The 72089-nt window shown below is 40.7% G+C and overlaps 1 protein-coding gene across 1 annotated transcript; it reads right to left on the bottom strand.

Moving 5' to 3' along the window:
- Positions 1 to 6819: 6819 nt before the first annotated feature.
- Positions 6820 to 49979, bottom strand: LOC136874362 (trypsin-1-like). Its single transcript, XM_068227771.1, has 7 exons — positions 49892 to 49979; positions 41307 to 41389; positions 39817 to 39905; positions 30289 to 30427; positions 27116 to 27229; positions 18197 to 18340; positions 6820 to 6966 (listed from the first exon to the last, which is right to left on the bottom strand). The coding sequence occupies exons 1-7, from the start codon at positions 49977 to 49979 to the stop codon at positions 6820 to 6822; spliced, it is 804 nt and encodes a 267-aa protein (XP_068083872.1).
- Between the last annotated feature and the right edge of the window lie 22110 nt (positions 49980 to 72089).

Raw genomic sequence — 72089 nt, forward strand, 5'->3', positions numbered from 1 at the left:
TTGTGAACATCGGTAAGCAGACGTGAGACCCTTCCTTGACACAGTTTACGAAATCCAAGGTGCTTCTGAACAACGGAGAACACACTGCCATTGGAAATGTTCAGCAAGCTGGCAATTTCCTGCAGTGTTATGCGCTGATTCTCCCTAATGATCCCATCCACACGGTTAACACTTGCAATGGTACTGGACGTTGCGGGCCTGTCTTCGCCATATTCGTCCGTGAGATCCGTGCGTCCGGCGTCAAATTGCTTACACCACTTTACAATACCTGGGCGAGAAATTGCACGCTCACCACATACCGCAGTGATTTCATGATTAATTTCCGTGCAGTTGAGCCGTTTAGCCCATAGAAATCTGATCGTCGCATGACTTCCAATTTGGAGTGAGCATCCAGTTGATGCGCCATTGAACCTAGCCCGCTCTGCACACACAACATGACAGGATACCACACCGACTTTCCTATTCGACGTGTCAGCTGTAAAATAATGTAATTTGCTCCCCATTTGTCACGGTCACGACGCACAGCGTGCTCCCGCGACGATCTAGTGTAACTTACTTTTTGATTCGCCCTCGTAATCCAGCTCTCATGCAGTTAAAAAAACCCTTGAATACCCGAAACGTATATTATATCTATCAAACTGTGTATGAGAAATGTGCACTTGCAAAGAACTTGGGCAATACTGTACCATGCGCTCATTCTGTAAGGTTTTTTTTTTTTTTTTAAATACAACCATCACTTGTAAAAGGATTAAACTTGCTCTCATGGTAGGAAAGCGTCGTTTAACTGTCCAGGTGAACCTTCCAAGGGATAGCTTCATGTATATAAGATTCTCGTCTACACACAGAAACAGTCTCAAGAGGTAACCTTTGTGTGTTGGACTTCCTATGTCATAATTGTTGTGCTAACTCCATTTCGTGACTACTGGAAAACGTCACAGCTTGCGAGAGAAAATCACTATGGTGGAATTCAGCTCACCATATCAACGCAAGTCTGGTTTAATAATTTATAAAGAACATGAAGACACCTTTCACCTATATATAAAATAACATGTACTGACTGACCGATTGACAGCTTCATCATCGCCGAGCCAAAACTACTGGACATAAAGAAATGAAATTTTGAAGATACATTTTTATTGCAATGTAGGGAAGATATTTGGATAATCCGTCGCTAAGAGGGTAAAAAGGGAGGTGAATTTTAAAAATGGGTGTATCTCTGTCTCAAAAATTTAACAGTTTAAAGACGTGAAAATTGGTATTTGGAATCTTCTTTAGAAATGACGAAACACATATTTTTTGTTTTAGGAAAATCCTCTTACGCGGGGGGAGAGGGGGGAAAGATGAAAGAAAAAGTGGTGGAATACCTTTCATGGGGATACTTATATCTCAAAAACTGAAGATGTTACAGTCATGGAAATTAGCATTTGGAATCTCCTTTAAAAATAAAGAAACACGTACTTTTATTTTTCGAAAAATCTACTTAAGAGGTGGTAAACAGGAGTGACAAAGGGGGTGAATTTTTAAAATGAGTATATCTACAGTATATCTGAAAAGCGTAACTTGTTACATTCGCTATTTGCTTTACGTCGCACCGACAAAGATAGGTTTTCCGGCGACGATGGGACAGGAAAGGCCTAGGAATTGGAAGGAAGCGGCCGTGGCCTTAATTAAGGTATATTCCCAGCATCTTCCTGGTGTGAAAATAGGAAACCAGGGAAGACTATCTTCAGGGCTGCCGACAGTGGGATTCGAACCCACTATCTCCGGGATGCGACGTAATATGTTATAGACGTGAAAACTGGTATTTGGAACAGGCATAATTTATTTTCTGAAAATCCACTTAAGAGGAGGTGTTAAAGAGGGTGAATTTTTAAAATGAGTACATCTAGAGTATGTCTTAAAAACTTAACACAATACAGACGAGAAAATTGATATTTTTAATCTATTTTAAAAATAAAGTAACACGTATGTTTTTGTTCTCGGTAAAAACATATAAGGAGGTAAAATGTCTGAGAAAGGGGGTTGAATTATATTTATTAAGATACTGGTAGGCCTATATTCAAAACTAAAGATGTTACAGACGTGAAAGTTGGTATATGCAATCTCCTCTAAAAAAAAAAAAAAAAAAAAGAAACACGTTTTCTTGTCTCCCGAAAATTAATTTAAGGAAGTTGTAAAAAGGACTGAATAAGGGGTTGAATTCTTTTTATGAGGACACTTACATCTCAAAAACTGAAGATGTTACAGACATGAACATTTCTATTTTGAATCTCCTTTAAAAATTAACACGTATTCTTTTATTTTCGGAAAATCCAATTAAGGGAAGGGGAGAAATGAATTGAAAAATGAGTTGAATTCTTTGTTTGAGGGTACTTATATATCGAAAACGAAAGATTTTATGGACGAAAAAATTTGTATTTGGAATATCCTTTAAAATGAAGACACGTATTTTGTAGCAGGAGAGAGAGGGGGAGGCGTGGAATTGACTTAAGGGGGTCTAAAAGCAGGCTCAGGTGATAGTGGACTCTCAAAAATGTAAAATTTTGAATAAAAACTTTCAGTTTTAAACCGTAGCGAAGCACGGGTACCTTGCTAGTCGCTAATAAGAATGCGCCTGGGTAATGGATGCTATCCAAGTCATCTCTTCTGAATCAAGGTATTAGCCACCCCTCACTGCTCAGAAGACCCTTTATAAATAGCCGGTTTGTATCACATTACTGTTATGTAAGAAGTAGAACCATCTGTACTTTTCTCTAGTGAAGTTAAATATCCCAATGCGAAACTCAATAGCATCCCCTTACCAAACCTAACCCCAAAATTATGCGCTGTGCTTTCACAATATCTCTCAGACTACAGTATTAAGTTATAAGTTACAATTCCTTTTGAGCCATGAAGATCTCTCATTGCGTAGATACTGGTATCATGGTCTTCCGAGGCCGAACGCCATTAGAGTATTACAAAAAAATAAAAATAAACTCTCTTTCGAAACCGTTAAATAAATATGTCTATCTGGATGGATGGATGGATGGATGGATGGATGGATGGATGGATGGATGGATGGATGGATGGATGGATGGATGGATGGATGGATGGATGGATGGATTAGTGACCACCAAGAACATAGTCCTTCTTTGATATATCGTTATTTGCATTACCATACCATACAACTAACGAAATCTAATTTCCACCGTGCTCAGAGATTCTTAACTTTCAACTTGTGATGTAAAAATATACAATGGAAAAGACTGGACAACTGTAAATGAATCAGTCATCCCCTTCGGGGGCATGTTTCTTACCCAATCTGACCCAAGAATAGATGAGATATCATAGGACCAGCCATTTAGGCCACTAAATCCGGCGTCTTATGGCACAATCCTTTGTCGATATGACGTACCGTTTAGCAGCAGTTATCTGTAAATGGAGGTCTGCAATATTGTAAACAAGCATATACTTTCGTATGTCGATCTATATATATTCACTGATGTCGATTTGTAGCGACCGAGAAAGGGTGTGTCTGCTATTGTAATCAGTACTCCCCATACCGACTTTAACTGGCAGTAGGAATGGGGTCCTTCTCCAACTCCTGTGTAACGGGCAGTAGTAAGGAAGGCCTACCATTGTAATGAATAGTTCACTTCTCTATTTGACTTGCAGAAGGCAAGGGAGCATGCAGTTTTGTTTAAAACTTCCCTACCCTTTTGTGTTTGGCAGTAGGCAATGGTGCTCGCAATTATAAACAAATGTCCTCATCTAAAATGTGACTGGCATTAGGCATAGTGGCCTGCTATTTTGATGGAAACTCACCATCTTGGTGTGACTGGCAGTAAGCTGGCTGACAGTAGGAAAAGGGGACCGATATTATAATGATAACTGCACAACCCAATTTCGGCTGATAGTAGGGTAGTTGCCTGCCATTATAATAAAAACTCCTCAACTGTTATCTGTCTGGAAGTAGGAAAGGAGACTGCCATTGTAACGAAAACTCCCCAAATCGACCGTGACCGCGCAGTAGGCAATGGGGCCTGCAATGATAATGTAAACTTCCCAACTCGATTGTGAATGACAGTAGGCAAGTGAGCCTGCCGTTATATCACAAATCCGTAACAAAGACTTTACATTGAAAACAGCGTATGGGGACCTCCCCATGTTGTTTCTCAGATAACGTTAAGAGATATGCAATTTTAAAACAATCTTATTTACTGCATGTACAGTATTTACTTCGATATTCGAATACAATGTAGAATACCGTAGCGAAGCACGGGTATATTTGCTAGTATTATAATAAAATGTGTAAGATTTTGTGGCTCATTTGAGTTAGCGTTGAGGGGCCATGATGAATCAGGCACATCAGAGAATGCTGGCGGTCTTCGTGGGTTGATTAATTTCAGTGCTGACCTTGATAGTGTTTTGAGAGGCCACTTAGAAAAGGCGACAGTTTTTAAGAGCACCTCTAAAACTATTCAGAATGAAATTCTTCAGTGTATGTTAGAGGTGTGTCAAGAGGAAATAACCAAAGAAATTAAAGATGCAGATTTCATGGCCGACATAACTGATGAAACTAGTGACTTTTCGTCAATATTTCAGATGGTTATTAATCTATAGGTAAGTTATCTAGTAAATAATAAACCTGTAGAAAGATTTTGGGATTTCATTCGACCTACTGGCCATGATTCAGAATCACTGTCTGCGGCCATAAGGTCTGAACTTGATTCTCATCTCCAAGGATGTCCAAATAAACATATAGCACAAGCTTATGATGGTGCGTCTGTCATGGGAGGCACAAAAAGTGGTGTCCAGGCCATTGTCAAAGAAATGTATCCTGCTGCTTCTTACATACATTGCCATGCTCATCAACTTAATTTCATTATGCGGATATTTTTTGCAAAAATTCAGGACTATGCAACTTTTTCTCAAATTCTCCTCAAAGAACTGACATTCTTGATGAAGTTGTGCAGAAACGCTTGCCACGTTCGGTTCCGACACGGTGGAATTTTCATTCCAGGACTGTTAATACTGTTTTGGAACACAGGGAAGACCTGATTGAATGCATGAAAGTTATTCAAAGGAGATGTCAGATTAGTAACAACAACACACTTGTTTAAACTTCTGGATATATAGAGACTTTGAAAGATGGCAATTATATATACTGGCACTCTTTCTTTCACAACATAATACCTCACGTAGACATTTTGTACAATCAACTGCAGAAACGTGATTGTAATCCCCTCTTGGTCTGGCTCAGCTAAAGGCATTTGATAGAGAAATACAAAAAGTTAGAGCGTGGAAGACGAGAAGCCACAGGAACAGTCAGAAAAGAGAAGAAGAACTGAAGAGCAGTGTGTGAAAAGGGAGGCATTTGAAGTGTGTGATGTTATTCTAAGGGAAGTCAATGACGGGTTTAGCTTCACGGGACACCTTGTAGCTGCAACTTTGTTTCACTCTGAAAACTTTTCTGAATATGATAGCAAGTTCCCAGAAGAGTCACTGAAAGCTGCAGTAAAATCATATATATTCATTAATGAAAGCAAACTTCTCACGGAACTGTCTATAATTTACACTAGAGAGGAGTTCCGAAATATGACTAGTGCTATGTAGCTAATGGGCTTCATTACAGACAATAATTTTTTTGCTACATTTAGTGACTGTGTTAAATTGTTGAAAGTGCTGTTAACCATTCGGATGTCTACTGCAGAAGCAGAATGATATTTCTCCACTCTAAATAGAGTAAAAACATTTCTGAGGAACGCTATATCGCAAGACAGGTTGTTAGCTCTGGCAATGCTTTCAATAGAGCGAGAATTTGTAATGAGAATCAGTGACTTTAATGCAAAAGTTATTGATAAGTTTGCCAGGTGTAAGGAGAGGAGGGCAGATTTCCTGTATAAGTAGGTGAGTTGAGACTATTTATTTATTTATTTATTTATTTATTTATTTATTTATTTATTTATTTATTTATTTATTTATTTATTTATTTATTTATTTATTTATTTATTTATTTATTTATTTATTTATTTATTTATTTATTTATTTATTTGTAGACGTTTAATTTCGAACCAACATTACAAAAGAATTTTTTCAATACCGGAATTTAGTGAATTTAATATATTAGACATAGTATTTTTGGGTTCATGCCAAGTGAAATTAAGTACACTGCAGATAAACTAAACACAATGTTCCGAAGATGTTGCTCCGCTTGCTTAGAAGTGAACTATGGCATGCCTTCATGAAACGTCTACAATTTCGAGCAGTTTCTTTCGTCTCACACCGCATAAACCTAGAAGACTGTTGTCGTAAACCGGGCCGTGGAAAAATGAAGTGAAATGAAATGAAATGGCGTATGGCTTTTAGTGCCGGCAGTGTCCGAGGACAAGTTCAGCTCGCCAGGTGCAGGTCTTTCGACTTGACGCCTGGATGCAATCTACGCGTAGCGATAACGATGAAATGATGATGAAGACGACACATACACCCAGCCCCGTGCCAGCGAAATTAACCCATGATGGTTTAAATTCCCGACCCTGCCAGGAATCGAACCCTGGACCCCTGTGATCAAATGCCAGCAGGCTAACCATTTAGCCATGGAGCTGGATACAATGCCGTGAAGGCATCCTAATATAAAGTAATTCAGAATGCAAAATGATCTTCTAATACACGAATTCTTAAGAACTTTCGTTATAATGTTTTGTTCAAGGAATGTAAAAGAAAAAATTCCATTAAATTAATGTACATTTTAATAAATTAATTGATAGAGAAAACTAATTTCTTTACAAGGCAAACAAAATAAACCAATTTAAACATCAATAATTGAAGTCTCTTCTTTGTTCAAACTCCACTGTTGGAAGAAATCCAGTTACGAAGCCTGGCAACTCGGGCGTAGACCCCGGGAAGGGTCGGTCGTGCACATCCCCTGCCCCAGGAAACTATCCCATGGAGTTTGCCATTAGCGACTAGAGGTCCACCGGAGTCTCCCTGAAACAAACGTTGATAACTTACTTTGTAAGTCAGCCATTCTTCAAATCAATGCTAGTAGCTTAACGTTACACTAACACATCGAAGGTTATCGGCGACGCAAGGAAAGGAATGGTAGTGACTATAGTCCTAATATTAATGTACAGCTCTAGAATTTGCCTGGTGGGAAATGGAAAACAATGGGAAAATATTTTCAGTACTGCCGAATGTGAGATTCGAACGCACCATCTGCCAAATGCAAGAACTCCCATCTACCTGGCCAAAACTCGCTTGTTGCCTTCAAATCAAACGTAACAAACGTAACCGTAATGTAATAACTATAGTGCTATTAAAACAATGTGCGTGTTCTGACAGCTCTCAGCGTGGTAGTAGGAGGTGGCAGTTACTATGGCAACCAGTACACGCCTCCCATTTCAGCCAATCCCAGCTCGGCATGCACTCTCCCTTTTCCTACCCCCGCTGTCTGAAAGCTTCATGAGGCGGTCGGTCCGAGTTCCACGTTGCCAATATAGTATACCGTAGCACATGTGGCTGGGCTAACAATGTCTACTTTGAGAGATATCATTGTCTGTATAGTGTGTTTTTTTAAATCAACTAAATATTATAGTGCTATTGTGTTTGTGTTAATAAGTGTATCGTTATCGAGGCTGGCATTCTAGTGTAGTGTAAATTATAGTATTGTGTAGTATAGTGTAATTTTAACACCGACTCATTTACTGAACTCAAAATGTTGCAACCCGTTCAGAGCGCCGCCTAACAACGAGGGCGACCTAGAATTCATTCACCTAGAAAAAAGGCAAGCGTAATGGGGAGGTATGGCTTCGCTATTCGTGGTCAAGCTCGCGATATGGTATGTGCCTTACGGGAATATTTTGAGGCTGAAGGGAAAAATGGAGGCCCACTGACACACGTTAACAAAGTTGTAGAAAGAACAGCAGCAGCTTTAACATTTCTCAAGCTACAGTAATTAGAATAGGGAAAGAAAAAGAAAAGAAAGAAAAGGAGCCTTGGGAAGAAGGGGAAAGAGAGGGAGTGGATGTAATTGGACCATCACATGACAGGTTATCAACACCGGGCAAAACCCGACTCATTAAAGCCTATGAGGAAGGGGAATGAGGAGTTTGTCTTACGATATTTGAGCTGATAAAATCACTGCTGAGCCATCTTGGAATAATAGCAACGATATTTAACGTTTTTCTAACTCTTTCATGATCGCCGTTAATGGATATTATTTTCCGCAGAGCCTAGCGCAGAACGAGAGCTGTTGACTGTGATGTAGTAACTCCTGCCGGATCATGTGGCAACACAGCGCTCCCACTCCTTTGTTCGGCGCCACGTGCTGCGAACTGTCAGAACACGCACATTGTTTTAATAGCACTATAGGGCCCGGATGTTTATGACATGTCATATTTTTTCTTCATATTCTTTGCATGGTAAGTACAAGTTAAGCATGATTTTATTCTCTATTACTATAAAATTATGCAATTTTCACGGGTCATATAGAATCACATTTTGGCTTTTTTAACGATTTCGTCATTTTTCGGTAATTTTTCATATTATGGTCATATTTCCCGTGTTTTTTCGTATTTTGTCATATTTTTATCTTTTTTATTCCATTTTCGCGTACCTGCTTGAAGTCGTCTCAAAGACAGATTTTTCACATCTCCTAATTGTTGTCTGTAATTTCTTACAATTATCTTTCTTCCCCAGAAATATATAACTTCTTCTACTTCTTCTTAATCTGTTCACCCTCCAGGGTTGGTTTAACCCTCCGACTCAGCGAGGGATCCAAACTCCACCGCCACAAGGGCAGTGTCCTGGAACGTGAGGCATTGGGTCGTGGGATACAACTGGGAGCATCACCAGTACCTCGCCCAGGCGGTCTCACCTGCTATTCTGAACAGGGTCCTTGATGGGGGTTGGGAACATTGGAAGGGATAGACAAAGAAGAGGGAAGTAAGCGGCCGTGGCCTTAAGTACCATCCCAGTATTTGCCTGGGGGAGAAGCGGGAAACCACGCAAAACCACTTCTAGGATGACTGAGGTGGGAATCTAACCCACCTCTACTCATTTGACCTCCCGAGGCTTTGTGGACCCAGTTCCAGCCCTAGTACCACTTTTTAAATTTCGTAGCAGTGCCGGGAAAAGAACTCGGGCCTGCTGGAGTGGCAGCTAATCACACTAACCACTACACCACAGAGGCGGACAATACATAACGTACGTCTGTGAATTAGGAGGGTAAGCTGTATAGAAATACACCAATGCATAGAAAGCGACAGAAAGGTGAGGATCAATTGAACTCTAATGGTCTGAGGTATTTAAAATACACTCCAATAATATCTTGCGATGGTGAGAGGTCTTTACCCCATTACAAGTCAATGTTGCATGAAAATACAAGATTGTTCCTATCTGAAAATTTCAAAATGTGTGTAATTTGCTATTCTAATTCTTTCTGATCGCCAATCAAAATGAGACATTCTATTTCACTCTGTGCAGACTTGAGAGCTGCCTTTGGACTGATTAATTAAACAAATTCAAAATACCTTATAATAATAAAAATTAATATTATTTCTTATTTATTATTATTCAATGTACTAGATTTTAAAAATATATTGATAGTTAAAATATTACCGAAAAATGTTGAAGTCATATTTTAATACTTTTTGGATCATAGATGCTTACATATTTCTAACACTTTTAGGTCATAAACATCCGGGCCATAGTACACGTATGAAGGATGAGTTCTCCACCTAATCAATACTTCATTTTACATAGTGTCAATAATTTACATAAAAACAGTACCAGTTTCGACCCGTAAATAGGTCATCTTCAGCTGTTAGAGAACTTACTTAATAGCGACTGTACAGAATAAACAGTACTAAAATTAAAACTAAACAAGAATGCCATTAAATAAACATGATACCACTATTCTAAAATTACTTAATATTAGCATATATACATATGGTACAGTTTTGGGGTTAAGGGTGTTATTTTCAAATATTACATATATTGAGGCTGGAATAGGATACAGTTCTTGGAGTTGATCAAGAATCACTGGTATTCAGATGTCAGGTTATCTCTCTTAAAGCCACTATTATGTCCAACGGTTTATGAGATCTTTGAAGTGCATTGTTGTGCCGAAAATATTCGGGGGTGTCGTGTTCCTTAGAATAAGAGGTTCAGGGACCAGTTCACGGACACATAGCTTATACCCAGTATATATCACTGCTGAAAAATACGTTAGTGACTGCCACTATTCTAAAAAAAAATACTTAAAATATATACATATGGTACAGTTATGGGGTTGAAGGGTTTTACACTGGCCCCTTGATTACCACATATTACAAAAGTTCCGTTTGCTGAGGTTGAAATTGGATACAGTTCTTAGGGTTTATGGAGAATCATTGACATACTGGTGTCAGGCTCAGTATCCGGGCCATAGTAATAACATAAACAATATGACACCGATTTAAGTCTGGTTGCTAATATTTACTCGTTAATAACTATCAACGGAATTAAGTAATAGTTTTACTATGGAATTTTATTAATATAATTGAATCAGTAAACCTATACGAAATTATTCTAGTTTGTTGTACTTAGGCGTGTAGAACATAAAGCAGTACATGATTCGAGCACCCTGGGTGCCAAATATAAATACTTGCCCCAGGTGAGTAAGACATGTCCCGGCACTAAAAGGCATTTGCTAAATAAGTGAATAAATGCCTCACGAAGAGCCGCTTGAGATATCCAATACAATGAAAAAATTACAACGAACTTAACTTCACTGTCACAATTAAAATATCAAGGAAGGTTCAACCTTTTCAATACAAAACGTGTTGCATAAGATGTTCACAACATAATATTTATTAAATAGTTAGAACCGGTTTCGACGCTCATTGCGTCATCATCAGCTACAAAAATCACAAATGGGCAAAGTACATGTCATAAAAATTGCATTAATAACTCTTGCATGGCTGAATACAAATAGTAGACTGCTTTTTCTTAAAAGCTAGAAGAACTTGAGTAAAATATGATGATGTGATGTGACACATAAAAGCATAGTCGTTTGATGGGTAAGTGTTGTGCATAAAATTGAACTGATGCTTTGAACATAAAAGTCTGGATATGATGATAAAACGATGTGGTAAAAACAAAGTAGTAAAATTGTCCACTCTTCTGATGTTCAATTCAGGCACATGGGTCCAGGTCCGATGTTATATAGCAATACCAACAAAAAGATTTTGTCGAGGCCGGGACACCTGATGTTGGGCGATTGAATAAGGTTGATCTTCGAATTAGTCTCAGCTCAACAGGGTGGTGAGTCTTAAAAGAAAGGAAAGAAAAACTAAGTTAGTGAAATGGAAGTCTAAATGGAGTCGCGGCCAAGGATGATAGGATATGAGACTCACCTTGTTTAGCGTGCTGAGTGTGTGGTGTAAGAAGAGTTGTGGACAAGTGAGATGGGTGTGACTGAGTAGCGAAGTTAGAGTGAGAGGGGTGGAAAGGGGGGAGGGGAAGTGGAGAGGAGAGGGGTAGGGAGGCGGAGTTTAAGGCGGATCAGGAGGGCGGAGTGGCAGTGGTGTGGGACGTAAAAGAGTACTGTGGAGAGCGTGAAAGATCGATTTTCCTCCCATGGTTTTTATACCTCTAAAGACTTCTATTAGGAAGTCGAAAAGAATGTTGGATTTTTCTGAGATTTCGTTAAGATTTAAGTTAGGGTTAAAAAATTGGTCTAGGAGAATAAAACAGTTCTCCGTAACGTCGAGTAAAGGGCCTTTATTTATGTTTTTGAGAATTTCTAGGTCTTTTTCTATGGTAGAAAAATATGCTTTAAGTCATGTATATGTTGGCCTATTGCGGAAAATCTATTATATCTGATGGCATTAACGTGTTCTAGGTATCTAACTTTGAAGCTGCGCCCGGTCTGTCCGAAGTATGAGGAAAAACAGTTATTACATTGAAAACGGTAAACGCCTGACATTGCGTAAATGTCAGACCTGTTAACTGATTTGGAATTGTGAACTATATCTATGTTTCTATTGCTGGTTCTGTAAGAAATTTTAATATTATGTTTCTTGAAAATATTCGTTACACTGTGTATGTTTTTGTTAAAGGTGAAGGTGGCGAATAGGGCGCATTTATGTGCGTGTGACTATAGTATGGTAGCCCTTTTGCCCATTAGCCCTTTAGCCTATTAGCCCTACAAGGAATGTGCGGTAATCTAATCTTCTTAGAGCAAAGGTATCCCCTGACATGTTCTAAACACATGTTGTATCGAGTACAGTGTTCTATTTTAGTCTTGATCACTTATTTAGTGTTCTAAACACTTCAATCAATGTTCCGATCACATGATAAAGTTAACGGCATAGAGTGCAGTGTTCGATTCTAGTCTTGTTATGTTCCTTTGGGATTTGCAAGTCTAAACATGCATAATGACTTCATCACTGCAGCACATGCTTACTCTAGCTATCCCGATGCAAGTTTAAACTTGTTCGATAGAGCTATGCCTTGACATAAGAGGAGGCCTTAACAGCTTATGTATAGCCGCTATTGTTTAAAGATAGCTGCTGTGAAGAAAAAGCACGTCGAATTTTTCAAATTGCCCGCCACCACATTTCAAAGGTATGAGGTTTAGTGCTGTAAAAATATCTGCACGATGCAAAGCGAGCTTTCTTCATCACAGCAGCCACCATCTTGTGTGAGCACCTCTAGGCCGTATCATAAGGAGCTGTGTAGTCATCGTCTTGTCGCTGCTACCTCCCGCAAGCACCCCTAGGGCGTCTCATAAGAACAGCAGCCATCTTGTGCAAGCGCTCTTAAGCTGTCTCATAAGAAGCTATGTATAGCCGCCATCTTGTAGAAATAGATAGCTGCCAATGCCAAAGGGCTTAAGTAGGAATCGAACCGTCGATCTCATCATTAGACTATGTTTTTCTTATGTTATCATGTTCCTGATACTGCAAACCTAGGTATTAGGTAGAAAAATGTTGTCCGTTTTGCTCTACGATGCACCGTTTTCGATACATTTAACATTTAAAAGGTATGAGGTTTAGTGCTGTAAAAATACCTGCACGATGCAAAGCTAGCTTTCTTCATCAGAGCAGCCACCATTGCATTTTCATTTAAGCCCCAAATTTAATGAATCGAACCTGCACGGCACGTTATACTCTCTACCATAGCTAGACTTGATCATGTTGCGAAGACTTGCTTCATTACAAGCTGAAACAGAGCTAATGCCAAAGGGCCTAAGTTGGCACCGAACCGTTGATCTCATCATTAGACTATGTTTTTCTTATGCTATCATGTTCCTCATACTGCGAAGCGAGGTATTGGGCAGAAAAATTTTGTCCGTTTTGCTCTACGATGCACCGTTTTCGAGATATTTAACATTTTGCATTTAAGCCCCAAATTTAGTGAATCGAACTAGCATGACACGTTAGCCTCTAAGCTAGCTTTTCTTCATAAGAGCAGCAGCCATCTTGCGCAAGCACCCTTAAGGCGTCTCATAAGGAGTCGTGTATAGCCGCCATCTTGCGTCCGCCATCTTGCGCAAGCATCCTTAGGGAATCTCTAGCCATCTTGTGCAAAGGACCCTTAAGCCGCCTCATAAGAGCAACCGCCATCTTGCGCAAGCATCCCTAGGGCGTCTCATAAGGAGCCTTGTATAACCGCCATCTTGCGCAAGCATCCCAAAGGAGTCTCATAAGAACCTATGTATAGCGGCCATCTTGCATAAGCACCTTTAAGGAGTCATGTATAGCCACCATCTTGTGCAATTAGCGTCGAGAGATGGCTGCTGTAGAATTTTTCTTGTTAAATTATCTGCCACCATATTTCAAAGGTATGTACCTAAAGAGTGTAGCACTGAGGTTTGCGATGTAAGATGGCGGATGACAGCTGACAAAAAGCGCGTGAGTTTGTTTACTATACAAGAGCACGTGGAATTTTTGAATTTGCCGCCACCACATTTCAAAGGTATCTAGCTAAAGATAGCAGCACGGTGCTCTCTTGATTAAAGATGGCGGATGACAGCTAACAGAACTTTTCAAATTGCCCACTACCACATGTCATAAAGAGGGCAACACGGTGCTCTGTGGATTAAAGATGGCGGATGACAGCTGACGAAATTGCCCGCATGATAGCAGCACAGTGCTCTATTGATTAAAGATGGCGGATATCAGCTGTAAAAAAAGCACGTGGCTTTGTTCCCAAACAAGAGCACATAGAATTCGCCACCACCACATTTCAAAGGTATCTAGCTAAAGAGTGCAGCACTGAGGTTCGTGATGCAAGATGGCGGATGACAGCTGTCAGAAAAAAAGCACGTGGGTTTGTTTCCAAACAAGAGCACGTGGAATTTGCCACCGCCACAAAGAGGGCAGCACGGTGCTCTCTTGATTAAAGATGGCTGCTGTCACGTGGAATTGCCTGCCACCACATTTCAAAGGTATCTAGCTAAAGAGGGCAGCACGGAGCTCAAAGATGGCTGCTGTCACGTAGAATTGTCTGCCACCACAGGTATCTAGCTGAAGAGGGCAGCACGCTGCTCAAAGATGGCTGCTGTCAAAAAGCATTTTTCAAACTATCCGCCACCACATTTCAAAGGTATTTAACTAAAGAGGGCAGCACGGTGCTCTTTTGATTAAAGATGGCGGATGACAGCTGTCAGAAAAGCACGTGGATTTGTTTACCGATTCAAATCTCGCGCTAGTTGGGTTAAATTGGTACCACTAAGGTTTAGACCCGCCAAGTTGGCAGCACTGCCGATGACAGGTGACGAATTCGCAGCTACTGCGATAAAGAGGGCAGCACGGTGCTCTGTAGTTTAAAGATGGCGGATGACAGCTGTCAAAAAGCACGTGGATTTGTTTACAAATCAAATCTCGCGCCAAAATTCAAATTTCCCGCGGGAAGTGGAGGCCTCTCCCGAGAGCCGGAGGAGGAGGTGGCCGCCGAAATGTCCTATTATACTACTTACAGTGGGTAATAATATTTCCAATCACATACTAAAACTTAAGTCATTACTTTCTTTATCAACATTTATATGTCTTTCAGTTTGTAATCCTTAGCCTGTTTTTATTTGTGCATTATTCAATTTCACTAGGATTCATTAAATATGTGGTATTTTACAAACAAGCCTTGAAACATAAATACAGTAGTTACTATGTCCAGATCTACACTGACGGCTCTAAAACCTCTGAAGCAACAGGGTGTGAATTTTATTGCTCACTCACGAAAGAATATGGTCAACTCAAACTTCCTACAGAAACATATATGTATACCGCCGAAATTCTAGCCATCCTTGCTGCCGTGAAATATGGTCTCTCTTACCATTTTCAGAACATACTCATCCTCACCGACGCGAGAAGCGTCTTATAAAAACTGCAACATCCAACTCAAAACAGTACCACAAATCCTTACATTTATGATCTCCTTCAACAGATTCAAGAAGCTAAAACATCCGGTAGTCAAATCCACTTTCTGTGGATAAAAGGACACAGTGGAATAAGATATAATGAAGTAGTCGATCATCTCGCGAAAGGAAGTATACTCAGTGGAATGTTGCAAGGGATACAGCTTCCATATACTGACTTTATTCCGCTAGTCAAACGAAGAGCCTATACCCAGTGGAAAGACGAATGGGCAAGAACTAGCCACCACCGAGGAACACATTACGCAACACCGCAAACAACAATACCCTCAAAAACCCTGTTTCTGGAGATACAATATTGCAAGCAGACATCTAACAAACATCATCCGGATGAGGCTTGGACACAGATGCTACCCTCACCACCTCCACCGCATCGGAGTGACTACCACGACAGTTTGCCCACATAACGATTACGATTATGCGGATCTGAATCACATAGTATTTTCTTGTTCCAGGTATGAGCAACAACGGACAAAGTTATTCGCACAGCTTCGGTCATTACGTATCCCATTCCCCACAAATGTTAACATTCTTCTTCAAGACCACGATAGCAAAATCTACAGAGCACTGATCCAGTTTCTACAAGACACCAGTCTAACTCTATAAACCCTGATGCAGAAGCCACCAACTGAAATAATTAATAATGATAATCCCTTAACTGTTACAACCCATTAACTACTACCTTTCTACCATGGCCTTCCCACCCTGTAGTAATGCCATGACCGGCCTCATGGCGAGAAGGTATAGCACCATCTTTATCCTTATCACTATCAGCTGGCCAAATGGTGTCTAACCAAAGGCCATTCTTGTAAAAAAAAAATACAGTAGTTATCACATCACACAATGATTCCCTCCCTATCACACAGTGTCCTCATAGACAAAGCAATTTATACTGCGTAATCAAAACGTACCGGCGATTAACAAATGCAACCACGTTTTTATTTTAGTCAGATCGAAATTTCATTCATGTTTAAGTTATTTTAATTTAAGCCGGCAAAGTTCTGCTCCCATTCAGCTGGTTACGAAAGAAAGTCTTTGACTGGCAGACCAAAGCCTTTACTGGGATGTGTGTACCACAAGGTTTAATGTAGTGACCAGCAGAGGTGCAGATGTGAGATCACTGTGAAGTCATATCACGTATCAGTGCAAACATGCACGGGCGCAGTAGTAGTTCATACAAGGAACCTGGTTAAGTTGAGCCGTGAGAATATATCGAAGTACGCGTGTTAAACACGGCAGATACTTAAAAGTTGAGCAGAGAAATGTCATCGACTTCCATGGCTTTTCTTTCTGCGTGGGAAAACTTATTCCTTCCTGTGGAATGTGGGAGAATGGCAATGTGGTGTTTGATTTGTAGGCAAGGTGCTCAAGAATATTAAAACGTTCAATATACGTCATTATTCGGTACACCAAGTCAATAAGTATGAGAAATATGGGGTGAAGAATCGGCAAGTGCTAATGCAAGAAAAGCGTCATGCTGAAGGTCGGTGGATGCAGAGTAGTTTTCAGTCTACAAGTGGCCTAGGCTGATCCGTGGTCCGACAGGTCTGCTCTCCAAGCAGGGCTGCCAGTTTTTTATATAAGAAACAAGGGGCATTTACCTAAAATACGGTTCTTCACGAAAATAAGGGACAGTTCGTAAATACTAGAAAATCAAACGTTAGGTATCGATTTCAATTACATTATAATTAGTTTCATTGACAGAATAAAATAATTATTGACATTCGTAAAATAAACTCCCAGCTTTTATAAGAGTACATACAGTAGAATGCATCTGACATCTTAATATTGATGTCTTCGATGAGCTTTGATAACTTCACAGTTTACGTAGATTTAGTCTCAAACAGCATGAACAATCACGTTAGAAAGTGGAATGGAAGATCTAAGGAAGAACGCGGCGGAAGACGAGGTAAATAACCCAGCATGCTCAGCTTTACCAGCAAATGGCGAGACACCACGAGATTTCCTTCTGGGGCTCCAAAGAGGAAAAAAATAATGGGGCTACTTTGAACTTCAGTGCCGCTGAAATCAAATACAGATTTAAAAATATTGAGAGACAACAAAAGACAAACGCTCGTTTTTACGGGTCAGACAGTTCATAATAATTTTCACCTCAAATACGGGATGTCCCGTACAATACGGGACACGTGGCAACCCTATCTCCAAGCGATCAACCGCGGAGAGGAAGGGGGATGGGTGGCCACGGTTTTATTCTGGCTCTACGCTTCTGTATTCGGAAAACGGATATGGGTTAGTCCTTACCGTCGGCTGTCCTGATAATGAGAACGGTTTTCCGTTGTTTTCCATTGTCCTGCAGTAAGGAGAATGCCGGAATAGTTCTTAATATAGGCGACGGCAGCCGACCCGTTCACATTCTCCAAAAATCTCCTTCACCATATTAAATCTCCCTGGCCTGAGAATCGACGTTACCAACCATCTACGAGGCCCAACGTCCCCTTTAAGGACGGAATGAATATTGTGTACTTAGTTAGTTGTTATTTATTTATTTATTTATTTATTTATTTATTTATTTATTTATTTAGTTAGTTAGTTAGTTAGTTAGTTAGTTAGTTAGTTAGTTAGTTAGTTAGTTAGTTAGTTAGTTAGTTAGTTAGTTAGTTAGTTAGTTAGTTAGTTAGTTAGTTAGTTAGTTAGTTAGTTAGTTAGTTAGTTAGTTAGTTAGTTAGTTAGTTAGTTTGGACTCTCCTGGTGTTAAAAGTTCAGCACTATTGCAAAGGGAATCCTCCGTACACCGAGAAGTGAATTACTGTCCTCCGATTAGGGTTTAAAGTCTCTCACCTGACAAGCATCCCTTCGTCCATCGATAAAACCAGCACAAAGCATTCGGTCCGTGATCTCTCCATTATAAGCCAAATTACACAGTATGTTGGGTACGATGGGTAGTATCACCTTCTGCAAAGTGTCAGATACCGAGCCACCTTCCTGTAACAAAATAATGGTCACTTGATACAGTAGTATAAAAATAGTATATAACTATGTAAGAGTCTGTATATACAGGATGTATCACAAGGAATAGTATCTTAAATAGCTTTGAGAGGCACTAATAGGAAATTTCCCAGTATACAATGTCGTACAAACATGTTTTCTATGCACAATGTGTGGGGAATTGCACTTGTCTGTACGGAACGCATAAGAACAACCTTAGAAAAATTATTTAAGACTTATTAATGAACTTATTGACGCAAAAACCTTGTATAATATCAAACAGTTCAAACCAGGTGACTTAAGGATAATATGCAACAGTAGAACAAAAATTACTTACCGATGAATTTTTATTGTTGCACAAACCTATGTCCTTCGGAACAGTGCACAGTACATGTACCTCGCAGGAAGTCGTATTGGCATTCTTTTATGAGGGCAGAAGTATGCATAATGTGAGCGACCAATTCCTCTCTTCTGTTTGCATTTTTCTCTGTAAACATCATCTTTACCTCATCCTCAAATAGAAAAATCCAATGGAATAGGATTTAGGAACTGTGATGACGTCAGTAACATAAACAAATAATTTCTATGTCCTTAATAATTTTTGTAAAGTTTTTCTACCATCAAACACTTGTAATTGCACACATTGCAAATTGGACACATGTTTACGGCTTACATGACTTTGTTTACTTGAAATAGTCCATACTACTGTCTCTCAAAGTATTTACTATTCTACTGAATCACCTTATATAATTTGATAAGTTGGTTCACGGTAATGGACGTCATGAGAAGGCTGAACAGATTTCAGTGAACTACCTCTCATTTTAAACTGTCCAATCTGAAGATCTTGGGGAAAAAAATAGTAGTTCCATAAGCTTCCTGCACCGCTGCGCTGCAAGTGGCGAGCATTGTTCGTGTGAAACCGCGCACATATCTGCCGTAGCCTCACCGTGTGTTACCATGGTCGAATAAATAATAATAGTGGAATATCAGAGTGTTTTATATGACAGCAAGCAGCCATATTCTTCCAAATTTGCAAAAAATGGTCATGTATTAAATTTACAAGCAAAATAGTTTACTGGATTTTTTTTTTTTTTGCTATTGGCTTTACGTCGCACCGACACAGATAGGTCTTATGGTGACGACGATACAGGGTTCGAACCCACTATCTCCAGAATACTGGATATTTACTGGAAATAGCAACAGAGACAACTGCTAATGCGATAAGAGAAACATAGGTTCACTAGATACCCTACATTTTCATGATAGAAGCAACGTTATGATTTACACTCAACTCTCGATTTACCGTAATCGAATCAACTGCGTTGCGGCTTAATCGCGATATCAAAAACATGACAAATGCACGAGTATTAGGAAAATGAATGAAATGGCGCATGGCTTTTAGTGCCGGGAGTATCCGAGGACATGTTCGGCTCGCCAGGTGCAGGTCTTTTAATTTGATTCCCGTAGGTGACCTGCGCGTCGGGATGAGGATGAAATAATGATGAAGACGACACATACACCCAGCCTCCGTGATAGCGAAATTAACCAATAATGGTTAAAATTTCCGACCCTGTTGGGAATCGAACCCGGGACCCCTGCAACCAAAGCCAGTACGCTAACTATTTAGTCATGGAGCCGAACACGAGTGTTAGTTCAGTATTAGAAGCACAACAAACAGTTAAGCATCGGACTGCCTTGGGAAATGTCAGCGATTGCTAGAGTACATCTGAGAAACTTGAAAAGAAAAAGAAAAAGTGTTTCTCGACATAAAATCGGAAAACCATGACTGATTATTTTCAGAAACAGTAAAGTTAGGTAGTCTGAATATATTTTTTGACTTATTAGTTTTAACGAAATATATTTATTATTTGGGCTAAGTGCTACTTTTACTGCAACGTATTGGGTTATTTTATAAAAAATAATGCAGTAGTATCATTTATTATCATTTTAACTGTACTTTCAGTACGCCAGTACGGGTTAACCGCGATTTTACTTATCCAGTAAGACTTATTATCCCGGTTAATCGAGAGTTCAGTGTATATGTTAGCAATGGAGATAGGGGGTTAATGTTTATGTATCTATTCAACAACGCAGTCCTCGGGAAAATAATTTTAGGCCTATTGATAATACGATATCATGGTAGCGTAGGCTAATGCTGCTAGAGAGCCGATTAATTTCTTCCGTGAGTGCATTGCGTACACATATTTCAGCTGTAATATATGCAGTGACCTCAGAACGCGTTACCACGCGAACTAATTAACCCTGTGATTGGTCTCGACCTCCCATCTCAAACGCAGGCTAAGAGAACTGTAACAAACCGAGCGAGTTGCCCTTGTGGTAGGGTCGTGCAGATGTAAGCTTGCATTCGAGAGATAATGGGTTCGAACCCCACTTTCGGCAGACCTAAAGATGATTTTCCGTAGTTTCCCATTTTATACGAGGCAAATGCTGAAGCTGAACCTTAATTCAGGCCACGGCTGCTTCCTTCCTACTCCTAGCCCTTTCCTACCCAATCATCAACGTAAGACCTATCTGTGTTGGTGCTACGTAAAGGCAAATTGTAGAAATGTAGCAAGGGGGAGAGATTAGAAGAACTTTCTCCGATAAAAAGGCAGAGGCTTTATGTTGGAACAACTGAAATTACTGATTTTGAACCAGGAAATTGAATTAAGCAAAAAGCTATTTATAACATGATCACAAATGCAATTGGCAGCCATGTGAATTTTAGGGAGCAATAGAAAGATGTGTATAGATACTTTAAGGCAGAAAGAGGTTCCAGGAAGGGGATTCCGGGGATCATTAATGAAAAAGGGGAGTGTATATGTGAGGACTTAGAACAGGCAGAGGTATTCAGTCAGCATTGGGCAAAAGTAGTTAGATATAAAGATAATCCCGAGATAGAGAAGGCGATTAATACTGACGAATTACTAAAATTTACCTATGATAATAAAGACAGTTATAAAAAGATACAAAATTAGAAAACTGGAAAGGCAGCTGGGATTGATAAGATTTCTGGGGATATATTAAATGCTATGGGATGGGATATACCCCTTAGTGTCATATCTGAAATTCTTATTTGATTACCAGTTGCATGAAGGAGCGATACCAAATGAATGGAGATATTCAATAGTAGCCACTGTGTACAAAGGAAAGGGTGACAAATACAAAGCGGATAAATAAATGTCTGTCAGCTTGTCATTTGTTGTTTGTAATCTCTGGGAAAGCATTCTTTGTGATCATATTAGACACGTCTGCGAAATTATTAGCTGGTTTGATACAAGCATTTCGGGTTTAGGAAAGGTTATTCCAGTGAAGCTCAACTTGTAGGATTCCTGCAAGATATAGCAAATAGTCTAACCTAGTCAGCGGTCGGAGGCAGTGGTGCTGAGTGGAGTGTGCCGGTAGAGCGGGAGTGGAGTGTGACCGACGAGTGGAAAAAGAAAGACGGGTGGCAAGAGGAAGATGATTGGTGTGGATCAATATCGGGTAGTTATTGGAAGATGGCAGGGGAGATGGAAGAAAGAAACAGCCAGGAGTGAAGGAGGTAAAGTGGAAACAGGAATAATGGGTGAGATGATACAAGATGAGTTGGGAAGACGTGGAGGTCATAAGAAGAGTGCTTACAGAAGTCGTGGAAGAAGTATGCCCGTTTGAGCAGATTAAAAATATGATGAAGGAACATGTGATAGAATTTGAAAATATGAGGCGCTGGATACAGGGAAAAACAGATGAAACAATGACCAAAGTGGAAACCAACGAGAGAGAAATTATAACACTCAAGGTGAAAATAAGGGAGATGGAGGAAGAGATGGTGAAGCTGAAGGCAGAAATAGAAGACGGTAGCTTAGAACGCAGGAATAAATGTTTATTTATATATGAAGTGTCGGAAGAAAAAGGAGAGGACAAAGTGCTGACTATCTACAAAGTTGTGGAAGTCATCCAAAACATGATAATTTAATCTCTGGGAAATTTTTAACTTTGGTGAAGCTGATATTGACGATGTGGAAAGGATAGGTAAAGCACGGGGTAATAGGCCGATAAAAATGAAGTTGTTTTTACCCTGATGGCGGAAATAGTGATAAGAGGTGCGGAGAATATACGGAGGGCAAAAATTTGGATTAAAAGAGACATGAGAAGAGAAGAGGTTAAGAATATAAACACTCTGAAAAAACACTTGGTCAGGGCTAGATTGCAAGGGTTAAGAGCCTACATTAAGGGTCAATTATTAGTGGTAACCAATGGATAATGGATCAAATTTTGGACAGTAACGAAATTACGTGAAATGGAGGAGAGTATGAAGAACGAAGTGGTAATGGAGAAGAGAGTGGAAGAAAGGCTAAATAGAGACAGTAAAGTTGGTGAAGATGGGCATGAGGATAAAGAAAAAACCAAGGAAAATAGGACATTGGAACGGAGCTTGCAGCAAAAAGAAAGTAACAGGACAGAGGAGGTCGAGCAGGCTATCTTCGAATCGTTCATAGAAGGAGCCAGGGAAGGAGCAACTGAGATGAGGAGGGAGACCAAGGCAGTATTTAAGGAGATGAGGACGGAGATCAGTGCGAGAGCAGAAAAGAAAATACAGGGAGTGAATATGGGAGGGGGAAGTACAAGATGTGACAAGTGTACATAAACGAAGCTAAAATACGGCTTGGAGGGAGAAAGCAGAAGCACGAGGTGCTTTGACGAAAGGGAGATGCTTGAGTCTAAAAGAAATGTGGGATAAGACGAGTAAATTGGACGTAGGTGTAACGACAAGAATTATAAAAACAAGCAACAGCAGTAAGAAAATTGGTTAAGCATATGAGAATAGTGGAGGGTGTGTGTTACTTGTAACTGAGATAAGAACGATTAAGTAGTCAAATTAGTAGGCGGTGAAGTGTGTATTTAATACAGTGAGATGGTAAAATGTAGCTGTATAATCTAATATGGTGAGAGGCTTGTGTGGATACAGTTGAGATACTTTGGTTGGTGAATACAAGTAGGTGGCAGGATGAATGCGAATCAAAGTGGTGATGGCAAGTGTGGTGGCTTAGTAAATAATCACGAGGTTCCGTGATTAAGTTAATGTGTGGAGTTACATGGTATAAGGTAGCCCAGTGATTATAAAGTATACGCGATGAGTCAAGGTTGGCGGATGAATAGGGAGATAGTGATTTTTGGTTGGTAATGTATGGAATGGCAAGTGAGATGGGCTCATTTAATGTCGAGAGTTGCCATAAATTGTAAAAGAATATAAGTGTAGCAAGAAAATGGAGTTTAACAGTGAACAATAGTAATGATTCGTAAGGAGAATAATTGCACACCGACACGTCAGTGGATGAAACATGAAAGCTGGGTTTGCAACTTAAGTAGAACAACAGAGAGGTCAGTGTTCAGAAAGGATTGCGATGAGTTGCTAACCAGGCCGGAAGTGATATGCTGTTTAAGTTACAGATGCCATCGGCTGACACTATTGTACTCTACACAGCAATATGTTATTGTTTTAGTTTTTTATTATTATACTGCCTTACTGCCTTCTGCCATGGCCAACAGACCACCAATAAGGGTTGATCCCGGGCCAGGCGACAGTGATTATCCTGCCTCATTGCTATTTTATCATTATTATTATTTATATTATTATTTTTATTATTACTACTATTATTTTTGTGTATGGTTTTGTTCATGTGTCTGTCTATCTGGTGACATTCTTTTCCTTTTCTTTTTTGAGATGGTTTAGGTAAGACTTGTTATTTTTTCTCCACAGTAATGGATCATATACATATTATGTAGATCTGGAAAAAGAATAAAATAAATAAGATATAGCAAATAGTTTAGATTCAGGAGGTCAAATGGACTGTATCGCTATTAACCTCTCCAAGGCTTTAGATAGTGTAGATCATGGCAGTTAACTGGAGAAAATTAGGGCTATTGGACTAGACAAAAGAGTGGTTGAATGGATGGCTACATTTCTAGAAAACTGAACTCAGAGAATTAGAGTAGGTGAAGTAATGATTAAGAGGGTTCCGCAGGGCAGTGTTTTTGGACCTTTATATTTTCTTATATATAAAATATGATATGCGTGAAGACCTGGAATCACAGATAAGGTTATATGCGGATGATATTATACTGTATATAGTAGTAAAGGAGTTGCAGGATGTAAGCGATTGTAGGGAGGCCTAAATAATGCTGTGAGAAGGACAGCGGACAGTGATATGACAGTAAACGGGATAAAAAGTCAGGTTGTAATTTTCTCCAAGGAGAAAATTCTCCATATGTCCCTGGTAAGACCGCAATTAGAGTATGTTTCCAGTGTAAGGGACCCACACCAGGACTACGTGATACCAGAACTGGAAAAGATCCAAAGGAAAGCAGCATGATTTGTTCTGGATTATTTTCAACAAAAGAAAGTTTGGGCTGGGAAGACTTGGGAGTAAGGAGGCGAGATGCTCGACTCTACGGTACGTTCCGAGTTGTCAGTTGGGAGATGGCGTGGAATGACATTAGTAGACGAATAATCTTGAGAAGAGCTTTTAAAAGTAGGGAAGATCATATGAAGATAAAGTTGGAATTCAAGAGGACAAATTGGGGAAAATATTAATTTATAGGTCGCTGAGTAATGGACTGGGATAAATTATTATCAAGGGAAATTTTCGATAAATTTCCAAGTTCTTGGAAACCATTCAATAAAAAGCTAGGTAAACAATTAATAGAGAATCTGCTACCTGCACGACAGCCCTAAATGCAGATTATTGATGTTGATGATGATGACAGAACAAGCCAGCAACTCATTTAATGTCCTGCAATATCACGACACCGAGCTCGATAGCTGCAGTCGCTTAAGTGCGGCCAGTATCCAGTATTCGGGAGATAGTAGGTTCGAACCCCCACTGTCGGCAGCCCTGGAATTGACCCATCTTCTGAGGTATGTTTCACGATTTGTGAAACTCTTTTCTGTATGCCTGAACGTCTTGCAATACATTCGGTCACAATGTCTGTATTCTGAAGAAGACTCAGAATGAGATTTCCAGTGTCACTCTCCAAATATTACCGATAAAAATTCATTAACTAACATCCCATTGTCAGTTTCATCGATATCTCACTCGTCACCAGTAAAAACTAGTAATATTTCTTCATTCAGCGAACGACTTGACCCCTTGCATTATTGTCTACAAAACTCGATACTCGAGATTAGTCACAGACGCAGCCAAAGAGATACAAAATTATTGTTCAGTCCATATCGACGAATAACATCAACTCGGGGCATGATTCAAAAGCAGAAAGCCAGATGTTACCAGATATATTGTAGAAGCGTTCCTAGCGGCACGTGCATAGTAACTGAGGCAACGTTCCCCGAAACGTATCAGTACGTTCACAGAGAACATGACATATGCACTACATGCGTAGTAATTAAAATTTAAGGTGAAAATGGTGTGAAAATGGGAAACAAGAGAAATCTTCCAAATGCAAGCTCATGGCTGTCCGACCCGAACCGTGTAGCCAACTCGCTTGGTCACTTAGTGATGAAGAGTGCTTACATGTTAGAGATCATGTTAGTAGGTTTAATGTTAGTAGCTGCTAGCTAAACCTGTTTCAGACACCACCGATTGCCCTACTCCTGTATTTGTCTTCAACGATTTTGACATTTCTTCCTTAAATTTTACCTTTGATAATGTGTCTGAAAGGGTTTTACATTGTCAATTTTAATTTAACTCAAAATTCCTGAATCGACTTGTCTACGGTCTCCCTCTCAACAGAGCCAAAGGCTAATAAAATATACATGTACTTTACAACATATCCTTAAAATTAATTAGCGGATTATGGATTTGAAATCAAATACTGGTTCTGAGCAGGATCTGAATTTTTGAATTCCACCCTGATATTCACCCGATTGCCTATCGAGTATTGGCTCTGCTCTGCACACTGTTTAGCAGAATTTTGGAGTGTTTGTAAAGAATTGGCAGGCGGGATACACTTCTATATTTTTTTCTACATGGTTATGCCCAACTGAGGGGCACGCTTGAATTTATTTAGCAGATGAATTTGCTTTCTTCTCTTTCCAAAATATACTCATCCTCTCACTGAAATTCTTCTTACGTTCTTCTGTCCAGATTTTATTAGTTCTAGCTTTTCGCTCCGCGAAACAATGATTATTAATCAGTGTTCTGAAAGCAAATCGGTTCTTCACAGTTTCCTGGTTGATGTTGATTTCCTGAAGATCTGATTCTATTTCATTTAGCCAGTTGTTCTTGACTTTCAGTGCGAGGGTAATATTTAGAATTCTTTTGGTCAGTCTATCATTTTTAATTCTGAGAGTGGAACCATAGAATTTCAACCTCCTTTTCCTGATAATGTCTGAGATTTTTTTCAGTCTGGCAATAAATTTCATGAGATTTCCTTTTCATCCATGCTCCCTCTGTGCAGATTGGGCCGAAAATTTTCCGTAACATTTTTCTTTCTTGCTTTTCTATATCTTATATGAGTGATCTACCACCTATGATTAACGTTATTATTATTATTATTATTATTATTATTATTATTATTATTATTATTATTATTATTACTACTACTATTATTATTATTATTATTATTACTATTATTATTATTATTATTATTATTATCATTATTATTAAAATAGGTTCCATACTGGTATCTTCCTGACTAGGAAGTACAAAACCTCGGAGAAACCATTTCGAAGGTAGTGAGCGATGAAATTCCAACCCACGGATCACCCGAGTGCATGAGTGCTCACTAACCTACCTATGCTATGAGTTTTCAATATTTTAATTTACTTACCGAAGTGGCTCCCCAGCCAGTGACGACAGTTTTGGTCCCGCCAGGAATGACCTCATTCTGAGAGGGTAAGGCGACAGCTCTGACGTTTGGTCCAAACCGGAATGGAGAAGCTACCTAGAATTGGAAATGGAGAAAGTTATTTGTCTTGAATTAAACCTTTAATCCAACTGTTACGGCCACCGCACACACAGAAAGCTAAGATAAGCTACTCTATGCTAACTAAAGCCAAGCCATGTTGTGCTATGTCATGAGTAAAAAGCTAAGCGAGGTTCTGCTAGGCAGCCGCTTAAAGATGGCGGATTAATTGAACAAGAGGCTTTTTAATTAGCCTCTGTCGTGGAAGATGAAGAAAAACAGAAAGAGGAGAAAATTCTATATACGTGAAGTTGGAAGGAGAATAATTCATGGTGAATTCAATCATTTGATTTAAACATTGCATGGAAATGATGAATTAAACATTATTTTCGTCTAAATCAGGAACAGTTTCATGAACTTCCCTCTATTACTGAGGATGATATTAACGTAAATGAAGTATCCATATTATTGAACGTAGGGTAAAAATGTATATAAGAGCAATAAATAATACGTACATCAATTTCCAGAGTTTCAATTATTTATAGCCAACAGGTGTCTTTGTGGTTATCTTTAATAATTTGATAGACAGGTATATTTTTATATATCTTCAGGCAGTGTTTCTTCCTTTCGTCTGCTTTCCATTATAATTACAAAACACAGAAACAATTAAGCAATATAATAGCTATTGAACTGAGGTCATTCACGAAAACAACACACATGAGCCTATAGCCCTGCGCGGATATACAAAATATTATCCGCATCCGCGAATGGATATCCGCGGATACTGTAAATATTTAACTAGAGTATATTACACGCAATGTATTAGAAAAAATGGCGTGTGGCCTTCGGAGAGGCCTGGTGCACGTCTACTGATTTGACTCCCGTAGGCGACCTGCGAGTCGTATTGAGGATGAAATGACGATGAAGACGGCGCATACACCTAGTCCCCGTGCCAGCGTAATTAACCAATTATGGTTAAAATTCCCTACCCTCCCGGGAATCAAACCCTAGAGCCCTGTGAGGGTATACAAAATATTTTCCGCGGATATTGTAAATATTTAACTCGAATAAATCCGCGGATATCCGCATCCGTGCAGGGCTGTACACATGACGCGACTGTTTGCTAGATGCCGGGCAAAAAAGTGATCGTGCAATGAAAATCGCCTCCCTGGCGATCTGTAAAATTTAGCTTGGCATCGCTTAAAGTTAGCGTAGCTTAGCATAGCAGTCAGTGTGTGCCATTCCATGTAACTTAAGTTGAGCTTTTTTTTTTCTTTTTTTCTTTTCAGTTTAGTTGCGTAGCATATCGTAGTTTAGCTTAGCTTTCTGTGTGTGGTGGCCTTTATACCTGTTGTTAACGGGGCAATCACTTAACAAGTGCAGGATTACACGTTTGTCGACCCCTCATGTTGCTGTTGAGCTTCTGAAGCACGTAACTGGACAGTATCTCCCTCCCATGTGCCCATTTCCAGGCTCCCTTTTGGCCCTGTTTTGGTTCACCTTTTATGCATTTGATCTCTTCCTTCTGGTATAAAAGTCAAGTATCAGGTTAACATTCAAAATGTACAAATCTTATAACACTGTGCCAGGATGAACTCCATTTCAACTTTCCATAGAGTTCATTATCGGCTCTAGAATTTTAATTTTCAGGTAACTAACGTTGATTTTCCTTATTTTTTACTCTTTCGGTAATATTTAATAAAATATTCTAAATGAATTTGGTCATGTATAGTTTTTCTGTAAAACCAACCTTAAGAGAGGTACATCGAGTTTTACCTCTAAGCTCCCTCTGAAGCCCTCCTGTTAATTTTAATAACTTATACAGCAGCTAAGATACTACCGGCCTTTATCAAAAACTTAAATACCAAGTTTCATGAAAATCCCACTATCCGTTTTCTCGTGATTCTGTAATGTACATAGGCTATTATTTGCCCTCTCCAGTATAAAAATAAAATATCAGGTTAATATTTAAAATTTTACAGACAGAACGACGCTTTTGTGTTATAGTATACTGTATATTGTACAGTATGGACCTTTGGTGGCTCAGATGGCAGTGCGCCCACTTCTCACCGCTGGGTTTCGTGGTTCAAATCACGGTCACTCCATGTGAGATTTGTGCTGGACAAAGTGGAGGCGCGACAGGTTTCCGCAGGGTACTCCGGTTTTCCATGTCATCTTACATTCCAGCAATACTCCCTAGTATAATATCATTTCATCTGCCAGTCATTAATCATCGCCTCAGAGGAGTGCGAGAGGCTTCGACAGCGGGAAAAAATTATTATTCTCGCCGCTAGTTGGGATGCGACTCAGTTGATTGACAAGAATCAAGGAACCAGGTTATTACCATTACTTCCCATGGACTGGACTGGAACTTCTGATATGGTAATTAGAACTTCTAGTATAATGAATTGTAATTTCTAGTACGGTAGCTGCAGATTCATGGTAAATTGTCCATGGTAACTTTGGTGAATGGAATTTTGTGGAGACCTGGCTTTTGAGTGTTGCAGATTTCGATCCCCAGCTGGAGCAGAAGTTCACACAAGATCAGTAATAGGTGATATAAAATCACTCTTCTGAACTTCACTACATATTCGGCAATATTTTTTTATCTGGAAATTAAGTCGTGCGTATGATAATTACAAAGAAAACCCCTATATGTACCTACTTCCAATTGTGGTCATTTTGGATATCATTTATTGAACCAATAAAGATAGCAAAGCGAAGAATTTCATCATGTGTGTCATGATTTAAGACAACATTCGACAGATTTCTGTGGTTTCACGGTAATAATAATTACTACATTCTATCACATCCTAGTCAGAATTAATTCATTTATCATTATTCACCGTTATTCAAGACTTGACAAGACTGTCTCCAAACTCAGAACAAAATTTGGTGCTGGATGGTAGGCTAAGGAAATGGAAAATCAATTTGTAAGAGTGGTGTTCGGGTTGGTACGTACCTTGGTACCAAGATCAGTGAAAAGTCCGGTGTCGTTTTGCAGTTCAGTGCGGGACTAAGGGTAGTGCAAGGTCCTATGTTTCCTTGTGGACGAAGCCTTACGTGCATGCAGTAATGTTTACTAACACAACACTTACTCTGATGAGCGCGAAGTCGTAGTCGATAGTTGATGGGTTGAAGTCAGGATGGGCGAGGACAGAACTTGCTTGATGTACGGTACCACCACTGCCACGAACTGTTGTACCGGCACGGAGACTGAGACGGCTTGCAGGGTTTCTGAAATGTAAAGTACAATTCAGAGAGACATAGCTCATGTAACTTGCTTAACTCATAAATTATTTTGAAATTTAGTTTCGAGAAATTAAAATAAGGAAAAAATCTGACTTGATTCTCAGGGTTAGACGCAACTGGAAAGTTATATCTTTGTTTTAACCTCCTGATGCCCAGAACATTTCCCTTTTGGTCAAATATCATAAAGGTGTATACTTCCTTAACGGTGTCTCGGTGGGAGACACTGAAGTGAGAAGCATATCACACCAAGGTAAATGAATTCCCCCCCCCCCAAAAAAAAAAAAAAAAGGAACACCAACAAAAGGTTAATTTTTATTTATTTTATTTTCAAAATGTTCCTTTTACGGGATATTCCGTTTTTAAACAGTGTCCTTTTAAAAGGACACCAGGCCTCAGGAGGTTAAGTTAATGTATATATGAACTTTTGCCACCTCTGCAGTCTAGGGGTAGCATGCCTGCCTCTTATCCGCAAGCCCCGGGTTTGATTCCCCGCTTGGTCAAGAGTGATTGCCCTGATTTGAGCGCTGGTTCGATGACCACTCAGCCTATCAGAGAATAACTGACGAGCTATCTAACGGTGAACTAGTGGCCGAGATCTAGAAATTTAAGAGTAACGGCCGAGAGTATTCGTTGCACTGACCTCGTGTCGCCAAGTAATCTGCAGGCCTTCAAGTTGAGCAGCAGTAAGTTGGAAGGCCAAGGTCAGTCAGGGCTGTAACACCATGGTGGGGGTATTCATTATAATTTCCTCAGTCAAGCTATTTGATTAGAATAGATTATTATGTCTTCGGGTGTACGGCATCTAAATACACTTACGGTTTTCGGAGTCGTCTACATGCGGCCGTTGTGTCTCGCAGGAGTTCTTTTACGTGTAAAGTCCGTAATTCATTAGAAGATTGGCCATCCATATCTAGTCCCTAGTCAGTAAACGAGCTCACGAATGCCACCTCTTCGGAAGTTTACTGAAAATGAAAATGATGCGTCCGGTTTACCGTTGATTGATCCGAGCTCCAACAACTGCTTAAATTAATGTTATGAAGGAGCGACAATATTTTTGTGGTATCATTTCAAAAGTCAAAGTAATCATAAGAATAAATGGTGCAGTAGATGTAAGAGCAATGCATAGTGAGCAGAGCATTCGTTTCCCGTGGCCGAGGAGGGAACTGCATGGGGTGGGCAGCACGGCAAAACGGCAACACGAGTTCGTGCTATAGCAAAATACACCTTCAATACTGGAGTCACTCCTAACTAGAAATCTCTTTGAAAAGTCCAATGATTCGAAGAATGTAGATATCGGTAAAAAATGGAAGGGCCATGAAAGGTGAGAAAATGAGGACTCCTCTAAGCAACCTAAACCTTATACTATTGGAATTGGAGGACAACTAGTTTTGACAAAGGGTTGTAGGAAAGGTGAAATGAATTTAAGGCTCTGGCTCCAGCCAGGCCGAGAGGTTTAAATGGTTAAAATTCTGCCTTCCTGAGCCAAAGTTGTCGGATTATAAGGACCTTGAAACTAAAAATTACTACTCCGAAAGGTAGCGTATTTTACAATCCAATGTATTTATTCAGTTACTATTTACAGTTAGAGTATTTACAAATTCGATGCGTCGAACTCCTGAACTCCAGGACGGCCTCCACAGCACAGTGTCATTGCAGAACAGTTCAGTTCACAACTTGCAAGACTCGTTAAACACCGCGCGTAGCCGTCTGACGGACTCACTCTCATTAGTCACGGATTCGCTAACATCTCGTAACACTGACTCGCTCTAAATTGACTGGTAGCCACAATTCTCATCGGTACCGAGAAGTCCCGGTACCAGTGAGGAATTTTAGCCCGTCGATCCAATTTGGGCATTGAGTGCTATTTCATAATGTAATTCTATCTAAAGACGTCATTTGTGTTGATACTTTGTGGAACTGTGAAATTTAAATCACTCTGACCAGGATATGGTCTGCACCCCTTAATGGAGTGGGGTTAAAGGAAAATATCCTTATGTATTCGGTATCGAAGACCTACGGTGTCATAGTTACCTATGTTCGTGATCAGCGAATTTTTGCTCTTAATGAGCGCGTCATATAATTTCGCAGCTGTGTTGCGAATCCTGCTATGGATGGTGGGGAGCTGATACCGTTATTGCAGGTCGTTGTTCGCTTCAAAACACTGGGTGCCTGTTAACAGGTGCGACTTAGCTGCAGTGTCCCAAATAGGACGGGCATACTCGAGTATCGGTCGGATAGTCAATTTTACAGCAGGAGTCTGTTTTCTATCGTTAGCCCAGTGTCGGCTCTAATTATCGGAAATAACTTAAATACATCGTGTGTATACATTGTTCTCTTCATTGTTTATCAGCTTCCAGCTTCTTCCAGTAGCGAGTCTCAACAAATCGCCGCGACGGTCGTTTTACTCACCGACCCGTCCCCAGCGTCGCTACTATGCCAGTATTGTCACCTCCCCCAACCTCCCCCAACCTCCCCACAACTCCGCCATCTCGGTCGTTATTATCGCGATAATGACGTTTACATGTCTCGACGAGGAGTGAGCGTTGCAATATTTCAGAATCCTTCAGCGCAGGGTCTCTCAAACGCCCAAAATCTCACGCGTGCAAATCGAGGCGCAAGAGCTTCGTGCACTGTGCATCGGTCGCGCTCGGCTTGTCTCGGACCAACGCTTGTCTCTGGGCTACTCGGCTAAGCTCGGCGCAACTCAGCTCGGATTTGGAGCGCTACGGGGAGCGAGCAAGACAGGCGTGAGGAAAGAGTGAGTAAGCGCTATTGCTCCAAATCGAGGAATGGGGGGTCTGCACTCTGGTCAACCAAGCGAAGTTATGCACCGTGCACAGTCCATGCACCCTGAGAGGCCCTGCTTCAGTGGTTCATAACAACAACTGCTGCTTGCAGTCCGGACTACCTGGTGGCCATGATCGTTAAGGCGTCAAGTCTACACCGTAATTAGCCGGTTCGAGTCCAGTTGGTGGAAAATATTCATCATCCGAATGTTGGCTGGCAGGGTAGGAGAGGTGGTAATATACATTTCTAATCACTAGGCTACGTGTAAAAAGCCTAAATTCAATTCCAAACCTCTCCGCAATGTTCATATAGAGTGATTCCTCCGTCGGATGGAGACAATAAGCCTTCAGCAGAAACCTTGATATTTCTTTTGCTAGTTGCTTTACGTCGCACCGACACAGATAGGTCTAATGGCGACGATGGGATAGGAAAGGCCTCGATATCTCGAAAGCCGCAGTTGATTAAGTGCGGCCAGTATCCAGTATTCGGGAGGTAGTTGTTTCGAACCCCACTGTCGGCAGCCCCTGAAGATGGTTTTCCGTGGTTTCCCATTTTCACACGAGCCAAATGCTGGGGATGTACCTTAATTAAGACCACGGCCGTTTCCTTCCCACTCCTAGCCCTTTCCTGTCCCATCGTCGCCATAAGACCTATCTGTGTCGATGCGACGTAAACCAACTAGCAAAAAAGGAAAGGCCTAGGAGTTGTAAGGAAGCGGCCGTGACCTTAATCAAGGTACAGCCCCAGCATTTGTCTGGTGTGAAAATGGGAAACAACTGAAAACCATCTTCAGAATTGCCGATAGTGGGATTCGAACCTACTATCTACCGGATGCAAGATAAACCTTGATGTTAATCGATAGGATTAGGCTATGTGCCGGCACCAAGTTTCACACTCTCCCTACCTCATTATCATGAACATTCGACATCCATACACGCAAGTCGTCCACGGGAGTCAAAAAGAAAGACCTTCACCAGGTGAACCGAAAATTTCCTCGGACACTCCCGGCACTAAAAGTCATAGGATAGATAAATAAATGCTTGTAGTCCATCGAGTTCTTTAAGATTTCTATTTAACAACAGCATGATCACTAAAGTGTATAAGGAAGAGTGGCTAGAATCTTTTATTCGGACCTCGTTAGGTGACAAGGACCAGGATTACTTGCTGTGCCACTCGTTAACCAGCCAAGTGAGCGAGTAATGCACGTGAAGATGAAAATATTCGGCATGAGTGGTAGCAGTACTATCTTCATTCAGATTATCTATATATATAAAGAAACTTGTCCTGACTGACTGACTGACTGACTGACTAACTGACTGACTGACTGACTGACTGACTGATTCATCATCGCCGAGCCAAAACTACTGGACATAAAGAAATGAAATTTTAGGGATAAATTCATATTAACATGTAGGTGCTCGCTGAGGATTTTTGGATATTCCGTCGCTAAGGGGGTGAAAAGCGGGGTGAATTTTAAAAATGAGGATATCTATATCTCAAAAACTTAAAAGTTTACAGACGTAAAAGTTAGCGTTACGAATCTCCTTTAAAAATAAAGAAACACGTTTTTTTTTGTTTTCGGAAAATGCCATTAAGGGGGGTGAAAAGGTGGAGAATGTATTAAACACCTTTAAAGAGGAGACTTATATCTCTGAAGATTTTACAGATATGAAAATTGAAATTTGGAATCCCCTTTAAAAATAAAGAAACACGTATTTTTGTGTTTTTGGATAATCCGATGAGTAGGGGGTGAACAGGAATGACAAACAGGGTGAATTTTTAAAAACACTATATGTGCAAACTAGCAAGATACCCGTGCTTCGCTACGGTATTATACTGAAATTTATTATTGAATGCTTAACGTTTTATATATAATCCGCCGAAATTCGCGATCTGACTGGTTTTCTGAGAGAATCCGCCAAAATTCGCGATGTGACTCGTTTTCTGAGAAATTACGGCAATGTTCCTCCCGTTTTTTATCTTCCTTTGCAGCAATTGATTTCGTACTTCCCGGGCTAGGTCCAGGTAATCACCCGGTCAGTTGGGTCCCTAAATATTTGCCATTTTTTCATATAAGCATTTTTAATATGGATCAAAAACTTGAGGAGATCCAGCGTGGTGTCGTCTTGGGTGCCTTGGCGGTACTGAACTCGCGGCCGGCCTGCATTCGTAGTCATTACCCTTCCAGGACGCGTTTCCAGCGCGTTCCGCACAGCTTGACGACGGTCCAGAACATTATTATTATTATTATTATTATTATTATTATTATTATTATTATTATTATTATTATTATTATTATTATTATTATTATTATTGATGTTCTGGACCCCACAGCAAGATGAAAGACTGCTACTTGGCGGTAAATTACATCTGCTGCCATTGTCATTACTAACAATGTGACCAGCACCACTGTCGCGCGTAGGCAACTGCGCGGGATTTCTGGAGATACGAATGACATACTTCCGTGCATTATTGACCTAATTATACATACATTATCATTATAGACTGTTATGCCTTTCAGCGTTCAGGACCTAATTATAGAGGTGAACAATTGCACGGTCAATCTCATTCCTACCGTTTATTTCAAATATGTTTAAATTTTTATTTATATGCCAGGAGAATCTACTGTAATCTAAGAACGTTCTCCAAAGGAAAAGATGGCTCTTGAAAACGAACCTAGGAAAGATTAAAAATGGTTGCTTTATGATCAGAATAACTACATTGAAAATCCATAGCCTGTTTCCAGTCATTCGACCGGGTCAGGAATGGAATAAATAAAGCCGCCATCTAGTGGTGAGGATAGGAATTATGCCGGCTGCCGAAGCCTGTCGCACTCCTCTGGGACAATGATTAATGAATGACAAATGAAATTAAATGATATTGGAGAGTGTTGCTGGAATGAATGATGACGGCGAAAACCGGACTACCCGGATAAAATCCTGTCTCGCCTTCGCTTTGTCCAGCACAAATCTCACATGGAGTGACCGAGATTTGAACCACGGAACTCAGCGGTGAGAGGCCGGCGCGCTGCCACCTGAGCCACGGAGGCTCCTTTGTAAGTACATTATGAGCAGTAAAATCAATTGGTCTCACCTCCTTTTTCACCCCACCGCCGTTAAGTTGATTCCCCCCTCTCCCAGAAGAGAAGGCGTGTTTCTTTAAGTTTAAAGGAGATTCCAAATACCAATGTTCACGTCTGTTATCTTCAGTTTTGAGATATAAGTATCCCTATAAAAATAATTCACATTTTTTTCAGTTTCTTTCACACTCCCCCACCCGCCCTTAAGTGAATTTTCCAGCAAAAAACACTTCTTTCTTTATAGTAAATGATCTTCTAAAAAAATTTTCACGACTCTAGCATCTTCACCTTTTGAGATATGTGTCCTCATGACAGGAATTCAACACATTTTCACTCCCGCCCCAAAGATGATTCCCCGCCTCCCAAAACGCATTTTTCTTTGTTTTTAAAGGAGATCTAAATACCAATTTTCACGTCTGTAATAACGTTAGTTTTATTAGATGTAAGCTAGTATCCTCATACAATTAATTTAATTAATTTTTCAATTTTTCACCTCCCCCCCCCCCACCTTCATTGGATTTTCCGAGAATACATGTTTCTTTACTTTCAAAGCAGATTCCAAATACCTAATTTCACTTCTGTAACATCTTCAGTTTTTGAGATATCAGTATCCTAATTAAAAGAATTCAACCCCATTTTCAGTCACTTTTACCCCCCACCCAAGTGGTTTTTCCGAAAACTAAAAATACATGTTTCTTTTAGAGATAAAAATACCATTTTTCATTTCCGTAACATGTTAAGGTTTTGAGATATACTGTAGAAATTCTCATTTTAAAATTTCACCCCCTTTCTAGTTCCCCTTACGTGGGGTTTCCAAAAACAAATCACCTATGTTTCTTTACTTTAACAAGAGTATCCAAATGCCAGCTTTTACGTCTGTAACATTTTACGTTTCTGAGGTATATTGTAGATATAGTCTTTCTAAAACTCGCCCCATTAATTGGATTTTCCAAAAACAAAACAAAAAACGTGTTTCTTTATTTTTGAAGGAGATCCCATATACCAGTTTTCAGGTCTGTATTATCTTCAGTTTCTGAGACATAAGGCATTCAACCCCTTATTCACACTTTTTCACCCCTCCTATTGGGATTTATAGAAAACAAAAAATACGTGTTCCTTTATTTTTAAAGGAGATTCTAAGTATTAATTTTTACATCTGGAAACTTTTAAAGTTTTGAGATATAGATACACTCATTTTAAAAATTCAACCCCCTTTTCACCCCCATTACTTGGATATTCCAAAAACCAAAAATACGTGTTTCTTGATCCTTAAAGGGGATCCCAAATACTAATTTTCAGGTCTGTAATATCTCCAGTTTCTAAGATATAAGTATCCTCAATAAAGACATTCAACCCCTTTTCCACCCCTCCTATTGGGATTTGCCGAAAACATAAAAATACGTGTTTCTTTATTTTTAAAGGAGATTATAAATACCAATTTTTACATCTGTAAACTTTTAACATTTTCAAAAACAATAAAATACGTGTTCCTTCATTTTTAAAGGAGATCTCAAATACCAATTTTCAGGTCTGTAATATCTTCAGTTTCTGAAATATAAGTAGCCTCATTAAAGGCATTCAACCCATTTTTCAGCCTTTTTCTCCCCTCCTATTAGGATTTTCCGAAAACAAAAAAAAAATACGGGTTTCTTTATTTTTAAAGAAGATTCTAAACGCCAATTTTTACATCTGTAAACTTTTAAAGTTTTGAGATATAGATACACTCATTTTAAAATTTCACCCCCCTTTTAACCCCCTTCGACGGAATATCCAAATAACCTCGCTTAGCGAGCACCTACATTGTAATATAAATGTATCCTCAAAATTTCATTTCATTATGTCCAGTAGTTTTGGCTCGGCGATGATGTATCAGTCAGTCAGTCAGTCAGTCAGTCAATCAGTCAGTCAGTCAGTCAGTCAGTCAGTCAGTCAGTCAGTCAGTCAGTCAGTCAGTCAGTCAGTCAGTCAGTCAGTCAGTCAGTCAGGACAAGTTACTTTTTATATATATAGATTATTTCAGGTTCGTAACATATTACAGATTTGAAAACCGGTATTTGGAGTTTCCTGTAAAAGTAAAGACAAATATTTTTTTCGAAAAATCCACTTAAGGGGAACTGAAAAGGGGGATGAAATTTTAAAATTAGCGTATCTACAGTATATCTCAAAAGCTTAACATGTTACAGACGTGAAAATTGGTATATGGAATCTCCTTTATAAATCAGGAAACACGTATTCTTTGGTTTTCGGAAAAAAACTTAACGGGGGAGGGGATGAGGAATTGAGGAATTAGTTGAATGATTTGTATGAGAATGTATATACATACCAAAAAATCTAAAGATGTTACAAACGTGAAAACTGTTATATAGAACCTCCGTAAAAAAAAAGAAGAAACACGCATTTGGTGGGGTAATTAACTTGGTAGGAGGGGAATGAAAACGGAGATGAATTATTTTTACGAGGATACATATATCTCAGAAACTGAAGATGTTATAGTCTTGATAATTGGTATTTGGAAGCTCTTTTATAGAAACGGGTACTGTGTTTTTGTTTTTTTTTTTGTTTTTTGATAGCACGTAGGTGGGAGTCCCGTGGCGACACTAGGCCACTCTACTCATCTGTTTCAGCGAAGTGTGAAAAATCACATCAGCACCAGCACGATACACTAGCGGGGAAAAATCGGCTCTGTCGAGGCGAAACAAGTTCACCTGTCAGAAAAGAAAACCCCTCATCGCTGCGCTGTTAGTAATCAAATTTAGCTAGTGCTAGTTGGCAAGGTGGGAGATGGTAGATGTTGATGTATTGTAAATTGCAAGAAGAAGAAGGCAAGTAGTGAGGGCAAGGCGATTTTTCTTGATGGGGTGACTAGGGGACAATAAGTTGTCGGGGAGGCATGGCTGGGAGATGAGTAAGGTGAGAAGAAAGAAGGTTGAGAAGAAGATAGAGTAGTGCAGGGTTGTTATTACTGGGTTGAGGAAGATGGGGAGTAAAGCTGTTGAAATGTGGTGGTGGAGAGCTTGGTTTGCGGAGGTGCCTGGCGTTCTTGTAATGAGACCGTATGGCCTTCTTGATGAAAGGGCACCCTGGGAATGAGGCCGCATGTTTCCCCTCACAGTTCACACACCTCGCCTGGTCACGAGGCACCTTACAATCAGTGTGGCGATGGGAGCCACCACACCTATTGCACCTGGTGGAATTGGTGTACGTCGCAGCTGTGTGGTGTAGCTGGAGGCAATTATAACATTGGACGACCAGGGAGGGGTGAGGGTGGGGGAGGGTTGAGGCGGTGTTTGTTTTTGGAAAATTCACTTGCATATAATACAAGGATTGGCTTGCTACAATGGACCACTGCTACAATCATAACACAATTCCGCAACGAGATGGAAGAATTTAACTCTCTCGATGGCAACGGTGCAACACATATTTATTTATATTATAAACCCAGTAAATTTGAAATATTTATGACTTAGTTTTATATTAACGAATAATAACCACCTCTACTGATACTCACTTTGCGACACAGTGAGCAGCAGTTAGCGCCCAGTTCTCACTGATGATAGCAGCTCCACAGATGTGACGACCTCGTAGCTGGAGCGACAACTGTAATAGTAAATGCTGTATTAGACACCAATGGTAAATAATGTCCACCATAACACAGCATTTAGTTGTGATGAACAAATATGCTCCAATCATTGAATTCAATCATATACTTTTCATTAATACTTATTTTCGTGCAGTATTTTGCAGTAATCTGTGTTAACTTTTAAAACATTCAAACTGAAATAATTATTATGTCTGTCTGTCTGTCTGTCTGTCTGTCTGTCTGTCTGTCTGTCTGTCTGTCTGTCTGTCTGTCTGTCTGTCTGTCTGTCTGTCTGTCTGTCTGTCTGTCTGTCTGTCTTGCCTTCTTTCTTTCTTTCGTTCTTTCTTTCTTTCTTTCTTTCTTTCTTTCTTAATCCTTTTACCCTCCAGGATTGGTTTTCCCGCGGACTCAGTGAGGGATCCCACCTCTACAGCCTCAAGGACAGTGTCCCGGAACGTGAACTTTGAGTTGGGGATACAACAGGGGAGGAAGACCAGTACATCGCCCAGGCAGCCTCACTTGCTATGCTGAACAGGGGGCTTATGAGGGATGGGAATATTGGAATAGATAGGCAGGGAAGAGGGAAGGAAACGGCCGTGGCCGTAAGTTAGGAAACATCCCGGCATTTTCCTGGAGGAGAAGGGGGAAACCATGGAAAACCACTTCGCGGATGGCTGAGCTGCGAATCGAAACCTCTCTACTCAGTTGAGCTTAGCTTCCCGAACCTGGATCTTTATTTCAGCGGTCATTACGGTACAGATTTTTATATTAAACTATAGAGAAAGTCCTGTAAATACACTCGCTGTTGTAAAGCGACTGTCTAACTTTTCATCAAAGTCTGCTAACAGTTTAATTAGTTCAGTGTAATGTCCTCTATATCTGAACTCACTAGCCACATTGTGCCCACAGAATGGTAATTCTTTCTTTCCCAAAAAGCATGTCACCGCAGTCAGCCGTTTCAGAACTTCCAGATTTTTCTTAACGGCTTCATTGTGCCTCAGAACATTGACCTGCTTCTACTTATCCACTTGTAAATCTATCCTAGTTTTACCAAAGGTACCTAAGGATATCCATGCGTCAAGACCACTGCTGTGGACTGGTTACATTATTATCTAGCGACAAGACCACTGGTCTAGCTAAAATACCGGTTAATTTCACACCTTCTGTACGTAATACAGGCTATTCACGTCACGAAGACATCCGATAGTCGCCATGACATTTCCTAACTTTGTAGTTTCGTTATTTTCACTGAATGTGGAAGCCCTGTGATCACATGCGATTCGAGCTCTATCGGAGACAATAGGAAAAGGCTCCGGTCAATAAGAACAGAGAAAATGGTTGGCAGACTTGCTGTATTAGTGGCCAAGTATTATAGTATGATGTAATTTGAAGCATTCATCAATATCATAATCTCATACCTGGTATGGAAAGTCCCGAATGGAGGCTGCTGACCCTCCTACAATTTTCCCATCCAGGCGAGGGCGAGGAAGGATCTGGCCTCCTGGAGCACAACAGACATGAAATGAAGACAAGCGTGAAAGCAGTACCTATAGACTGTATACATAATGTGAACGTGTAACTCAAAATTGTGAGAAAACCGCAATACTAACGTATTACACATGGAAAAAGTCCCCATCTCAAGAATACTAGAAAAATATTATTTGTTAGCTCATGACAACCCGCTTCGCTTGGTGTTCATGTACATCCGTGCGGTTTTCTCAATATAATACTGAAGACGTGAAAAAAAATCTTTTTCTGTTTTTTTCTGTTTTTCTTTTTTTGGTGTTCATAAATATCTTACATTGTAAGTCATTTCATGAAAATACACTCTTATACGCTTCATTTGATATCTTCCTTTCTGGCGAATGCACAAACACATTTTCTGCTTGCCCGACACGGGAGAAAGCAACGTAGAGTTGACAATTTGTGAAACAGGAATCCTTCAAATTAACTCCCCAATAGTGTAACATTTGTACCTGAGCCTTAATGATAGTCATAGCTATTATCACGTTAAATTGTAATCGATTGAAACAAAATGACAAATCATTTGAGATCAATGGAATTATTAGTGTAAAAACGTACTTTCTTTTTCCTTTGCCGGTTAGCTTTACTGTCTGAATGATGTTGTTAAGAAACTGTTTCAGTAGGTAGGCCTATCTGCTTTATATTCAAGAATTGCAGAAAATACTGACGGATGTACTCAAGCAGCAAACGGTTCTGCTAGGGGCTTTACGTCGCACCGACACAGATAGGTCTTATGGCGACGATGGGATAGGAAAGGCGTAGGAGTTGGAAGGAAGCGGCCGTGGCCTTAATGAAGGTACAGCCCCAGCATTTGCCTGGTGTGAAAATGGGAAACCACGGAAAACCATCTTCAGGGCTGCCGATAGTGGGATTCGAACCTACTATCTCCCGGATGCAAGCTCACAGCTGTTACGGTTCTGAGATCACCATGCTCCTGCGAGATGAATCAAAGATGGTATATAAAACCAAGGAGTACACATCACAGTCTTCTAGAATACATTCTTACTCCGATCCTTCCATTACATTCTCACTCATTTTAATAGATTTAATGACGACGTCAGCCGCTATTAAGCCCCACATCCCAAACCACCGCAGCTACAGACACGCAACCACTATAGTGTACGCTGAGATAATCGAGGCTAATACCACACACACAAACACCCGTGGCCTGTAGTGGGTGGTTGTGGCTGAAAGGCGAAATATACAGACACGCACACACGTCTGTGTATGTATAGTCGGCTAATTTCAAACTACACAACTCCCACATCACCACAGCTACAGAAACACAACCCCTATCGTGCACGAAGGGAGTCTTGAGACTACTGCCACACTCAAACATCAGTGGTCTGCGATGGGTAGTTGTGGCTCCAGTGTGAAATATACGAACACACGCGTCTATTTTTATATAAATATAGTCGGTCTGTTTAACCCCCATATCTCCCACACCACCACAGCTACCGACACGCAATCACCATAGTGGACAATGAGAGACTCGAGGCTACTACCACACACAATCACCAGTGGTCTGCATTGGGTATTGTGGCTCCAAGGTGAAATATACGGGCACACGCGACTATTTTTATATATAGTCAGCAACTTTCAACCTCCACATCACCACACCACTACAGCTTTCGACGTGTAATAACCATGGTTCACTATGGGAGACTTGAGGCTACTACCACGCACAAAACCAGTGGTCTGCGGTTGATAGTTGTGGCTGCAAGGTGAAATATACCAACACACACGTCTATTTGTATAAGAAGTTGGCCACTTTCAAGCCCCATATATACCACACCACCACAGCTACTGACATGCAACCACCAGAGTGTACGATATGAGACTCGAGGCTACTATCACACACAATCAACAGTGGTCTGCGATGGGTAGTGGCTGCAAGGTTAAATGTACGACTACACAGTCTACTTTCTGTTATGCATTGTCAGCCACTTTCTACCTCCACATCTCCCACACCACTACAGCTGCCGACACGCAACCACTAGAGTGCACGGTCGGAGACTCGTGGCTACTACCGCAAACACACACCAGTGGTCGGCGATGGATACTTGTGGCTACAAGGTGAAATAGACTAACACACACGTCTATATTTAGATGTAGTTGGCCCCTTTAAAACCCAATGTATACCACATCACCACAGCTACCGACACGCAACGACTGTAATGCATGATGGTAGACTCTAGGTTAGGCATCGTCAATCGAGAGCAAAATGCCTTCGGAGAGCAGCTTAGCGAGCAAGTAGGGGAAGAAGTAGGGGAAGTCCATGACGTAATGCGTACTGAAGGCCAGTGGCGCAAAGGTCTAACACATCTTTCTTGACTGGTTAGATAACGACAAGATACGCGTGAACTCGTGTGAGGTGCGATTCCGTATTATTCCAACGTGCAGTGGTTAAGTAGAGGAAAAGTTTTACATCGTTTCTATGCTCTGAGGAAATAAATAGCTATCTTTCTGAAAAATGCACATTGAACCGTGGCATTTCTAGTACTGAAGATCTCACAGCCACCTTAATGATCTTAATTCCTCCTTATAAGGTAGAGATCTTATCATTATTCACTTCTTTGATGGTGTTAAAGCTTTCGAGCGAAAAGTACTACTGTGGGAAAGTCAGTTCAAAAATAAAGACAACCCATTTTCCCACTTTGACTGCGGAGTTGTGTCTAGCTCCAAACTATTCCGGTAAAACATTAGTACAGAGGTTTTAATGTCACTATATGACGAATTTGAGAGTAGGTTTCACGATATTCAGGCATTAGAAAATGATCTGCAGGTGTTCGCTACGCCCTTCTCAATGGATGTGCAAACTGTTAGACCAGAACTGCAGCTAGAGCTGATTGACTTACAGCACGATACTGAAATGAAAGGTAAGTTTGCAAACACAAACAGTTTGACTGAATTTTATGTTCGTTTTCCACGGGAGAGATTTCCTAGATTGGACAAATTTAATGCACATATTTTTTAAATATATTCGCATCAACTTATTTATGTCAAAAGATGTTTTCATTAATGCAGATTTGTAAATCGAGACACAGAAGTCGGCTCACCGATGAAAACTAGAAATGTGCTTTGCGACTTGCCAGTACGCAAACGATAGTGTCAAACATACAATACTATCTAAACGAGCCCAAAGGTCCCGTGAAGGAGGAGTACACCAGTGATATTTTTTTTGTTTTTTTTTTTGCTAGTGGCTTTACGTCGCACCGACACAGATAGGTCTTATGGCGACGATGGGATAGGAAAGGCCTAGGAGTTGGAAGGAAGCGGCCGTGGCCTTAATTAAGGTACAGCCCAAGCATTTGCCTGGTGTGAAAATGGGAAACCACGGAAAACCATCTTCAGGGCTGCCGATAGTGGGATTCGAACCTACTATCTCCCGGATGCAAGCTCATAGCCGCGCGCCTCTACGGGCACGGCCAACTCGCCCGGTGTGATATGTTTTAGTTCGTGTGCTTAATACTTTTTTTGTGTCATAGTCATAAATGCCATACAAATATTGAAATGTACGATAAAGCGAGTGCAAAGAATGTGTACAAATCACACAAATTGTATTTTCTTTCGGTGAATGTACGTGTCCCAAAGCTTCAGTTTATCGTGAAAATGTATTTATTCAGGACATATTGCACACTGCTGTATATTCCTTTGTCAACGAATAATTTTCTTGTCCTGTTATACTCTGTAATCTGTGCCCTGTTCGTCTCACATGATACATGCTCCAAATTATTATTATTATTATTATTATTATTATAGTCGTTGTTCATATGGTAACATTTCCGAGCGGGAAGTACAGTACGGCGACGGTATGCAACCCGCCTGACTGCTGCTCTCTTGTCACGTAACAGACAGCCGTCCACGGCAGAGCAAGTAACACCTGCTCCCTAGAGCATCTACGTGATGAGCTGATGACGTCTGCTCTAGGCTACTACCACACACACAAACACCAGTGGTCTGCGATGGATAGTTATGGTTGCAAGGTAAAATATACGGACACACAAGTTATATACCTATATATAAATACAGATTTCATTAAGTCCTTTACTTGCTTAAAATAGTTAACTGTATTCGCCCGTAGATCGGTCTATGAAAGCTCTCTCCTCTGATCTTTCTATGCCAGCCCGATGGAGGACTCTGTGAAAGTTTTCTATACAGATCTTTCTATGTTAGTCCGATAAAGTAAAGTTAACTCATGTCCTCATCCTGAGGTGGCACAGCTCTTTCTATGCATACCTCCAATGGACGTGCGCTGCTTGTACCATTTCAACCACATATCAGCCCTCCTGCCATTCTTAAATATCTTGCAGTGCCGGGAATCGAACCCGAGTCCCTGAAGACGGCAGCTAATAACACTAACCGTTACCCTATGGAGGCGGACGTTAGTCCGATAGCTGGCTATATTTCAAAAAGTCCTCTGTTATGAAACTTGCATTCAGTTTATTATTCAGTGCTGGGTTATTAAATCAAGCACAACATTTTCCTGCAGAAATGGTAAATGAACATTTTAATTAGTGTTGCCACAATGGTTTGGTTTATTTTCCACATCCTCCAGTAAACGACGTACTAACAGGTATGATGCTCCCTGGTAATGATTTAATGAGCCATGTAAGGTAGTATAATAACGCAATGTCCTATGCATCCTTCTCTGCCAACCGTAGCAACTCCAGGATTACGTCCTTACTGTTTTAAGATTGAGGAGATGATTTATAGGTACATTTCAGATTTACTGCGTTCTGAAAATTGCCGTATATTATACGGCAATCTTTATGGGATAGATTCAAGTCTTTTAAACATAAAAAAATTCTATATATTGCCAAGGTTCAAAAATCCATATGTATAGTCACAACGGGACAGGTCAATGAAAGTAACAAAATAATATAGTGCGCTGTAAATCCTTGGTCTCGCCGGCAAAAGTGTAGTAATATAATAATTTACTTCTGTTGTATAAATGAAGAATCATACGAAAGAATTTTCCACTCTTGTTTGACGAAGTTAAAACTGTTGTGATTTATTAAACATTTTGGCTAAAAAGACCAATAGAAGGAAAGGAGGAAGCTACCCCCCACGACCACCACCAACCCACGCACACCCACCAACAAGAATACTTTATTTTTGTTTAACATTGATTTTCGGGAACTTACGCGAATCCGATTCTTACAGAAATAGACGGTGTTTGAGAGCTTTCTATGATGGATATTTTGAGCCCAAATCCGAGGTTGTGGCTTTATCCTTCCGGGAGGTACGCCATTCATACAGTATATGTGCGGAAAATCGTAAACAAATCCTGAGAGCTCCTGATCCCCCATTTAGTTGCCTCTTGTGACAGGTGGGATGTACCATGAATGTATTCTACGCGCGCACCCTCAACGGCACATCAGGAAGTGCATTCGGCCGCAAAACTGGACGCCATCAATTGCGGACCCGATTTTCGGGGACACAATAATGCCGCAATTTTCCCCCGAAGGCAACAAATGGAAGTGAAGAAGAGTGTAGCAAGTATTTATGACCAAGAAGAATATTTTGATAAGTCAACACATGAACATAAAGATTGGGAAATTATTTTACAAAAGCACACTGCTTTAAGGAACTGAAAGTTGGTATTGGCCACCTTAACACAGTAGTAATGTTGATGTGACGCTACATTACAAGAATAGGCTTGACTGGAAGAGGATATAATAGAGAAGTATTAAGTATCGACACCGGGTTTCATCTTCTCCTTACCTCATTATCACCATCATCACCAGGCACGCGTGTCACCCAAATGACTCTTCAGAAGCCATCGTGGAAAAATTATCATCAGCCTTCCAGCACGTCACCAATAATGAAACAAACATTATAATTGCAGGGGAAGTTAATTGCCGAATTGAAACGCCAAATCGCAAATTGGAATTGCTGATACAGACTCTAAAAGAAGAAGGATTCAAATGAGCTAATAAGAGAGAAGAAAAGACATATTTCGCATACGATGGTTCTAGCGTCTACATATGACCTCTTATCTTAGAAAAGAAATAAAAATACAGTATCATGAACAAACAAGAGATATTCTAGCATTAAAAATACCCACAGTTCTAGCCCACCGGACAAGCAACTCAATGTTGAAAGCATTCCAGGTATATGAGCTACGAATTTTAGGTAAATAAAATATAATAAAGTATAAGAATACATTCTTTATTATTCCCAAAAATTACAATAATTTCCTTAATCATCCTTAGCCGGCCGATTAGATTAACAGCTTGCCTTTTCATACCACTACGAGCGCTAATGTGAGTCAATGTATTGTTACACTTAACCTTAAGTACCACTACGAGCGCTAATGTGAGTCAATGTATTGTTACACTTAACCTTAAGTACCACTACGAGCGCTAATGTGAGTAAATGCAGGGTTTCACTTAAGCCCTTATATCTACATTCGGTGCAGATATTTTTCAAAAATCAAAAAACTCATGAGAGTTTTGAACCAAAGAACACATTACAGAAATAATTATGTAATTTGGCTAGGATTTGAATAAAAATGAAAACGAGCTAAGAAAAAAGCGATTTCACGCCGTTTTTCCGAAACTGCATTTAGGCCGCAAGTGATTTTCTAAATTTGTTTTTTTGTTTCCCGAGCCCTTTAGCTCTTCAACTTTTGGTACAATTGAGGAAATTGCTTAATTTTACGTTTCTCATAGTATTGGAACCCCTACTTTGAGTGCTAAGAATTTTTTTCAACATTAAAAGAAGCTCCTATACAACACAGTAATTGCCTTCTCTATGCTGACGATCTAAAGATTTTTAAGGTGATCAGTAGTGAGTTGGACTGTAAGTTACTACAGTCTGACTTAAACCTCCTAAGTAACTGGTATAAAAAGTGGCTGCTTGGTTTGGATAGTTCAAAATGCAATGCAATTACATTTTCACGTAAGACGGAACCAATAAATTACCCTCACCAGTTATGCAATTTCCAAATAGCTCGTGTGAATGAAATAAATGATCTTGGTGTCACACTTTCAAACTGCTACGGTCTTTCCTTCGAGAAATATTTAGACAATATTTCTAGGAAAGGGTTTAAATTACTTGGATTTCTGAAAAGAAACTCTGCCGAATTTGTTTCTCCTAGAACTCTAATAACTTTGTTTTTGCACTCTAATCAGGCCATCGTTAGAATACTGTTGCGAGGTGTGGTTAACTTCTCAGCAGTATTTAATACAAAACTTGGAAAGAGTCCAAATAAAGTTCATGAAATGGATCAGCTACAAGGGTTTGGGTATTTCTCCGTCTTCTTCCGATTACGAGTCTTAATGTGAGACAATGAGCGTGAGGACATCGCACTCACGCCGCAGATGTGCCAATGCCCTCTTTCTTTATAAGTGTCTGACTAGAGTGGATTGCTCAACAATAATGGAGCTGATTCCATTACATGTTCCTCGTCGCAATACTAGGCAAAGGTATATTTTTTCATCTGCCCAAAGTGAGAACTGTGGTTCGGGCTAACTCAAGGCTTGTGAGGGCACGAACATCACTGAATGAGGTGAGTGAATCAGTGGACCTTTTTTACTCAGCCCCGCCTAAAATCAGACGTGCCCTAATGACCTCACGAATGCAAGGCCCTATCTGTAAGATATGTAAATATGTAAATGTTACTAGGTGTCGTTTAATTATGTCAGTTATTTAAGGAGATGTATTTATTTATTTATTTATTTATTTATTTATTTATTTATTTATTTATTTATTTATTTATTTAAGGTGTATTTGTAGTATATTATGTTTTATTGAATAATCTTTAATTGGGAAAATAACCTCCTGTTGATAAATAAATCTATCTATAATAATTATAATAATAATAATAATAATAATAATAATAATAATAATAATAATAATAATGACCGCCTCTGTGGTGTAGTGGTTAGCGTGATTAGCTGCCACCCCCGGAGGCCCGGGTTCGATTCCCGGCTCTGCCACGAAATTTGAAAAGTGGTACGAGGGCTGGAACGGGGTCCACTCTGCCTCGGGAGGTCAACTGAGTAGAGGTGGGTTCGATTCCCACCTCAGCCATCCTGGAAGTGGTTTTCCGTAGTTTCCCACTTCTCCTCCAGGCGAATGCCGGGATGGTACCTAACTTAAGGCCACGGCCGCTTCCTTCCCTCTTCCTTGCCTATCCTTCCATTCTTCCCATCCCTCCACAAGGCCCCTGTTCAGCATAGCAGGTGTGGCCGCCTGGGCGGGGTACTGGTCATACTCCCCAGTTGTATCCCCCGACTAAGAGTCTGAAGCTCCAGGACACTGCCTTAGAGGCGGTAGAGGTGGGATCCCTCGCTACGTCCGAGGGAAAAACCGAACCTGGAGGGTAAACAGATGATGATGATGATGATGATAATAATAATAATAATAATAATAATAATAATAATAATAATAATAATAATAATAATAATAATAATAAGGTCTTGTAGGGTAAACGTTTCCTGTCGGACGAGAATGTGCAGCTGGCGGTTACGGACTTCTTCACACAGCAGGACACAATGTTTTACTATATGAGGATGTTCAACCTTGTGCGTCGGAGGAATGAGTGTCTCAATGCTCATGGCGATTTTGCCTGATTGGCGTTACGATTCAGGACTGTACGGGTGTCGAACGGAACTATTTGATCACCGCTTATATATGGAAGGGATTAGATCACGTTTCAACAGTCAACCGTTAATCATCATAATATGGACAAATTTAAGTATCTAGATGAAAGTATTGAACCAGCAGGATTAAATCAGCAACCAAATAAAGAAAGAACTACAAAACTTCAAGGGGCATACAAAATTACGTGGAACAGATAGTTTAAAAGAACTATATCATAAAGACAAAATTATATTACTTTTTTATTGCTATTGGCTTTACATCGCACCGACACAGATAGGTCTTATGGCGACGATGGGACAGGAAAGGGCTAGGACTGGGAAGGAAGTGGCCGTGGCCTTAATTAAGGTACAGCCCCAGTATTTGCCTGGTGTGAAACGGAAAACCATCTTGAGGGCTGCCGACAGGGGAGTTCGAACCCACTATCTCCCGAATACTGGATACTGGCCGCACTTAAGCGACTGCAGCTATCGAGCTCGGTGACAAAATTATAACACAGTAGTTAAAACAGAAGCACTTCATGCATCTGAAACTATTATATCTGGTGGTAAATCACTAATAAAGATGATCGAAAAACAAGAAAGGAAAGTCTTCAGAAAACTCTTAGGCCCGGTTTCTTCAGCGAATGTTAAGTGTTAACTCTGCTGTTAAGGAGACTTAACATATCATTTAACAAAATGGTGGTCTCACCAAGAATTGTTAACTGTAACAGATTGTTAATACTTGTGTTAAATTAACCTGGCAGCAGCCCTGTGTTAAACCTCTTAACAACTGCTAAAATTTCAAAATGGAGCCATGTGGAAGACGTGAGTTGGAAGCTTTACTGCTGTATGAAGACTATTTATAAACTGAAGAAGGCAAAGGACGACCATACTAAGAAATAACTACTTTCTAGAGTTGCCAGAAGATATATTTCTAATTACCAAAGCCATAATGAACAAGATACTAGACGATATTGAAAATAGGTTAGAGTTTCCAACAGTAATGATAAATACCATGAGGCAGGAACCGCTTCGGACTACATGGGGTGATAGATCACTAAAATGCGAACACATTTTACTCAAACTTGTCAGGTCTGCAACCTAATAATTTCCAAAAAGTGTATGAATCCTCTGATTCTAATGCTACACCTATGTACTTGACAGCTGCGGCCGCCAACAAGTGGGACAGTGACCAAGTGGTCATCGTACTTGTCTCCGAACCGCGACAACGAGAGTTCGAGTCCCGCCGGAGATACACCTTCTTTATACAAATGAAATCATTGTTTCAGGGAATGTGAAGGTAAAATGAATGATCAAATTGCAGTGGAACTTTATTTTCTACCTCAAATTAATATATATAAAAAAGAGATCCAGCAGTAACGTTTAGGCCTATATTAATTTCAGGTAGAAAATAAACTGTACTGCAATTTGCGTAATATTTTGGTTCCAATTTTTATCTTAACGTTCCCTCAAATATTAATTTAATCATCGTCGTCTTCTTATTATTATTTATCTGTTTACCCTCCAGTGTCCTGGAGCTTTAGACAACTGGGAAGGATGGCCAGTACCTCGCCCAGGCAGTCTCACCTGCTATGCTGAACAGGGGCCTTTCTGGGGGATGGGAAGGAAGCGGCCGTGGCCTTAATTTAGGAGGGGAAGTGGGAAACTACGAAAAACCACTTCCAGGATGGCTGAGGTGGGAATCGAACCCACCTGTTGACCTCCCGAGGGTGAGTGGACCCCGTTCCAGCCCTCGTGCCTCTTTTCAAATTTCGTCGCAGAGCCGGGAATCGACCCCGGGTCTCCGGGGGTGGCAGCTACACCACAGAGGCGGACAGGGTCTGGCCTCTACTTGTTAGATATTATGCTTGAGACACTTTTCATGTAATTGTAGGCGACTGTGTTCACGAGTGCAAGAAAAAAGTGAGTAGAATCCTGCAAAGAATTCCTGCTGCTACTGCAGCATTAACAAGGCATTACATTATTTTCCCCGCAATAAAATAACGCTCGAAAACCATTCAAAACACATCAATTATCACATTTTCCCGGTGATAAGAATATAAGAGTAGGCTATATCGAATGTTGTGATATAACAGTCCGTTCTTTCATTTTTTTCAGCACATTCGCATGATTTTAAATTAAAATTAAATGAAATAAAAACTCGCATTCATCATAACGCTTTTGTTGCCTCTTACTTGATATGTTTACGTCTTATCGGTCACCGCTAACCATAACCTATAATAATGTCAACCATGCGTCGGTGTGACAAAATACTATTTCATCACACCACTAGGAGCGCTTTTTGTAAAAAAACAAAAGACGCTCACTGCCAAACGCGTTCAGAAATCTCACTGAACTGTGTTCATTTGTCTTTAACAATTGTTTCGTAACAAATGTTGGCAATGTGTTCGTGAAACAGGACACTTTTAAACAAAGTGTTAAATTAATAACAATTGTTAGTTAACATTTGTTAAGTAAAATTTAACATAGAGTTGAAGAAACCGGGCTTGGGAACAATATGCAAACATTAAATTTGGATGAAAACAGAAATCACATGAAATAATACAAGTACGGGCCGTGAAAGCATCAACGTTAACACATGAAATCTATCAAGTTACAGAAATAAATCACAGACGCCATCAGGATTACAATTTGATGGTCGCTTATATAGAATAACAGGCTTAGGAAGAAAATTTTAAACTTGGCCTTATCAACGAAAAATCACAATAACTGCCTAAAAGAAATGAGGGAAGACCTAGATGAAACTGGCAATAATGAAGAAGCCACTCAAGATAGAATAAAATTCAGAACCTTAATTCACAAACACAAATTTTCTGTAAAACCCACCCGACTACATAGAGAATGGACTGAACAACGTAAAAGGAACACAGCGAGAGGATGAAGAGGGAGTGGGAAGAGAAAAAGAAGAAAAACAAAAATGTGCTAATAAGTTCAAACGCACTCTTTACTGTAGTCGGGCATAACGAATCAAAACAACAACAACAACAACAACAACAACAATAATAATAATAATAATAATAATAATAATAATAATAATAATAATAATAATAATAATAATAATCAAATAACTGTATTCTTATAGGAAGGAATATTGTTCTGCCTATCTTAAAAATTGATTTTTTTTAAATATTGAACCGTTGGAGGTCCAAAAGGTCATGGGTTCAATATCTGGGTGAGATTCTGCCAAGAACATGATAGTAACTCGTGACGATACTAAGATTGAGTAATACAATTTTGTGTGATATACAGACGTAATTAGACGGATTTCCCAGTTTTATCATCCAGATATTTAATCATCATCATCATCATCATCTGTTTACCCTCCAGGTTCGGCTTTTCCCTCGGACTCAGCGAGGGATCCCACCTCTACCGCCTCAAGGGCAGTGTCCTGGAGCTTCAGACTCTTGGTTGGGGGATACAACTGGGGAGTATGACCAGTACCTCGCCCAGGCGGCCTCACCTGCTATGCTGAACAGGGGCCTTGTAGGTGGATGGGAAGATTGGAAGGGATAGACAAGGAAGAGGGAAGGAAGCGGCCGTGGCTTTAAGTTAGGTACCATCCCGGCATTCGCCTGGAGGTGAAGTGGGAAACCACGGAAAACCACTTCGAGGATGGCTGAGGTGGGAATCGAACCCACCTCTACTCAGTTGACCTCCCGAGGCTGAGTGGACCCCGTTCCAGCCCTCGTACCACTTTTCAAATTTCGTGGCAGAGCCGGGAATCGAACCCGGACCTCCGGGGGTGGCAGCTAATCACGCTAACCACTACACCACAGAGGCGGACCAGATATTTAATTTGTTGTAATATTCTGATAATAAAGTGAGGAACACTTAGTACTGAAGTGAACCTGTCGTTATCAGCTTTGTCATTGATGATGTACTCTCTATGTAGTGTCAATGACTCTGGATAGGACAATTCACAGGATAATGCCATTTAAACAATATTCTCGAGAGACAGCCGAGACACGGATACATACTTAGAAATTGTCGTAATTCTGAAACTACAGTATGCAGATAGCTTTGTGGCTCGGGTGCAATAATTATTCAATGCTCTACATTTTTACATTACGTAACTCATTTACCTACTGGCTCGCTTGCTTTGCTGAAAGTTGCGAGTTCGGTTAACAAGGACGAACACAATTTATAACGTAAACCAGATATTTACTCAAGGAAAATGAAGCAAAACTACAAGGGGGGGGGGGGGGAACTATTTGTAACCGAGCGAATTGTCTACGCGATTCGAGTTACATTCCCTTGCATGGTGGGTTCAAATTCCAACATCAGCAGCAATGAAGATGGTTTCCCAGGGATCTAAATTCTCATCAGGTAAATCCTGGGGATGTAGGCTTACCTTAATTGAGACCATGATCACTACCTTCCTCTTTCTCGTGTCGCCGAAAACTATCGATGTGTTTGTACAATGTTAAAGCACGAGTAAAAAAGGAAAAAGAGAGACAGAGAGAAATAGGATTGACCCTCACCAGACAGACAACACCTACAATTAAAATTTGAAATTTCAAAGGGGAAAATTGCCATACATTGAAAAGAAATCGATTTTGATTACTGTAGGAGGTGAGTACAAAGGAAAGTCCAGAAATGCTGACATATGAAAGCTCAAACGTACTGTTAGTGCTATATTCAATATATGTGTTCTAGTTTGCTAAGAAGGAAGCCATTCCTTTTTCTGAGTCGACTCAGTTAACATAACTTTGAAGTTTTTCAATCTGATGAAATGTAAATGAAATGTCGTATGGCTTTTAGTGCCGGGATATCCCAGGACGGGTTCGGCTCGCCAGGTGCAGGTCTTTCTATTTGACTCCCGTAGGCGACCTGCGCGTCGTGATGAGTTTTTTGTTTCAATTATTATTTTAAATTAACACCTTTTCACTGAATTTTGTCACAGTGAGTTGTTTTTTGCTCCGCATATTGATGTAAATATTGTATATTTGTGCTAATTTTATTTCCGTCTAGGCTCTCTTTTGTTTGTTTTTTCATTTGCTCCTTCATTATGTTTTTAGCATTTTTTCAACTTATATTATGTTAATTATTTCAAACTCCCCTCATTTTTCACTGAAGATGGCTCCAACGAGCCGAAACATGTTTAAATTTGTTTACTCCGTCTAATGACGGAATATTTATTGTATTGAATTAGGAAGATACTCTCATTTTTCACCTTTGTAAAGATGAAATGATGATGAAGACAACACATACACCCAGCCCCCGTGCCGTTGGAATTAACCAATTAAGGTTAAAATCCCTGACCCGGCCGAAAATCGAACCCGGGACCCTCTGAACCGAAGGCCAGTCCGCTGACCGTTCAGCCAACGGGTCGGACTTCAATCTGATGAAACACGAATTATAACACTATAACATACCTGTAAAAATATTAATCGAAAACCTCCCAGGAATAAGAATGTAACCAACAATATTTTTAAAAGTGAGATTTCAGTGGAAATAGGGTGTATCATCACACCTCTGTGCTGTGGTGTCATCTTCCGTCGTCAAGCTGATTTACAGCCAGCAGAACTTTGTCCTCCGTTGTGTAAGTCAAGATGGTGGACAAGTGCTTGTGTTTGTTCATCATCAGGTGCAATTTAAATAACGCCCATAGACGAAATCACATCTGTATTTTGAAATATGTTCTTGATATTGTTACTGTTATTTTTTTTATTACACTAATATGATTTGTTGCAAATTTTTTCCAAGTGCATGTACAGAATTTCTCTTCTGTTACATACGAACGTAAGACATACATGCAGATTATTTTTCACTGTATCACATTCATACATACTTTGTAAAAAAAGTTATAACAATAAAATACTGTTTACAATTTACAATTGGTTCAATAGTGTATACCATGAAATAAACTCCAAAAATAATTTTCCTCTCTCCTGACAAGTGACTGATTTTTTTATTACTTCCTTGTTCCTGGAAGGCCTTCAGTCAAAGAAAAGACATGTTTCGATCTGCAAAAACGTGTTTCGATAGACTGAAAAATTTAGCGACATTCAGGAATCGACTACTGCGTCTGCTTGTTACGAAAGGTGCTACTCATAGGGCTAATCGTGCTTCAACAGCACTTTCTCGCGTAATGTGGAAAGCAATGGCAAAGTACCTCACTCCTCATTTTGCCTAGTGCACCTCGTTTTTGTGTGGCCATCGGTTTTTTCGGTCTCTATACATTTTTGTGATGCTAGAATATTAGGACCTAACCGGCCTCCGGGATGATAATAAATGATCTAACAAATAATCACATGACACTATGATCATTGCCAGTAACTTTACGAGGATACTAACAATAGTCTGCAAAAGTGGAATTTGAAAAGATAAAAATCACAAGAAAAGATCAGGTATTTATAAATTTGTAATAAGATATGTTGGATTGAATTGCTGTATAATTCAATTATCATCATCAGTGTCTAAAGATATTACCTTGTCTATGCAACCATTCTTTCCTGTCCTCAGCTCCTCGCTTCATTTCATAATAAGAACCATAATGGAGTCTCTGTGCCAAGTCTTGAAGGAATTTTTCCCTCGGTCGTCATCGGCCTTTCTTCCCCGTTTTTTTTTTTTTTTTTTTTTTCTATCAGCAGATTGGTAAGAAAGGTGTTGGGTCGCAAGATGTGTCCAGTGAATTCAGCTCTTCTTCTTTTTATCGTTAGCATCAGTTGTCTCTTCCCTTCAGTTTCTTCTAGAACGTTTTTGTTTGTTCTCTTTTCAATCCATTTAATCCTTAGCATTCGTCTCCAGGCTCACATCTCAAACGCTCCATCGTTTCCGGTCCTGGTCTCCGATTGTCCAAGATTCACGGCCATACCATAGAATTCAATTACGGTACCTAAAATTGTGCACGTTACAGTAAATTTTGACCACCCTGTACGATTTCTGTCATGAACATCAATGATTCTTAGCGGCAAATAAGTGAACAGAAAACATTCTATTATCACTAAATGATAGGTAGCTATTCATTTCTTATTATTTTGATCCGTTTGCCCTCCAGGGCTGATTTCTCTCCCGAACTCAGCGAGGGATCCCACCTCTGCTGTCTCAAGGGCAGTATCAAGGGCAGTATCCTGGACATTTGGTCGGGGTGATACAACTTGCGAGGAAGAACAGTACCACGCCCAGGCGGCCTCACCTGCTATGCTGGACAGGGAACTTTTAGGAAATGGGAAGATTGGAAGGAATGGGCAAGGAACGGGGAAGGAAGTGGCCTTGGCCTTCAGTTAGGCACCATCCGGGCATTTGACTGGAGGAGAAGTGGGAAACCATGGAAAACAACTTAGAGGATGGTTGAGGGGGAATCGAATACCACTCTACTCAGTTGACCTTCCGAGGCTGACTGAATCCAGTTCCAGCCCCCGTACCTCTTTTCAAACTTCATGGCACAGCCGGGAATCGTACCCGGGCATCCGGGGGTGGTAGCTAATCACACTAACCACTACACCACAGAGACGGACTTATGCAGCTAAACAAACTATTATGAGGATTGGAACCACGGTAATTAATCAATTATTGGGCGAGTTGGCCGTGAGGTTAGGGTCGCGGAGCTGTGAACTTGCATCCGGGAGATAGTGGGTTCGAACCCCACTGTCGGCAGCCCTGAAGATGGTTTAACGTGGTTTCCCATTTCCACACCATGATGTACCTTAATTAAGGACATGACCGCTTCCTTCCCGCTCCTAGCCTTTTGCTGTCTAATCGTCGACATAAGACCTATCTGTGTCGGTGCGACGTAAAGCCAATTGTAAAAACAAAAACACGACCTAATAGGTTGAAAGTCGGTTTCGATTACAATGCGGTCGTGAAAATTCAATATTCATTGACTTGGCCCTCAATGGGTAACTTAAACGCACTCTACAGTGTGATGGTAGTAGTACCGGACCTGTAGCTTAGATCCTTTCCAACAGAACAAATGTGGCCTAGGCCACCATAGCTCAATTGGTAGACCATCCAACGAGAAATCGGGAGGTTGTGGGTTCGGATACCACTGGTGTCTGGTTGGCCATTTTTATTCTGTACTTAACATCTCTTCAACACGTACTAAATGTACGTAACACGACCTTATAGGTTGAAAGTCGGTTTCGATTACAATGCGGTCGTGAAAATTCAATATTCATTGACTTGGCCCTCAATGGATAACTTAAACGCACTCTACAGTGTGATGGTAGTAGCACCGGACCTGTAGCTTAGATCCTTTCCAACAGAACAAATGTGGCCTAGGCCACCATAGCTCAATTGGTAGACCATCCGACGCGAAATCGGGAGGTTGTGGGTTCGGATCCCACTGGTGTCCGGTTGGCCATTTTTATTCTGTACTTAACATCTCTTCAACACGTACTAAATGTACGTAACACGACCTAAGTCCACCTCTGCGTTGTAGTGGTTAGTGTGATTAGCTGCCACCCCCAGAGGCCCGGGTTCGATTCCCGGCTCTGCCACGAAATTTGAAAAGTGGTACGAGGGCTGGAACGGGGTCCACTCAGCCTCGGGAGGTCCCTTCTCAGCCATCCTGGAAGTGGTTTTCCGTGGTTTCCCACTTCTCCTCCAGGCAAATGCCGGGATGGTACCTAACTTAAGGCCACGGCCGCTTCCTTCCCTCTTCCTTGTCTATCCCTTCCAAACTTCCCATCCCCCCACAAGACCCCTGTTCAGCATAGCAGGTGAGGCCACCTGGGCGAGGTACTGGTCATCCTCCCCAGTTGTATCCCCCGACCCAGAGTCTGAAGCTCCAGGACACTGCCCTTGAGGCGGTAGAGGTTTGATCCCTCGCTGAGTTCGAGGGAAAAACCGACCCTGGTGGGTAAACAGATTACGAACGAACGAACACGACCTAATAGGTTGAAAGTCGGTTTCGATCAGAAACAAAGAACAAACAAGTTTTCGGACAACCAAAGATATTAAAATTTTGTCCCGCAGAATTTATTTTACAACTACCGACACAAGGTTAACATATCTGAGTATTTTCAAATATAAACGGAGTGAGCTGGCGGTGATTACTATTTCTTTTTTTTTTCTTGCTGCTTTATGTCGCACCAACACAGAGATAGGTCTTATGGTGACGATGGGATAGGAAAGGTCTAGGAGTGGGAAGGAAGCGACCGTGACCTTAATTACGGTACAGTCCGAGCATTTGCCTGGTGTAAAATGGGAAAACATGGAAAACTATTTTCAGCACTGCCAACAGTGGGGTTCGAACCCACTATATCCCGGATGCAAGCTCACAGCTGCGTGCCCCTAACCACACGGCCAACTCGCCCGTTGATTACTACTTTAAGAGGAAGCACAAGTGAGTAGCTTTCCTCTTTTAACACTTATCAGAGGGGAAACGGAAAAGTTCCAACACCTCGAAAAATGAAAGTATCGGCAAACGAAATGGGGTAGATACGAGGGCCGTGAAAAATGAATGACTCCCCAGGCGTGAGAGACCTAACACAGTCGGGGTCGGAAATGAACAAGAGTTGACCAACCGCGGTCGGATCGGAAAGTTGAAAGCGAAGAGCCTGTCACCAGTAAGTGGAAGCAATGCCAGACTCAGTTGGGGAACCGTGGAGTCAACCCACGCTGACAAGTTAAGAGCCCTGGCCTCCCATTCAACTGCCCTTTACGACAGGCAGGGAATACCGTGAGTGTATTCTACCGGTCCCACCCACCGGACTGAACAAGATCAAACCCGCAAAATAACGCTATACCATTAGAGCCACTTGGCTTGACGTGCAGGCCGCTGCTTGACAAAGAAGAGCGACAAAAAAGGAAAGCAATTTCTTCTCTATACAGGTAGTTGGAAAAGGGAATTAAAACCATTCTCTCTTCATAACTATCGTGAGAGTCCGGCTCCATGGCTAGATGATTAGCGTGCTGGCATCTGGTCACAGGGGTCCCTGGCTCGATTTCCGGCAGGACCATGAATTTCAACCATCATTGGTTAATTCCACTGGCATGTGGGCTGGATGTATGTGTAGTCATCATCATCATCATCACTTCATCCTCATCACGACGCGCAGGTTGCCTACGGGAGTGAAATCAAAAGACCTGCACCTGGAGAGCCGAACTTTTCCTCGGACACTCCTGGAACTAAAAGCCATCATCATCATCATCATCATCATCTGTTTACCCTCCAGGGTCGGCTTTTCCCTCGGACACAGCGAGGGATCCCACCTCTACCGCCTCAAGGGCAGTGTCCTGGAGCTTCAGACTCTGGGTCGGGGATACAACTGGGGAGAATGACCAGTACCTCGCCCAGGCGGCCTCACCTGCTATGCTGAACAGGGGCCTTGTGGAGGGATGGGAAGATTGGAAGGGATAGGCAAGGAAGAGGGAAGGAAGCGGCCGTGGCCTTATGTTAGGTACCATCCCGGCATTCGCCTGGAGGAGAAGTGGGAAACCACGGAAAACCACTTCCAGGATGGCTGAGGTGGGAATCGAACCCACCTCTATTCAGTTGACCTCCCGAGGCTGAGTGGACCCCGTTCCAGCCCTCATACCACTTTTCAAATTTCGTGGCAGAGCCGGGAATCGAATCCGGGCCTCCGGGGGTGGCAGCTAATCACGCTAACCATTACACCACAGAGGCGGACACTAAAGCCATACGTCATTTAATTTTTTACTATCGTGGGATAGAGTGGTTAGCCCAATGCCTGGCCTCCTCTGCCCCAGAAAATTAACCTGAGTAAACCATAGTGTCTTGTGCAACTTAACAAGTGAAGGTCTCATTTCCATTTCCTTTTTTCCCGACGGGGAAACAAATCCCTGTATTTTCAGCTGAACGGATTACGCTACTTTGCTATTAGCTCTACGTCGCACCAACACAGATAGGTCTTACGGCGAAGATGGTTGAGGAAAGGCTTAGGAATGGAAAGGATTCGGCCGTGACCTTAATTTCGGTACAGCTCCAGCATTTGCCTGGTGTGAAAATGGAAAACCACGGAAAACCCTCTTCAGACCTGCCGACAGTGGGGTTTGAACCCACTATCTCCCGGATGCAGGCTCACAGCTGCACGTTCCTAACCGCACGGCCAACTCGCCCGGTGAACGGATTACGCCTCTACCACACAGATAAATAAAACTAACGGCCATTTACTCTGAGTTAATAATCCTCCTTCTGTCGATCAGTGATAGTGTGTTGGCCTCCAGATCCCGACATTGTAAGTTCAATCCCCGCAGAGGTGCGTGGATTTTTAAAAGGTGCAAATTAATCAATTGGACACATTATGTCGTACGATGTCGGTATTTAAAAGATCCCTCGTGACATAACAAAATTAAATAATTGAAAGCTCAGGCATTGATCCCCAACAGACTTCTGGGTTTCACTGCTGTCTAGTAGAATAAAGCGGAACGTGGAAATAAGGATTTGTTTATAGGAATTAAAATAATTTACCAAGGGAGGTGTTCGACAATTTTCCGAATTCTTTGATTTTTTTTTACATTTGGCTTTACACTCATGCATAGGTCGTATGAGGACGATGGGATAGGAAATGGTTAGTAGTGGGAAGCAAGTGTCGTGGACTTAATTGAGGTGGTGGTGGAGGTGATTATTGTTTTAAGGGGAAGTACAAGTAGGTAACCATCCTCCTTAATTAATTACAGCCCCAGCATTTGCATGGTGTGAAAATGGGAAACCCGGAAAACCATCTTCAGGGTTACCGGCGGCAGTGGTGTTCGAACCCACTACCTCCAGAATACATGCTCACAGCTGCGCGCCTCTAACCGCACGGCCAACTCGCTCGGTGAAATTATTCAAGAAAAGACTAGTTAAACAACTGGTAAGAAATCTGCCACTTGGGCGACTGCCCTAAATGCAGATCGGTGCTGAATGACGATGGCGTAAAAATCAAAACGCTTGCCCTCGGTACCCCACGCTATATTATTATTATTATTATTATTATTATTATTATTATTATTATTATTGTTATTATTATTATTATTATTTCTGATTCCTTGGCTGTGGTCTTCGGTTCAGAGGGCCCTGGATTCGATTCCCAACAAGGCCTGGGATATAACTGCATGTGACTAATCATCTGGTTCGGAGACTGGGATCTTACTTTATATTCATGTTAATTTACATCTGTTTATCTCCATACAGTAAAAGATATCATACTACCAAGCACGACACAAACCTTCAATTGTGAATACATCCCTGCACGTCCAGCTGGAGTCATGAAAGGCATCCTAACGTAAAACTGGGCCAAATGACCATAAGGTGCCGATTCCAATAAAAAAAGTAATAGACCAGGAATAACAGCGGTGGTGATGATCATTGTTTTAAGAACAAGTGCAACTAGGCAACCATCCTCGACCAGGAATGATAATGATGTATGTTTAGTCATAGTCATCAGCCCGAAGGCTGGTTGGATCCTCAACACCTCCACCACCAGGTGTGCAAATGGCCTAGGCATCACTGAAGATGCATACTAGGGAAATGAGGAGTGAAGTAGTTTCCCGTTGCTTTCCTCACTGAGCCAGAAGTTGCTATTACATATCAGTCTGTCAAGCCCACTGAGCGTGATTAGCTCAGTGGCTTAGCTGCTGGCTTCTTACCCCGAAGGCTGAGGTTCGAACCACGGTCAATCCTTGGTAGAGATTTTCATCGAAAAAGATTACGTGGTGTCAGGAAGAATATCCGGCTTTAAATCCCCGGCCAAAATCAAAATGAGCGTGGGTGGCTTCAGCGACCATAGAAATAAGCTGAAGACAATAATAATAATAATAATAATAATAATAATAATAATAATAATAATAATAATAATAATAATAATAACCGCAGGAAGAACATGCAAAGGCGAGTTAGAAAATAAAGGAGTACTATTGGCAACGAGAAAAGAACTTGAGAAAATTAAGGAAGTTTTGCAATCGTACACCATAGATTGATAAAAGATGACAATAGAATATTTGATATTCCCCTCTAAACTTCATTGCAGCGCTTAAATTTCATAAAACAATGCCTGTGGTCCTATAGCCTATTAAGTCAAACTACTCCTTCTGGGCCAGACGGTGTGCAGGTAATCGAGGTTTACAGACAACCTGTTGATTTCCTCAGCTGTACTGTTTGGTCATCTTTTTTACAGATCTCTACCTGTGACGTATCTCCCCAGCTGTGCCGACAGTCTGCTCCTTTTACAGGTTCGAAACAGCCTCGTAGCAAGCCTCAGAAATAAAACTAGGTGTATTTACAATTCTCAATAATATTTGCTTACCTCTTTCTGCTGAAGAATTTAATAAAATTCCCGGAATAACAAGGAAGAGGTATGGAAAATCCATTTTCTGCCCCTTATCGTGTCTTGAACACCATTACATAGAGCCTAGTGACACAGAGCGTTGCTCAGTGAAGTACCGTACGTTAAAATCGTGGAAACTTTAATGAGGCGAGTTGGCGGAGAAACCTTATTTAAGTCCGTGTAGCTCTTAATGATAGCTTTCCACATTCATTTCTCAGTGCGATTGACCTACCTCCCTTACAATGTTAACGGTAAGGGTTTCTTAAGCAACCTCTTTCCGTCCAGTCTGTTTGTTCTGCCCCAAGCGCCAGACTTCTGTCTCGAATGCTATGTGGTTATTGTACCTGTTTGCCTTACTTGGTACGCTGAGCATGGATGTTGTACTTATCCTGTATAAAATACAGTGAGTTCTTCTTGCCAGCGAACTATGGTCAATATAGCAGGATGGGTATTTATATTCGCCTTAATTTGCATATCTTCATCCGCATAGATTAAAACAACCACGATATAATCCTTCAATTCTGAATACAGTCGGTTGGCGTCATGAAGGACATCCCATCGTAAAACTGGGTCCAATGGCCATCTGCTGCCGATCCCACTAAATAGGGAAATTGGCCAGGAATAATAATCCTAATTTAATATTATTACCGAGCTCGATAGCTGCAGTCGCTTAAGTGCGGTCAGTACCCAGTATTCGGGAGATAGTGGGTTCGAACCCCCCTGTCGGCAGCCCTGAAGATGGTTTTCCGTGGTTTCCTATTTTCACACAGGTTAAATGCTGGGGCTGTACCTTAATTAAGGCCACGGCCACTTCCTTCCCACTCCTAGCCCATTCCTGTCCCATCGTAACCATAAGACCTATCTGAGTCTGTGTGACGTAAAACAACTTGTAAAAAAAAAATGTTATTATTTATTTATGAAGCCTCCGTGGCACAGGTGGCAGCGCAACGGCCTCTCACCGCTGTGTTCCGTGGTACAAACCCCGTCACTCCATGTGAAATTTGTGCTGAGCAAAGCGGAGGCGGAACAAGTTTTTCTCCAGGTACTCCGGTTTTTTCCGTCATATTTAATTCCATCTTCTTCTTTCCCTACCGCTTTTTCCCACACCTTAGGGGTCGCGGGTGCGAACCGCGTCGCACATGTCGACTTGGCCCTGTTTTACGGCCGAATGCCCTTCCTGACGCCAATGCTATACGGAGGGTGTGGTGTTTCTGTGGTGGTTGGTAGTGTGGTATGTTGTCTGTATATGAAGAGGAGAGTGTTGGACGGACACAAAACAGAGTCCCCGAGCCAGAAGAATTAATCAGAAGCGATTAAAATCCCCGTCCCCGCCAGGAATCGAACCCGGGACCCTCTCAACCGAAGGCCAGTACAATGACCATTCAGGCAACGAGTCGGACAATAATAATAATAATAATAATAATAATAATAATAATAATAATAATAACAATAATAATAATAATGATAACAATAATAATAAATTACATACATTATCATTATAGACTTTTATGTCTTTCAGCGTTCAGTCTGCAAGCCTCTGTGAATTTACTAAACGTCGCCACAATCCTCGATTTGTAACTACAGTAGTGTTGTGGCCTCATTTAGTTCTATGCCTCTTATCTTTAAATCATTAGGAACTGAGTCTAACCATCGTCGTCTTGGTCTACCTCTATTTCTCTTACCCTCCATAACTGAGTCCATTATTCTCCTACGTAACCTATCCTCCTCCATTCGCTTCACATGACCCCACCACCGAAGCCTGTTTATGCGTACAGCTTCATCCATGGAGTTCATTCCCAAATTAGCCCTTATCTCCTCCTTCCGAGTACCTTCCTACCATTGTTCCCACCAGTTTGTACCAGCAATCATTCTTGCTACTTTCATGTCAGTTACTTCTAACTTATGAATAACATATCCTGAGTCCAGCCAGCTTTAGCTCCTGTAAAGCGAGGTTGGGCTGAAAACAGACCGATGTAATTTTTTTTTGCTAGGGGCTTTACGTCGCACGACACAGATAGGTCTTATGGCGACGATGGGATAGGAAAGGCCTAGGAGTTGGAAGGAAGCGGCCGTGGACTTAATTAAGGTACAGCCCCAGCATTTGCCTGGTGTGAAAACGATGTAAAAATAGTTTCGTCTATGAGCTGACTTAGTTCTTACAGAATAATGTTGATCGCAACTGCGAGCTCACTGCGTTAGCTTTACGACACCTTGATTCAATCTCACTTACTATATTACCATCCTGGGAGAACACACAACCTACATACTTGAAATTCTCTACCTGTTATAGCTTGGTATCACCAAGCTGACATTCAGTTCTGTTGAATTTCTTACCTACTGACATCAATTTAGTCTTCGAGAGGCTAATTTTCATACCATACTCATTGCACATATTTTCAAGTTCCAAGATATTAGACTGCAGGCTTTCGGCACAATCTGCCATTAAGACCAAGTCATCAGCATAGGCTAGACTGCTTACTACATTTCCACCTAACCGAATCCCTCCCTGCCATTTTATACCTTTCAGCAGATGATCCATTAAACTACGAACAGCAAAGGTGAAAGATTATAGCTTTGTCTAACCCCTGTAAGTACCCTGAACCAAGAACTCATTCTACCATCAATTCTCACTGAAGCCGAATTGCCAACATAAATGCCTTTGATTGATTTCAATCTATCTTTAATTCCACAGTCCCCCAGGATGGCGAACACCTTCTCCCTCGGTACCCTGTCATATGCTTTCTCTAGATCTACGAAACATAAACACAACTGCATATTCCTCTTGTAACATTTTTCAATTACCTGGCGCATACTGAAAATCTGATCCTGACAGCCTTTCTGTGGTCTGAAACCACACTGGTTTTCATCCAACTTCCTCTCAACCACTGATCGCACCCTCCCTTCCAAGATGCCAGTGAATACGTTGCCTGGTATACTTATCAACGAGATACCTCGATAGTTGTTGCAATCCTTCCTGTTCCCTTGCTTATAGATAGGTAACAATTACTGCTTATGACCAACTGAAGGTACCTTACCAACACTCCATGCTAATCTTACTACTCTATGAAGCCATTTCATCCCTGCCTTCCCACTATACTTCACCATTTCAAGTCTAATTTCATCTATTCATGCTGCTTTTTTACAATGAAGTTAATTTACCATCCTTTCCACTTCCTCAAGCGTAATTTCACCAACATCATTTTCTTCCTCCCCATGAGCTTGGCTCTTCGCAACACAACCAGGGTGATATCCTTTTACATTGAGAAGATGTTCAAAATATTCCCTCCACCTCTCCAGTGATTCCCTGGGATCTATTATGAGTTCACCTGAATTACTCAAAACACTGTTCATTTCCTTTTTCCCTCCCTTCCTTATACTCTTTATTACTGCCCAGAAAGGTTTCCCTGCTGCCTGACCTAGCCTTTCCAGGTTATTACCAAAATTTTTACACATCTTCTTTTTGGATTCAACAACTATTTGTTTCGCTCTGTTTTTTTCATATACGTACAAATCCCTGTCTGCCTCGGCCTTTATTTGGAGCCATTTCTGGTAAACCTTCTTTTTTACCTTTGCAAGCTGCTCTCACTTCATCATTCCACCAAGATGTTCGCCTTTTCCCATCTTTACACACAGTTGTTCCTAGGCATTCCCTTGCTGTTACTACTACAGCATCTCTGTATGTCACCCATTCACTTTCTATATCCTGAACCTGCTTACTGTCTACTGTTCGAAACTTCTCACTAATAATATCCATGTACTTCTGTCTAATTTCCTCGTCCTGGAGATTTTCTACCCTTATTCGTTTGCAGACAGATTTCACTTTCTCTACCCTAGGCCTGGAGATACTTAATTCACTACAGACCAGATGGTGCCCTGTATCATCGAGAAATCCCCGGAAAAAATCGTACATTCCTAACAGATTTCCTGAATTCGAAGTCGGTTGAAATATAGTCTATTATTGATCTGGTACCGCTAGCCTCCCATGTGTAGCGGTGAATAGCCTTATGCTTGAAGAATGTATTCGTAACTGCAAAACCCATACTAGCACAGAAGTCCAGCAGACGCTTCCCATTCCCATTAAATTCCATATCTTCTCCATATTTACCAATCACCCTTTCGTATCATTCAGTTCTATTCCCAACTCTCGTATTGAAATCACCCATTAGCACTATTCTATTCTTCTACCTATTCCTCCTACATCTATGGCTTTATTTATTCAAAGTAGTTCATCTGAATTAGAACAGATTGGTGTTATTTCTGCACATACACAACTGATTTTATATAAATATTTTTTAATAATTCAAATAACTTTGTTGAATGTCAGACCATGTTACTTTTAATTAACACATTGAGAACAGTGGTAGACTAACCGTCTACTTCTCTCTCTGAAAATGGATGTTGAGGAGAACTCGTCTCATGAAGACTTAATTATCAGATACCTGCAACATGGCTAGAGCAGTGGACGTTAGCGTCGCACTGTCTTCATCTCCGAAATCACCTTCTCTAGATCACTGCATTTGCTGTCGTTGAAGTCACTTAGGACTTCCACCAAAGCCTCGTAAATAAATTTAGAAGTTAGGTCAACAGCTCTTCTTTTCCATTAATACATTTCTGTGAAAGGATCAGCATTTCAGTATTTATGTCTACAATCATGTTATAATCATTTACCTCAGCAAAGATAATCAAAGAATAACCTAATTACCAAGTAGTGTTACTGTGATCTGTGGACTGTCATACAAAAACGTTATTTGAATATTATATAAGTGATATCAAATCAATTGTGTTTATGCAGAAAATATACCGACCAGATGTATTCAGATGCAATATTTCAAATCAATGCGTTGACGTCTTCCACACTGCGCAAACAACAGCTTATTCTTACATATCCTTTTAGATTCCAACTAATGGTTGTCATCTAAAACTTGAGCGAGTAGATAGCTATTACCAGAAGTCAGTTGAGGAGCTTGGCTTCTTTTTTACCCAGCGGAAAATATGAGCTTGGAGTCTAAAGACATGGTTATACCACGAAACCAGTGGGAAGCACAGGGTTAGGGGTTTAGCACATTGTAAGCCATCAGATTTTATTTTCTTCCAACTTGATGGAATTAGAGGTTCCGAAGCTTGGCGAGTCAAACCCCGTCCGATTCCATCATAAAATTCCTTTTCCTCCCTCATTGTCCGTGTGCTCGCCCCTTAATGTGGTTTATCACATTACAATAGTCTTCATTATCTTTGTATGCACTTTACAAATACAATCACAACTGTAAGTACCACTTTATATATGACAACTTAGCAATCTTTCCAGCGAAAATCTCAGTTGATGGATTTGGCAATAAAGATTTGAATTAGTGAATTTTTCTGCTCCGTAAAATGATCTGTTATGGCATAAATTGTTCAAGAGCAAATTTAAATTAAGTTGCATTCAAAACATTTCTTTGACTGTTTTCAGAATGTCAGCTATTAAGCATTCCAACCTACTGTTTGAATATCATAACACCAGTTATACCAACACCTAAGGAAAACACATTCCGAGTTTCATAAACGTATGCCTGGACATTTTCACGTGATACTCGAGCAAGCGAACGGAAGTACATACACACAGGTGGACAGATAGGAATTGACTCAGTGGTCTCTAAGGTATTTGTATGGCTTGGGAACATTTTGGACGTGGAAAACCTCAATATTTTCGGATTCGTACTTTGGATCGGTGACATGAGACGGCAGTATTCAATACTGTGACCGTTTTTCGGCATGCCATAGGCATGTTAGGAGGTTTAGTCAATCATATATGCCGTTTTCCGCAACATTCTGCGACATATAATATCGTAATTAGCAGTCTACATGCCGAACCGGGGTGTGATTTGCGATACGCCAGCCCAAAGGGAGCAGTTTTCTGCGCTGTAACGAGAAAAGGATAGGCATTACTGCTGAACCTTGAAATCGCGCTCTCTTTTCGTGCGAGCGAGAAGGAGAGATGACGCTACGCGTGGAAATGCAGGTTGTTGGAGAGTGGGCAGAATTAAGGTGTGTTAACATCCAAGAAATAAATATCCTGTACTAATTCAATACCGCGTTCATTGGTGCCACTTCACCATAATTTACTAAAAAGAGGAAGAAGAAGAACACCTTCATCTAAGATAATTTTTGGAAATTTATTTGTCAGGTCTCATTCGAACCGATGCATTTAATGCTGATTATTGATGCATATAAATGCAGTACTTTAATAGTGGATCGGTAATGTCGCCTGTCATACAGTAGTACGCAGATTAAAGATGACTCCTGAAATCTTACAACGTGTGGAAAGAAGTGGGAGGTCTTGCGTGATGAACCATGACGCGTGAATTTCTAAAAGGACGCTTTTGATATTGTGAATGACTCACTGATCGCTTTGGTTTTATATGAGATCAGTAGAAAGAAGCTATAATTTGATTGTTTTCACGTCGCTGAAAGATTCCGTTTACCGGATCTTTATTTCGCTCAGGGGCGTGGTTTACCTCCCCCCCCCCCCGGCCATTCAGTCCAGATGCTATAAGTAGAACCTGGACTTAGATACAGTATCCCATTCTAATTTGCGTAGCCGCAGTACTCACACTTTAGGAGTAAACTTGGATATCAGTGTATGAAGTGTTGTGTCAAGGAAGAAAAACACATCAGTGCGATGTAAAATATCGTGAAATAAGCTGTGTGGTACAATATAATGTACAGTGGTGATGAATGGAAGTCTTAACTCAACATTTAATCTTGTAAATATCAACGACAGTCAGTTGCGGCTCATGATGCAATCATTAGTGAAGGGGCAAACGCATCAGGTTGCTTAGAGGTAGTGAGACAGCTAATTACGTTCAGTAATTAATAGTGACCGATCTAAAGCATTTTAAGAGTGAGTGACGTTCAGTAAAATTAAATAAATATTCCTGATAAAATTAGTGTTTGCATATTCCATGGACACTCGTGGTGATAGACTGTGGGATTAATGGGGAAATGAATAGTGATTTATACAAACTTGCCACTATTTGCATTAATCTATTTAAAGTTATTAGTGGATCTTATCACCAGTAGATTCTTTGAAAGCACATAAACAGTGTTTAGTAACTGATTTCCCATTTTTGCCTGTATGTTCGTGAGTGATCATCGAACCTGAGGACTGGAGCCAACGAGAATCGCGCCTAAGTGTCTGCAGTCATTTCTACAGGGGACGTGTAGACCACTGCAGTGAAAGGAGGGCGAATTCTTAAGCTGGGATGAAATGTATAGTGGTCTGTCTTCAGAGAGCAGTCTGTATATCTGTATCAGTATGTGATATATTTGTCATTTGTTAGGTTTCATCCATGACATAGTGTGATAGTATGGGGTGACATGTGTATCATAACTTAAGCTGTATTGAACAGTGCTATAATTTTACGAGAAAAATAAATCGTGTCAGGTGGGTGTGAGAGAGCATGTTTGCATCCATTGTTTAATTAACTGGCACAGGAAGACTAGGATTTTGGATATTTACAACAGTGCCAACGTCTAAGGGGCCCACCCATTAGAAGGTTGTATTGTCTTACTTTATTGACTCATATTCGTATGATATCTTACTGGTTTACCTTTGCTGGCAGGACCTAGTGCACTATGTCTTCTGGTATGGGCTAAAGCAATTTTGTTCCTTTTATTGATCTGTCTCAGCTTTATCCTTGGCTTTGACAAAATGAAAGTGACTGAGGTATGAGTGATGCTAGTAATGCAGCAAGTCCCTGCTATGCATGGTGTGAAAATGTTGCTCATAGGGTCGGTTGGTGCAATGAATTTCAGTGGGCTTGGCAGAGTGATATGTAATAGCAACTTCTAGCTCGGTGAGGAAAGCAACGGGAAACTACCTCACTCATTTCCCTAGTACGCCTCTTCAGTGATCCCTAGGCCTTCTATGACAGCTGATGGTGGAGGTGTTGAGGATCCAACCAGCCTTCGGTCTGAGGACTAAACATACATACATACATACATACATACATACATACATACATACATACATACATACATCTTACTGGTGATAAATTAATAAGGGAAGCTTCCAGACAAACTCTTCGGTCTCTTTTTGTCGACTACAAATCTGACACGTATCCAGACGAGGTGTGTGTGCGGTGAAATCCAGACCCTGAAACATCTGTTACAGAACTCTGGCTTGAACGTCATCTGTGCAACACGTTACTGATAAAAAATTTCGAGCTGTAGAATATTATTTTCCTGACCCGATATGCAGCAGCGAGAGTCCGTCGATTAAGCATGTGAATGAAGAAATGGCAGACGAATGGGGACATTCAGCCAGTGTCAGGAAATATGAAAATGGAATGTTTTAATACACCCCTACCCAGACCTTGGAAATTCCATAGGAAAAGTGGTCAGAGTAAGGAGACGAGATTCACAGAAGTAAATAAAAACGATATCAAAATCACCCCTACAGCTTTTAAATTGTGCCGCTACTTACGAAAAGCCGCGGCAGGTTGTAGGTACGGCACGAGTTGCAGGTACTCCACTAAACTACAAACATTAGTTGTGATAAACAGAGCGAGCTCTCTCAAAGAGATGTGTGTACATTAACAAACTCTTCGTTATGCAGTGCTTACAGAAAATGTGTGACTAAAGCGCAATTCCACTACCAGTTTGAAAATTTACAGCAGCACCTTAGTTCACAAGAATCACAGCGGACGGAAAAGATGTTTATTGTCAGGCCTTGAGAATTGAGCTTGGCGCTTGGGCAGCAGCCATGCTTAACATCCGTACACCTTACCCCGCATGCACGCAACTTCTCGTCAGACAACCATAGTAAAAGACTGGTAGAGATTATCGTTTTAAGCAGCCATCCTCTCTTAAC

This window comes from Anabrus simplex, chromosome 5 (genome assembly GCF_040414725.1).
Source record: "Anabrus simplex isolate iqAnaSimp1 chromosome 5, ASM4041472v1, whole genome shotgun sequence".
Lineage (NCBI taxonomy): Eukaryota > Metazoa > Arthropoda > Insecta > Orthoptera > Tettigoniidae > Anabrus > Anabrus simplex.

Coding starts and splice junctions, on each gene's coding strand:
- LOC136874362 (XM_068227771.1), bottom strand. CDS start 49,979: ATGAGCATTGAGACACTCATTCCTCCGACGCACAAGGTTGAACATCCT. Junction 41,390..49,891: donor CCTGCTGTGTGAAGAAGTCC/GTAACCGCCAGC, acceptor GTTGTGCTCCAG/GAGGCCAGATCCTTCCTCGC. Junction 27,230..30,288: donor ACGACTTCGCGCTCATCAGA/GTAAGTGTTGTG, acceptor TTCCAATTCTAG/GTAGCTTCTCCATTCCGGTT.